General features: G+C 31.0%; 6 protein-coding genes and 1 pseudogene across 8 annotated transcripts; 3 read left to right on the top strand and 4 right to left on the bottom strand.

Annotated features, from left to right (window-relative positions):
- Nucleotides 1-19,384: 19,384 nt before the first annotated feature.
- On the bottom strand, nucleotides 19,385-21,725 carry LOC125860454 (probable inactive poly [ADP-ribose] polymerase SRO5). Of its 2 annotated transcripts, none has more exons than XM_049540412.1 (5): nucleotides 20,792-21,725; nucleotides 20,465-20,706; nucleotides 20,243-20,379; nucleotides 20,064-20,159; nucleotides 19,385-19,701 (listed from the first exon to the last, which is right to left on the bottom strand). In XM_049540412.1, exons 1-5 carry the CDS (start codon nucleotides 21,346-21,348, stop codon nucleotides 19,603-19,605), a joined length of 1,131 nt encoding a protein of 376 aa, XP_049396369.1. In that variant the 5' UTR covers nucleotides 21,349-21,725; the 3' UTR covers nucleotides 19,385-19,602. The 2 variants fall into 2 exon arrangements, with proteins under 2 accessions (XP_049396369.1, XP_049396371.1); XM_049540414.1 differs by having other exon boundaries at nucleotides 19,385-19,698.
- Nucleotides 21,726-31,271: 9,546 nt separating this feature from the next.
- On the top strand, nucleotides 31,272-32,042 carry LOC125860444 (NAC domain-containing protein 96-like). Its single transcript, XM_049540403.1, has one exon. The coding sequence runs from the start codon at nucleotides 31,272-31,274 to the stop codon at nucleotides 32,040-32,042; it is 771 nt and encodes a 256-aa protein (XP_049396360.1).
- A 7,149-nt stretch (nucleotides 32,043-39,191) lies between these two features.
- LOC125860553 (NAC domain-containing protein 2-like) lies at nucleotides 39,192-40,017 on the top strand (annotated as a pseudogene).
- Nucleotides 40,018-41,100: 1,083 nt separating this feature from the next.
- On the bottom strand, nucleotides 41,101-47,934 carry LOC125859313 (DEAD-box ATP-dependent RNA helicase 51-like). Its single transcript, XM_049539025.1, has 13 exons — nucleotides 47,838-47,934; nucleotides 47,232-47,575; nucleotides 46,709-46,894; nucleotides 45,195-45,380; nucleotides 44,916-45,002; nucleotides 44,186-44,227; nucleotides 43,796-43,864; nucleotides 43,410-43,709; nucleotides 42,934-42,972; nucleotides 42,736-42,840; nucleotides 42,297-42,365; nucleotides 42,061-42,186; nucleotides 41,101-41,520 (listed from the first exon to the last, which is right to left on the bottom strand). The coding sequence occupies exons 2-13, from the start codon at nucleotides 47,541-47,543 to the stop codon at nucleotides 41,341-41,343; spliced, it is 1,701 nt and encodes a 566-aa protein (XP_049394982.1). The 5' UTR covers nucleotides 47,544-47,575; nucleotides 47,838-47,934; the 3' UTR covers nucleotides 41,101-41,340.
- A 1,859-nt stretch (nucleotides 47,935-49,793) lies between these two features.
- Nucleotides 49,794-55,328, top strand: LOC125860602 (kinesin-like protein KIN-8A). 2 transcript variants are annotated; one of them, XM_049540598.1, is made up of 8 exons: nucleotides 49,794-49,953; nucleotides 50,168-51,100; nucleotides 52,011-52,284; nucleotides 52,507-52,557; nucleotides 52,651-52,743; nucleotides 52,828-53,193; nucleotides 53,724-54,407; nucleotides 54,902-55,328. In XM_049540598.1, the coding sequence occupies exons 2-8, from the start codon at nucleotides 50,262-50,264 to the stop codon at nucleotides 54,998-55,000; spliced, it is 2,406 nt and encodes an 801-aa protein (XP_049396555.1). In that variant the 5' UTR covers nucleotides 49,794-49,953; nucleotides 50,168-50,261; the 3' UTR covers nucleotides 55,001-55,328. The 2 variants fall into 2 exon arrangements, with proteins under 2 accessions (XP_049396555.1, XP_049396556.1); XM_049540599.1 differs by having other exon boundaries at nucleotides 54,968-55,327.
- Nucleotides 55,329-59,778: 4,450 nt separating this feature from the next.
- Nucleotides 59,779-61,420, bottom strand: LOC125860785 (protein MIZU-KUSSEI 1). Its single transcript, XM_049540806.1, has one exon. The coding sequence runs from the start codon at nucleotides 60,834-60,836 to the stop codon at nucleotides 59,982-59,984; it is 855 nt and encodes a 284-aa protein (XP_049396763.1). The 5' UTR covers nucleotides 60,837-61,420; the 3' UTR covers nucleotides 59,779-59,981.
- A 599-nt stretch (nucleotides 61,421-62,019) lies between these two features.
- LOC125860786 (protein Dr1 homolog) lies at nucleotides 62,020-65,569 on the bottom strand. The gene is made up of 6 exons (XM_049540807.1): nucleotides 65,170-65,569; nucleotides 64,994-65,055; nucleotides 64,109-64,198; nucleotides 63,255-63,349; nucleotides 62,674-62,742; nucleotides 62,020-62,412 (listed from the first exon to the last, which is right to left on the bottom strand). The coding sequence occupies exons 2-6, from the start codon at nucleotides 65,046-65,048 to the stop codon at nucleotides 62,242-62,244; spliced, it is 480 nt and encodes a 159-aa protein (XP_049396764.1). The 5' UTR covers nucleotides 65,049-65,055; nucleotides 65,170-65,569; the 3' UTR covers nucleotides 62,020-62,241.
- Nucleotides 65,570-67,893: the final 2,324 nt, after the last annotated feature.

The following is a 67,893-nucleotide window of genomic DNA, read 5'->3' as shown; positions in this document are numbered from 1 at the left end:
CAAGCCGATGTACTTAGCTTACCGTTTTCCCTTCCACAATCTATGGAGCTTTGCCTATAAAAATCCATTAATTAAATTTGATATACGGTAAATAACAGTTCAGTACTTTCTTCGTCTCATATTAGTTATTTATCTTAATAAAAATAGTTCTCTCAATTTACAAAATAATAGAATTGATATAGTCATTTTATCAAAACTATCTCCTACTAAATGATGTCTTGAAAAATAAGTTTTTAATGGTAAGGATAAAACATGGGAAAAAATTATTGTTTTTTTTTATATCAAAAGTGACAAGTAAAACTGAAAATTTATTTTAGAAATAAGTGACAAGTAAAAATGAACGGAGGGAGTAATAAGGAAAGGAGAGAGTTAATAATCAAATAATCAATGTGAACAACCAAAAGAATGTCATTGATGATTGCAGATTAGAATGTCGGGAGGCTTATGTTAATTACTGTGATTTGTACATTAATGATACTAATATTTGGTCATCAACTACCCAATCAATATAAGATTTCTTGCAAGCAAGGTAAAGCTTTTCTTAATTAATGAATTTTTATTAATTTTAAGGAATATCAAAAGTTCATTTTCTTTCTTTCTAGAAGTGAAAAAGTCAATCGGGATATTACGAGGAAGTTAATCTCAATTAAATTACTATTTTAATATGCAGTACTCTCTCCGTTTCATATTAGTTGATCACTTTTCTTTTTCCACGCATGTCAAGTAATCATAAATAATAAGATGGTTTTACTAATTCACCCCTTAAGAACTTCTTTGGAACTTTACAAATAAGTATGAACACTTTCCAAAAGAATTAATTGTAAGGATAATATGAAAAAAAAAATCAATTAATGTTTTCTTGATTTAATAAGGTGATCATCTATACGGAATAACTATTTTTAATATAATATCAACCGTATTATTATTCTCAACACGAAAATGATTTGGAAAACTACTTCCACCTTTGATTGAAGATTGATTTGGAAAATGGAACCTTCGAATATGTCTTCTCATCTTGAGAATTGCGATGTTTATCAGACTTTTATTAGATATCTAGAAAAAATGGAATATAATTTAACATATGGAGACTTTGTTAGATAAGAATTAAGACGTTTTACTATTTGAAGTTGACAATCAAATATTATATTCATGTCCTTGTTATGTAACATGTAAAAATCGTTTGGTTTATGAACAAAATTATTTTGAGTGCTTAGTCCTGAAAATATAATTCTGAAATTAGTATATTTCACTTAAGAGATGAAATATCATATAATATTGAACTTAGTCTCAATTCAAACTATGTTTGATGAGGAAATTTGTAATATAAAAACATGTTAAATAGATTTTATGTGTGTAAATCTAAATTAGATTGAGCAAATGAATTTTGTGTAGGTTTTAGCTTCTTTATATATAAAAAAAAATTGGAGCCTCAGAATAATCTGCAACTGCTATAATTTCTGTTACGGCCTTTGCTATTCGGATGAACACTATGCATTGAACATTTTATACACACTAGATAAATCCCATAGTATAATAGCATACAAACTACACCGAACTTCTTAGACTGGGCCAGAAAAATCCTCATATATCTTTCTTTCCCTTTTTTTGTCTTGTGTGTTGTCGTGCCAAGCTTAAGCATGAAGCTTTGTTTATTTTCTAAAAGTAATCTTACTCTTTCTAATTTTTCTTTAGTTTTATTGGTTGTTGTTGCTTGGTACTCGTTCGCTACAATTTACGTGATATTTTTTACTTTTTAAAAATCAATTAATTAATTTTTAAAATAAAATTGAATTAGATTCAATTCATACTTTTTCCATTTTAATATAAATTAGTTATTTGATTTAACTTGACATATAATTTTAAAATTTAATGAAGACTTTTGAATTGAATTTTGTGATTTTAAATTAAAGATCTTCATTTGTTTTAATTTGTTTATCTTATATTCCTTTTTAATCAATTTTAAAATAATGATTTTCCCCTTTTGATAATTTTCTAATTATAACTTTCACATGGCATGCTCAAAACCACATATTAAAGGATATCTTAGTACATTTTATATATTTTTAACTTAATAACTTAAGAACACAAAATTAAAAAAATCTTTTTATACTCCATAACAAGCTAAAATCAGATGAACAAAATAAACAAAAAAAAAGGTATAAGCTACCTATTCTTCCCACATCAATTTTAATTTTCTTTAGGTTTATTGGTTGTTGTAGCTTCTGATTATTAGCTTTAATAATTACATAATTCGTCTTAAAATATTTTTAAAAAATTTATACTATTATGTTCCATCTTCTTAACGAGTTTCATTTATAAAAAATATTTATTAAATAAAACAATATATTTTATTTATTAATTTTTATTAAGATAACATTTACTTTTTAAGTTCTTCCCAAAGACTCAAGTCTGTGGTGAGGACCAGAAAAAAGTAGTGTATGTGGATGATTGTATAGTGATTTGTGGGTCATATGATTACAGTGATGCCAAACCTTTAGCACCTGACAAAGTTGGATCCAACCAGACAATAATAATCTCTAAAAAAAGATATGGAACTCCTTTTTTTCCTTTTTCACCGAAAAGATCGTATTTGTATTGAAGTTTGATTATTTTGAATTTATATTGTATCCTTTGTTCGAGAATAACTTTTAAATTTAAAATTGTTCAAGAAGTAGAATTTCAAATTGCAAAATTGTGATTTTAATTCTTTTTAAAATGTAAAACTTGACTAATAAATTTATATTTTTATTAAAATATCCATATTCAATATAAATAGATAGTTTGTACCATGTGGAAAGATTATACTAAAAAATAACTAGACTACTATTATTGATTTTTTTTAAATTAGTGATTTTTTGTAAAACTATGTACGTTTGAAATCACGTAATAACATGAAATCACAAATATTTATTCATAAAGAAACATGGATACATGCAATGTATTAATGTGGCGCATCATCGTATTTTAATACCTTATTTATGAATTATGATTACTTGAAAAGATAGTATAATACTTGATTTGTTTTTTATAGTTTTCACAAAATATGAGGTTTTCATATTTATTGAAAATAATACAAATTAAAAATTCTAAATTACATATTCAAACAGAATTTAACTTCACATCAATACTATTTCAAATCATACCAAACGGGCCCTTATAATTATTCATTTCTCTTTGTTTTTTTCTTTTTGTGCTTTTATTATTAGAAAATAGAAATCAAAGAGCTTGCTTAATTTGTTTCTCTAGAAACACAATTATTTGCATCTTTATTCAGAAATCATCCTTCCCTTTTGTTTATTTCTGTTTTATTCCTTCACCAAAATTCTTTGTTTTATTCAGAAAAAGGAAACCATTATTTTCCTTCTCTTCTTTTTTTTGGGTAGTCCGTTCATTCAACGTCCTTAATTAGCATCACTGCAAAAGCTTCCATTAAGTATATTTTGGAAAAAATGTGCAAAGTGGCCTGTGATAGACCGATAGTAATGCTAATTTTTCGGGGCTCCGAATTTAAATTTAGTGAGATTCTAATGTAAGTATTAAAATGGAACATAAAAAATTGGTTTGAATCAGATGTTAGTTGATTTATTTGGTTATTTGATGAACATGAATTAAGTTAAAATTCTTCTCTGTCTCTCCATCTTAATTTTTATTGTACCGTTTAATTAAAATTTATGGTCTAGAAAGGCTTCTTAATTTTTTGTATGTCTATAAATTATTTAATTAAGAATTAAAAAAAAGTTATTAATAGTTTTCAATTACAGAAAAATGATTTTTATTTGGACAGTTAAATTAAGCATAAGTGGTACACTTCATATATCGAGTATCATTGTAGCTTTGTTTACTAGTGATTGGAAGAAAACAATCCCAAAACATGAAGGGCCTAATTTTTAAATCTTCCACATAATGGGGTAAGTAGAGAAGTAGTCTCTTTTTAATTGAAAAAAGCGTAAATTGCCAAGATAAAAATGTCATATTCTCATTGGCATAGAGAAAAATGGCATGAGAGCAGACATATATATGAGTCACTTTTATAATGGTTAGGAGTATATGTGAATCACTTTTATAACGAATAATATATTAGCTCTAAATAACAAAATTGAGGGGTATATCAAACCCTTTTTCTAAAAAAAATAAAGGAATAGTGCTTGAAAATAAACTTTTTATGACCACTCAATATAATTTAAATAAAAAGTAATATTATTTTCAGATCTCTTACCTGCAAAAGATAAAATCTCTTACATAAAAAAATTATAAAAATAAAAATAAGTTTATAAACAACTACGTCATCAAATCTTCAAGAAGGTTGTAGTACGGTAGAAACAACATAACCATCAAAGAATATGGTGTAGTGCATGAGATTGTTCCTTTCCTTAACTAGATGTCTTAGATTTAAGTTCTGAATATGAGAAAAACTTTAATAAAGATTATTTTCCTCCGAATGAAATCCTATGCGATATGAATTCAAAATAATCGATTTCATTGTGAATATCAAACACCGAATAAAAAGAAAGAAAGAAAAAAAAGGTAGCAAGTGCATGTGGAATGTTATTAGTTGAGGGCTATTTTCACTGACTTTCCTTTTAGTTTCATTCATAGTCATCAGTATACAAAAGCCAGTGTCCCTTTTTCCTTGAGTTTCTACAGACACCAAGATTTCTTGGGTATCTAATCAAATCCATATATGTAGTAAGTGAGCTTCCATGAAATTTCCCATCAAACAGACCACTTTGCATATTGCACTAAAAAAATTATTTGTTAATTAGTTACACAAAAGTGATATTTCAATTAAGATAAATTAACTTACGTTTAAACATTTGAATAATTAATTTTCTATTAATCCTAACTTATCTTTTCATAGTATTATAGTAATATTATATGAATTATATATATAACTATATATTTTGGTATAATTCCAAAGTTATGGTACCAAAAAATTTGATATAATAAGTCAGTATTTATCGTGAGATGTGCCCACCACTACTATTAAAGGCTAAAGTTTGCAAATCTTTCACATTATTAGTGCGTTGGGGCAGAGCTAGGAGCACATCTATGGAATCGATCGAACTCAATAACTTTAATTCAAACTTTCTATTTATCTTTAAAATTTATTAAATACGTATAAATTATTAATTTCGAACACGTTACTTTAAAAAATTAGAACTAAGCACTCAAAGAAGTTGTGAAGCTATTGTCACAAGAAAATGAACTCTTTTAGTTGGTAGAATAATTGGGGTTATCAGAAAGAGCCACTAGTGCTTATATTCTCATACTTATTGCTAATAGTCAACCTAAATTTTGAGTACTTATAAGGATTTAACTTGGAACATAATGAAACTAAGTAATTAATTAAGACGTTTTTCCTATTTAGTGGACCTTATTCATCCCACTTGTCCTTCTATCTCTAATTGGTGGACACCATACATTTTCCATCATTTGATTGATTATGATACTTTCCAAATTCTCCCTCAACCAAAAAGATTACAAAAATGAAAAGTCATGTTTTGCTATCCTTAAATAATTCAAACGTTTTGGTAGAATTTTACCAGGTATATTATTATTATTACATCCAAAGAAGGATGTTAAACTAGACACACAAATAAAAAATAATAATAAAACGAAATAGATGGAATAACAAGTTTCTCTCTTTAGACGAATAAATAAAGTGATTGAGAGTTAATAGGAATATGGAGAAAAGGCAAATTGATTGAATGATATGTAATGAGTTACTCATCATTAAATCAAAGGTTCGATTCGACGATATTAATCACTCTTTTATCTTCTCCTTCTTTGGGCCTTCAACCATTACCCCTTGTTTCTATATGGAAAAATTAGCTAACTAGTCAAAATCCCTAACATAATTATTAAAAATATTTACATTTTAAAATAATTATTAAAAATATTAATATGTCAATATTTTTAAAAATATAATGTATCCTAGTTTAGTTCCTAATTTATCTCACATTAATCGCATGTTCTCTCTCATATATTGTTTAGCAAATTATATATCTATAATTATCTCCTAAAATACATCATATTGTCACTCCTCATCAACTCCACTTTCTCTCTCTATTCATTATTCTTATTCCCCTTCTCTCTATTTCCAGATTCTTTATCTTTTCTTTTTTTTTCAAAATGGAAAAAAATCAAATAAAATATTTGCATCACATTCTCATTTAATCGGATAACTTTCTTTGGATTTGTATTTATTGGGTTAATATAAGAATTTTTTAGTTTTGATTTGTGTTTTTTTTGGCCGTTTATGTATTTTTGTGTTCCAATTTATTGAACTTCAGAATCGTTTATTTAGTAAATTTCCTTTTGAGTCTGATTTTTTAAGTAAATCTCGTTACTATTTAGGGTAGGTTTTGTATTTTGGTGTTTACATTTCTCCAATTTCAGTTAATATTTAATTTATTTAATTTCATACTTAATTTGTGTTCATATTAGTATTGTCAATTGTATTTCTCATATGTTAATTGCATGTTCAGAATATTGTATTTATTTAAATGAAATTATAGACGACTAAAATGATATATATTTTTACTTAAATTGTATTCATATTAGTATATATGCAGTATTTTTTTATATTTTAATTATATTTTTCAGCAATGTTATATTTATTTAAGCATATATTGTATCCATGTATATTCAAATCAATCATTTTGTATGCTATGTTCAAATTCAGTTATCAACTGTATTTGTATTCAAAATAAATGTATTTTGCATGTTGTGTATCAATTATTTGTACTCATATAATTTTATTTTTAGCTTTTGATTAAACAAAAAAAAAGTATTCTAAACTGATTTTTTAAAAGTTGTATTTCAAAAATAATTGTATTTCAAAAAGTTGTTTCATAACTGTTGATTAAATTCATTATTTACTTTTATTTGTAACTTTTGATTTAAGAAAAAGTTGTATTCTAACCTGATTTGTATTTCAAAAGTTGTATTTCAAAAATTGTATTCTAAAAGTTGTTGTCTATAATTGTTGAACAAATTTGTATTCCAATCAAATTTATACTTCAATCAGTCAATACATAAAATCATAATAATTCAATATAGAATAGGGATCACATCATCAAAATTATATTCAAAATAAATGTTCAAATTCAGTTATCAATTGTATTTGTATTCAAAATAGCTATGTTCAAATTCAGTTATTTACTGTATTTGTATTCTAATAATCCAATACATAATATCATCAAATTTGTATCCAAACTAATTTGTATTCCGATTATTCAATATACAATATCACAATAAATTTGTATTTCAATAAAATTTCAAAAATCTACTCTCATGCTGCATCACCACTAATTTTGATGAATTCTTTGAGATAATACCAGATCGATTATATCTTGAAGAACAAATGTGATTTTTCGATTGTATATTTCAATTAGCTTCTTTGACCAATCCTCGATTTTGTGTTTTGTAGGAACACCGATGATGAATTGCTTCAATTTTGTAGTTCAAAATTGCTTCCAGATCTATCAACAATTTTGAATTTTCCAGGAAAAATGATGATGAACAGATGCAATTTTGAATTTTAACGATGATGCACATAAGTTTGATCGTTATGCAATTTTGTATTTTTAAGGAAAGAAGGATGATGAACTTTTTTTTTACAACAGATTCATGACTCTTGACAAATAAAAATAAAAATTCTTACAGGAGATTTATCCATAAACGATGATCAATCGACTTGACTTCTACGAAGAATGAGGATTATCAATGGAGAATCAAAAATCGATAATGGAGTTTGAATAACAATCAATTAATTCAAAATTTTGTTATCCAACGAAAAGTGGGGCAAATCAACAAAAACTTAAATTCATTGGAGTTATTCGAAGATGGATATTGAAAATATGCAGAACAATGGTGAAAGACGTTTGAAAGAACAAGAGAGAGATGGCACTTCGTATTTTTCCAATTGTACCTGATTAGAGATTTAAGCGATTTTTACTTTTTTTTTGAAATATTTTCTCCCATGATTTTCTCCATTATGTTGTTAAAGATTTGTACTCTTTCAAATTAAATAAATACAAAAGTCAGCCTTAGCAAATCAAAATATTGACATTTTAAATAAATATTGAAAGTGTTGACAAGGGATCCTATTAAATGTCAATATTTTGATTTGCTAAGGCTGACTTTTGTATTTATTTAATTTGAAAGAATACAAATCTTTAACAACATAGTGGAGAAAATCATGGGATAAAATATTTCAAAAAAAGTAAAAATCGTAGCAAAAATATTGTTGTTTTGAAAATTTTCCCCTTCTGTATTCCCAAACCCAAAAAAAAAATTAGAAAAATTTGTAAATAGCTCTATAACGTTCATGTTTGCAAAAACAATAAGATTTTCACTACAAGAAAAAGTGTGGATTACTTGGGGATTTTTCTATGGATTGTATATAAAAATTGTTTCCTGCGGATTTTCCTACCAAAGAGAATCCGATGGAAAAACCTTCCTAGGTAATTATTTCATGCGAATTTCAAAATCCCCAAGTAATTTACCTAGGGATTTATATTTTGCAGATAAATTACTTGCGATTTTTCTTGCAAAAAATATTAAAAATATCCCAATTTGTTTTTGGTAAATATTAACAAAATAGGATTTTTCTTACCGTTTTTTTCACAAACAAAGTCACATGAAATTATTCTAATAAATTTTTAAGAAATTTCTTTTACGTAAATATTAATCATTACCTCCTCATTAATTATTTAGTTTATTTAACCTCATACACTTCTTATTGGTTAACTAACTATACTTAATATCATTGTCAGCCCATACACATTATACCTCTTCTTGATTACCTATATTTAATACCATTGTCCCCACTCATATTAAATGGTTAACTTAATCCCAACCCAATACCTAGTAGTGCCCACCCCATACATAATTGTTCAATTCTCCCAATGTTCGTAGTCGTAACATTATATATACTAAATTATTATGCTCTTCCATCGATGTGGTACAAGAAGTACCAAAGACATTACATTAGTTTTTGGTAATCTTCTTTGATTTGATTAATTTTTAAAGCTAAATTTAATTAAATTAATTGAATATTAAAAATATAATTTTTAATATTCATAAATTACACAAAAAGAATTATAAAGTCATTCCATATTAATATGGTGATGGAATATATCTTAAAATATTGGCTAAATTTTATGTGATTGAACTCTTAAAAAATGAAACATGAAAATTATTTATATATTTAAAATAAATCACTACCACACAACATATCATGAAATTTTTGCGCCTACACTTTCTATGAGATAATATCCATAACTAAGCATATTAAACGCATGCAAAATTTAAATTATTCGTACAAAAGTCTTATAAATAAATAATTAAAAATATAAATATGTTTATAAGTTTAATGTACAAGAAAGCTATAATCAATAATTAATAGTATATCCTATTATGTATGTGTGGTATTTATAATTTAAATAGAAAGTAAATATTTAATAATAAAATTCATTTTGTCATGTCATTATTATTTATTACATTACTATAATTATAATTTTCTTAAACATGTTTTTAAGAAAATTATACTTATTAGTAAATCTCCAAATAAAAGGAGTTTTTAGGTAATTTTTTATCTCAAATACATTTTGAAACCATTCATGTCAACAAACTAGTTTCCTTGAGAATCTTTTGTTGATTCCACATGTCCATCAATTAATTAAATACTTTGTTTTATTTTATTTTATTTTATGTTTATTTAATCTTCGATTCTACCATTTTCCTATTCAAATCAGTTTTACTTATTTTATTACTGTCCTTTTATATAATTTGTTAAATGTAATAATAAATTATCTCATTAATATTTTTAATTGAATTAATAAAAGATTTCAAATAATATAAATTTAAAGGTAAGTATGGAAGGATCACTAAATCTATAGCTAGTAAAATTTCAAGTTATAAAAATCCTACGTAAATCCCCAAGAAACAATTTCCATCTTAATTCATAGCAACATAATCCCTCAATATTTTCCTAAGTAATTAATTTCGTAGGTAAATCCCCAGGAAAAAGTTCCTAGCTAAATCAACAGCAAATAATCCCCAAATATTTTCCCAAGTAATAAATTTCGTAGGTAAATCGCCAAGAATAAGTCCCTAGCTAAATCCGCATCAAATAATCCCCAAATAAATTTCCAGGTAACAAAATCCCACATAAATTTCCACCAAAATATCTGCATGTAAATCCGTAGGATAGATTATCTAGAGATTTTTCTATGAATAAAAAAAGGTTTTTTAAAATATATATATTTTTCCATGTATCTGCGGATTTACCCAGAGATAGTGTACCCATCGATATATTTCCCCAGGTGATGTCGCAAGTACAAATTTTGTTCAATATGACGCCAAATTAACATGTAGAATTTGTTGGGAAAATACAATTCGCTAATNCTTTTATATAATTTGTTAAATGTAATAATAAATTATCTCATTAATATTTTTAATTGAATTAATAAAAGATTTCAAATAATATAAATTTAAAGGTAAGTATGGAAGGATCACTAAATCTATAGCTAGTAAAATTTCTAGAAAAAATTTCAAGTTATAAAAATCCTACGTAAATCCCCAAGAAACAATTTCCATCTTAATTCATAGCGACATAATCCCTCAATATTTCCCTAAGTAATTAATTTCGTAGGTAAATCCCCAGGAAAAAGTTCCTAGCTAAATCAGCAGCAAATAATCCCCAAATATTTTCGCAAGTAATAAATTTCGTAGGTAAATACCCAAGAATAAGTCCCTATCTAAATTCGCATCAAATAATCCCCAAATAAAATTTCAGGTAATAAAACTCCACATAAATTTCCACCAAAATATCTGCATGTAAATCCGTAGGATAGATTATCTAGAGATTTTTCTATGAATAAAAAAAGGTTTTTTAAAATATATATATTTTTCCATGTATCTGCGAATTTACCTAGAGATAGTGTACCCGTCAATATATTTCCCCAGGTGATGTTGCAAGTACAAATTTTGAGCAATATGACGCCAAATTAACCTGTAGAATTTGTTGGGAAAATACAATTCGCTAATAATATATCTTAATATTGAGGAATTTAAAATATTCGCAAGAAAATCTACATCTATTTCCTGCGAAATTTATCCCTAGGTAAGATCTCCATTAATTAACTGTTTTCTTGTAGTGTTTATTGTAGAATTTTGATTTTAAAACGTAGCAAGTATATGTATTCATGTATGCGTCTGAAAATTGTGTGAACATAATAATATTTGATTGTCATTGTGCGTTATATATGTGTGTAGTCGACTGAATATATGTGGCAAACTGTGTGTATAAGAAATAACGTCTATGGTTTTTAGATACACATGCATATATCAATGTATATTATATACATATGCTAGAAAATAATATAATCTAACTATGTTATATAAAAAAAAAATTAAAATACTACTATAAAAATAATATGTAGGCCGAAATTGCTAATTTGGAAAATTTCCAAAAAAGAATATGGAAAACTTTAGGCCGGTCTATATTTCCATAATTAAATGGTCCGGAATGATGTCTTACTGTTAACGGCCTAAGAGTAGGACTGGCACCTAACAGATACATGTTAGCAACTTCTATGGGTCAAGTTCACAAATGGTCCGGTTTGAACTTTTTTCTTGGTCCGGTTTGAACTTTTTTTTAAAAAAAAATCGTTTTTGAGCAGATATTTAAGATATCTTAAGATAGTGAATTTGCTCCATTAATCAAAAGTAAAGTTAGAATTTAGGTATGACATTTTAAGATAGTATTCATGATCAATTAATCGACCAGCATTATAGGGAAATATTAAAACTTAGGTATGCTGCCTATTAGGCATATGTTCTATGTTTCGTCCATAAAACAAAGCTTAGATATTTCAAGACAATGAACTAGTTCAATTGATTATAAATTCTGCCTTATAGAGTAATGTTAAAACATAAATTCTTTCAAATGAATTTTTTCAAGTTAAAAACATTTTAAAACAAATTCACTAGAAAGGATAAAAATTAAAGTCGTATAATATGCTGCAATTTACTTCCAAACAGAAATTAGTAAGGCCCAAAAGAGAGGTGCATGTGCATAATTTTAGAAGTCTTATGTTATAGTCGAAGATAATTCAAGTAGGGTAGCCAACTTATATAAGTAGGGTGGTCTCATGTTAAAGTCATATATAGTGAACATAAGTAGGGTGGTTAATGGTTTCGTTCGATCGGTTTTTTAAATTTGTATGATTAAAATTAGACTTTTCAATATAATTTCAATCATCTTGATTTTTTTTCGATAGCACTATCATTTGGTTAACTTTTAATTTATTTCTTAAAACATCATAGGTTCAATCTTTTGGGTCAATTTAAAGAATGGATCATCAATTTTATGACTTAACCCACACAAATATCGAACTGACATGTGTAAGATCGTTGAAGGACATTTGTGAATAGTTCTCTTGGAGTCAGTAGCAATAGTTGAAAACAACTGATTTCTCTGTGGGAAACAATTTGAGTGCATTTTTATTGTTGTCGCCAGCTCAATTCGTAATAAATTGTATTGAATTCAATTAAATGTTGATGAAAAAAAAAAACAATAACTCTGTAGCTCTATTTGAAACTTAGAACATATGCCTAATAGGCAGCATAGAAGAATTTGCACCTATTTGAAAATTGTATTTTCGATAATGAAACAAGATGAGATATAATTTGATCATTATGAGCAAATTCAAAACCTTTATAGATAAATTCAATTATCAATTCGGGGCGGATAGATGGAGTATGGGACTTATGAAACAATATTATTCTAAAATAGGGATTAGGGACAAATCTCAAAAGGAACAAATTTTGTTCTCTTTTGTTGGGTGAAAAGCAAGTAATGGGGTACAATTACGTTGATAATTCAACTTATTAGGAATAAATGTAGGCCTATTGTTTTTATTTTTATGTGAAAAATCTTTAAATCTTTATTTGCTTAACTTTCAATTCACTTCTAAACATCAAATAAAATGTGAACCACGTGTCCTCCAAAATCATTCTTCTTGTTTCGAGAGAGTGAGAGGCGGCGCGTAATATGAGTGTAATAAGAGCATCCGTCGACAAAAGGATCACCCTAAGATGATCATTTCGTGGCTACTGAGAACGAATGATCGAGACTAGTCTAATAAGTTACTAGCCTAGTGCTACTCCTCCACAGAAGACTTGCTAGAATAGCTATCACCCTTTCTCTTGACTTTCCTTTTCCAAAAAAATCCCACGTATGAAGCTCAACTCATAATTGGAGAATTCGTAGGTTCAATTTCTACTGGATGCACACCAGTGGGACCCTCCAATAAGTCTATTGGAATTGGCTCTGTATCAATGGTACCTAAAAAAAAATTGTTCTTCAGAAACCACATTTTAGCACCTTTTTTTCGTTATTAAGCATCTCTATACATGCAAAGCTTGAAAAAGAAATATATTCAGAATCTGAAACTTGAAAGTCATGATCGATTCGCATGTCATTTCTTCGTAATAAAAAAGTTGTTTATCGATGGATATCATAACCCCGACATCACAGCCCAAATAGGTGATTGTAATTTGATGATGGCTTTTCATAAAATAAAAAAGTAATTTGAAAGGTATTGTATCATTTTAAAACTTTGAATTATATAACTTAAATCTTCATATTTATTAATAAGATTTTTGACAACAAAATTCAACATATTGTATTACAACAAATAACTAACATATCTTAATATAAATAAATATTAGGAAATTATAAACTATAAGCATAAAAATAAAATATATGTTTTAATTTAGTGACAGAATATGTTATTGACAATATTTTAAAGTTGCATTGTTTGGTATTTCTGGTAAAATTATTTAGATTAATTTATGCACTGCCGCATATTCCGTGTTAATTTTTTTATATATAATTATAGTTTACTATAATAGTACTAAATTCATTTATGATAATATGCTAAGAATAGAGTGTGAACGATATACCAAACTTATGCAAAATTATGATTTCAATGATAATTCTACTTATTTGATTATAATATGGGCAATGAAACAAGTGCAAAGAGTATGAATTAAAACGTGAATGTGAGGTTACTTATCTTTCTCACTCATGAATATCATTTCGTCTCTTTGCGTGACAATTCGAAAGCACATTGTTACTCTTTCCGCAAAGAGAAACTCAAAGTTGGCTCAGAATTATGACATGACTTACTTAATAATCATGTCATGGAAAAGCGGAGCGGGATTTTCTATTAGATAAGAGTTGAATCAACAAGTATAGCTATTTTTTTTTTGCACGTCAAAGTTGTAATAAAATGAACAAGGCAATTAAGTTACAAAAGTTTCATTAATTCTTTTCCTTTTCATTTCTCTAATATAAAATTTTCACTAACTAAACATTGAATTGCAAGAGAAATTGGTGGGAGTTTGGAAGATAAATATAGTTTCTTGATAACTGGTTTTTTTGGATGCGTGGACACTTTTTTGTCTTCTTTTTGTGTTTGCTTCATTCATTTCCATTTTGTTTAGTCGTTCACTTCTAATTGTAACACAAGTATCTTGATTGAATCGAAGGATTAGTTATAATTTATAAGTTCCAAATAACAAACATGATATCTAGCTACTAGAAGTAACACAATTCCCCACTGCACGTGCTGTTTTTTCAGAATAACGTCATTTAGATAGTTGTGATAGTTTCTTGTTGATGAATGACGACGAGTTAAAAAAATAAACTAGCATATTAACTAGTAATACATGATTCAATATCGATATAAATTGACAATATTATATTTTTTTCAGGTTTTTTCTCTGTCTTTTTTAATGTAGTATCTGAGGTGATGAGACTTCCGTGGTTGGGATGGTTGTTTTTGCTTTGGGTTTGTTATGCTTGAGTGAGTTGAACTGAAATTAAAGAGATTAAAATGGCTGAATAAAAAAAGTATAACTTACATAAATTCCATAGTGTAAGACTTAAATTACATCTTACCCCTACTCTTTTCTATTTTACAAAAATCCCTTAAAATATCAGTCATCCCGATACATAAGTTTCATCCGGAGACATTAATTGTGACACATTATAAATCTTGATTGTTGCGCTTAATATGGAATATTAATGTAAAATTGATTTTCTTTCCCCCAAATTCACGCATAACTGATTTCTTTCCCACAAATCACGTAGAACTGATTGATATCAATCCATTCCAATCTGTAACAGCTTCACAAATTTCAAAAAATAAAATTTTCATCTTCTCTGACAATTCGAAATCTTGAATCTCAAACCAACCATTGTAGATGATTGGACAAACGATTCAGGATTTCGAATCATCAATTCGAAATCAGTTGTGGACGTTGTGGTCATTATTGTGTTTTGATGTGAATACATAGAAGGTAACTAATCTACATATGTTTGTTTGTTTGGCATTGAGTTCCAAAAGAATATTTGCTGGGAAATTCTTGTGGCTGGCCCTAAGCAAAGACATTAAAGCAGGATAAGTTGGGCTTAGATTAATTACTAAAATTGACATGCAAATTACTGTAAATGAATGGAGTATAAGCGCCACCAGTATAGCAGATGGAAGGTTCGCGAGCTTTGAGTTGTCATGTGAATTAATGTGTAAAGATGGCTGTTAATTACTTAGGACTTCTGTCTTGTATTTTGTTATGATAAAAAAGGTAAGAGATTAGTTGTTATGTATTGTAAATTATTATTTTTCAAATTTTGATAAATAAAATCGTCATACATTGCTATTTTCAGAGGTATTTCGTGAGTTGGTTATTGATAAATTGGTATATATATAGTATTGTAATGTATCATGGTTATAGTTTTGTTTTGTCGTTTTGATGTGAATATGTAAATCATGATACATTATTATTAAACGACGCTCATGTATTGTAATTTGTATCTATGGATTATGATGTGGTNATAGTATTGTAATGCATCATGGTTATAGTTTTGTTTTGTCGTTTTGATGTGAATATGTAAATCATGATACATTAATATTAAACAACGCTCGTGTATTGTAATTTGTATCTATGGATTATGATGTGGTCATTATTGTGTAACTGAATGTGATTTGTATAAAAGTGTATCATCATAATAGATTGTATATGATACATGTAACAAAATGAATTAACAATTGAGATGGATCAGATACGTTTTGAATATCAAGTGTATGTATCATGAATTTGTATAAATGTATATCAGTCTTCTTGGATTACTTGTTTTGATCAATAAAAATGTGGATGATACATTAATATATATATATATATATATATATATATATATATATATATATAGATAAAAAAATCAATCTTGAATTTTTGTGAATGATTGTATCATTAGTTATTGTAATGTATCTGGTACATGTTGTAAGATGGTTACAAAATTATGTTGTTATGTGTTAGTTTGTTGTTACATAGGTATCGCTTTGAAAATTTAAAAAAAAACGTATTTCATATAATGTATCATTGAATTTTTTAAAGTTTACAGGTTGTTCCATGTCGTCTAAGTTTAATTTTTCAGTTTATGATGCTGGGAGAAGATACATTGTTTGCCTTAAGTGAAAAATATGTAATTGTGGTAAATTTCAACTAGACGAGATACCTTGTGGACGTTGTGGACAAGAAGGACACAATCGAAGAACTTGTATTTTGTTCCTCAAAGAGGAGTGAAACAGATTTTCAGAGCAACTACAAAATGTTTTGATTGTGTATCATGACCAAACTATATTGTATATGATACAAAATTATGAATATAACAGTCCATTCAACAATATGAACTTTATACTTGATATATCCATAAGATCTATTTACACAAAAAATTTTAGAACTGAGCTGTAACCATCAAATTTACGTTATGATACATAATTTGCACTACAAAGTATCTTAATTGTTGATAATAATGTATCTGATACAAAAAGCTTATGAATAAAAAGAATTAAGTTATCAATTAGATACATGAATGAATCAACAACTAACTGCAACTAAGTGTCCAATGTATCAGCATGAATAAATCAGCAACTAACTACAACTAAGTTATCCAGTATATACATGAATGAAAAAATAAAAAAATTGTAAAAACAAAAAAACTGAAAAAAAAACAATAATGGAGAATACGAAAAGTATCTATTTAGTGATTTGAATTTGATTGATTGGAGAGAGAATCCTTTTTAAATTCAAATTGAGATGAAAATTGTAATTGATAAGATTGTGGAGTGAAATGAAAGAGAGATTCAAGGAGTGAAAAAAGGAAGGGATAAGTGGGTTAAGGCTGGGATACTTATGTATCCGGTTGACTTAGAATTGAGGAAAAATAAGGAATTTTGGAAATATTTTGAAATGGTAGGGAATAATAAAAATTATGGAAAATAAAGGTGTGTATATAGGTAATTTTTCCATAAAAAAATCAGGTTGGACCATGATTCGTTCAAATTTATTTTGGGCTCAAATAGACTAAAATTGGGTTGGGTTCTGACCCACATAATTTCAAGAATTTTAACATATCACTATTTAACTTCTGTAGCCACAATTTAAATTTTAATCAAGATAATAAAAATAACAAGTTCTTAATTTTAAAGTGCATAATTATCAAACATATATCAGTCAAATAAACATATATTTAAGCTAAGATACTCACTCAACATGTATTCTAAGAAGAAAAAAATACAATTTAATTTCTTTGGATTATTTTAATTTCAGAAAAGTAAGATTCTAATTTACAAATGGGAAAAATGAATAAATAAATTCTAAAAAATATAACATAGATGATAATTCATACTTTCAATAAAGATATATATTAAACCAATACAGTCTTAAAAGTAGCAATAATTGAAAGCAGCTGATAAGAAACAATAGTTTTTGAAATTTTAATTCAAACTTGTGTATTTAGACCTTCTTTTGTTTCTTTAATTCTAGACACTTAAAATGTTGCATTGTATTAATTCATCTACACCAGAAGATTTATCAACTCATATAGAACACAAAGAAATAATGTGTTCTTAAAAAGGCATATATACGAGTAACTTGCAATGAAAGAAAGAGGACTTTCTTCCTTTAATAATATATTACATGACATTATTAAGAATTAAAAGAGGAAATACAGAAACAGTGGTATCAGATGGAAAAAATGCATTCTTTTTCGAATAGACTAAAAAGAAAAATAATAGAAATAAATTAATATAAAGGGAGTATTACCTGACTTCGAGATAGATTGCAGTTTTAAATTTTAATTGTCTTGGGTATTCAATACCCTTGCATATATTAGTATAGTAATTTGAGTGACTTCGGAAAAGAATCTTAATTGAGAGATCATCTGAAATATTATCTCACATAATTAAATATTGTTAATTTCAACATATCACGTTACGATTATAGTCAGATTTTGACCGCTAGCTAACGGATTGCTAAAATTTCAGCTATAAATACTAAAATAGATCCTGGCGGTTCATCGAGATTTCTGGCAAGTCTTGACGATTTTGTTATAAATTCCAGCAATTGCAGATTTTGTTATTTTTGCACCACCAAAAAACAATTAAACGGTTATATTGAAAGATCTTATTCGTGCAAATTACTCAACAATAATTGCGGTGAGTTAGGCCCAAATAATTAATTGACGAATGACGACAACAACAATATGATCTAAGCTAGCATTGGAACTCTGGAAAAAAAAGCTTTTGAAGTGCTGTAAAATCTATTTTTGAAATTTGAAGTTCTTTAAGAAATTGAAGTTTCGTGATGGAAGTTGAATTTTTTTGAAAAAACTGATCTAATTTCAATTTTCATGAACAAATACTAATGTTTTCAAAAATCCAGTCGATCATTTTTCTTTCTCCAAACTCAGTGAGAACTTGGTTTTCTCTGATTTTGGGCCTATTTTACTGAGAAATGGAGGTTTGTAGTAGTCGACTTGACATGAATTTTGGACAATAGTGAGAGTTTGACATAGTCATGTGTAATTGCCTTGGTACCCAATGTACACAGTCAGATCTTGCAGATACATATGGCTCGATGCTATGATGAAAGCAAGTCAGAGGAGCCATGTTGGTACACCATTGAATAAGTCTCAGAAAGGGTAATCCCTTCCCTATAATACCAAACAAATCAGCCATCCGCCCACTTCCGATGAACAAAATATCGTAGCAATATAGACTTATGTGGGTCAAATATTGAATCCTCTGGAACCATCACCAATACACAGAAAAAATCACGAACACTAAAACGCATAAACTGCTCGTTTTTTCTTTCTCGCGAATGGGGGAGTAAAGAAATGGATATACTAAACATAACAGGATAGCAATTTGTTGTTTTACTTTTTCGTCAACAAGAATTGATCAGGAAACTATTACAACTATCTGTCACATTGGGATACACTAGATCTTACTCTAAGACAACTACGGGGTTACGAAGCAAAAAAAATAAAAATATTAAGTGTGAAGAGATACAGGTTAGAGGGGAATTAAACTGAGACTAATTTGTTAGAAGATAGCATTTTCATCCCATGAATCAACAGCAGCAGCTAGTCCCTCCTTGTGTCACATTTGGCTTGGTTAGTGGATATCGACATTCATCATTTCATTCTCTCTGCTTATGTCCAATATTCTTCAAGAAAATTGTTCAACAACTCTTGTGGCAAGCACAGCATCTTCCATCTCGTTGCTCAAAGTTAATTGAGCTTGTGCTGGATGAGTTTCCAGTTGATCCTTTGCTTTGCTGCTAAAACAAAAGGACAAACATGTCAGATAATAAGGATTTGTGAATATGGGCGTCCTAGTTTTGACACAACTTATAGTAGTAGTCGGTATAACTTATACTAGTAGTATCAGTGTGATGTTTACGATATGTTGAAACTGCAGCAGCAAGTACTGCTTCATACACTTGATAATGGAACGAAAAATTAAAGGATGAATCAACTACTAATAAGTTCTCTGTGTATAAGAGAGTGACGGAACCAGGTTTTTCGCTAAGGGATTTGAAATAGGAAGACAATATCTAATATCCACTATATATAATTTAACCCCCTTTCCATATCCACATTTTTTAGAACAAAAGATTTCTTGGAAGTAGCAGATTCATACCTTATTCTTGCAGGACTTGATGATTGCAGTCAACAACTCGTCCCCTGCTAGTTTCCTCACTTGCTGAATCAAGTCTCGTCTTGTGATCTTTCTCCCCTGTTAACAGAACTAGATATGAACAACTGTACTTGAAATTTTTTTTTATATACACGGCAAAAATAGAGAGTTCAAGCGCATACCTTATGATCATTATGATATTTCGTAATCAATTTGACAGTCTGAGGCGGCAAGAATTTCGATAGAGCAGAAATCAGTGCAGGAAATGTAATCCAAGGTGATTTTGGATTCTGAACAGGAACTGTATTCCTTTGAGACTCTGCAGAAATTAGAACAAGAATTAACAATCTAGCACAGTCCTCTAAAACATTCCAATTCTCTCAAGGCACTGCTTAAGTGTTCACCTTTAGCATGTGAGCTGACTCTGAAACTGACCATAAATTCTGGGAAAACGTAACTGTTCATGTGAGTACTCCACACGATATACTTTCTAGGAGAAGATAAATTATCAACCCCTGTATCATATTCCTCAGAACTCGGATGGCACTGTCCTGATCCAAGATGAACAACTTCAGTTTTTCCCAGTATCACACGACAAAGCAATAGATGCCTTACTCCATTTTTATCAGGAACAGCAGCTTGCAGACTGCAAAAAAATCATGAATCAGTTAAGAATGAAAAAAATCATAATCTAGAACAGACGAATTAAAGACGAGGGTAAATTTAAGTACCAATCGTGTGAATTATCATCCGGAGAAAGGCATATGGCTTGAGAGTAAGCTCCATTGTTTGATGAATGAGAAAATCCATGTGAAAATGTATTGTTAATCTCATCTTTCGAAGCTCCAAACCAAGCATACTTCACATTAGCATTCCCACCGCACTTCTTCTCCACCGCTTTAGAGAAAATAAGAAACGATTGAAGCTTCGCTTGCTTGATAAAACTAGAGCAAGTCTCCTTATGAATTGCCGTAATTTCCGTCGATAATCCAAAACAACCCAAACCCGATAGCAACTTGTTAATTATAATACCATATATCTTATCGCCTTCATCAATTCTCATCAAACCAGAACTTCTCTCTTCATGTACCGAACCAACAACCGAACTCTCGGAATCGGAAACTTCTGGATCTTGCACGTCATCGGCGCTTGAGCTTGTAGATTCGGTAAATTGATTTCCAAATCCTGAATGAGCCATAAACTTGTGATGCGGTGAGTACCGTTGAACTGCTGCTGCTGCTTCCTCACGCAGAAAGGAGAAGAACTGAGGCTTCACAAAGTTCTCCATTGCAGAATAATCCGAACAAGTAACTAAAAATTATTCGAATCTAACAAGTGTTCGATCAATTTCCGTAGAGAATTTGATTCTTATTGAATACAAATTCAAGGTAGCTAAGAAAAGAAGAGAATATTCACAATGAAAAAAAAAAAATCAAAACGAATCAATACTTGCTTAGAAGAACAAAAAAGCACATTGTAGAATGGAATCTCAATAATTGTGAACTGTAAACCCAAAAAAACTGGAGAATTAACCAAATCAATGAAGAATTATTTGTAAGTTTGATAACTTGGATGAAAAGAATGAATAGAATGGAAGAAATAGGGAATTAATAGCCAACGGATAACACCGCCACAAGTTTACTGCTTGCTTGCTTTCTTTCAAGTGGGCGGTGAAGTTGGTTTTCTTCTTTTTTTTTATGTATATAGCACTCAGTTTTCATGAGCCGACGGATTTGTTTACTTGCGTGGGAAGGCGTGTGAGTTGGCGGTTTAAAAGGGTTCGTTGAATTTATTTTGGTTAATTTGCAATTTTGACCTTATTACTTAAATGGGTTTCGTGTAGGATTTGGTGAAGTAAACGTTTCTTAATAACGTGTGCAACTACATGGACGTATCGTATTTGGTCAATATTTATGTATTTTTTGCAATTTGGATATTTATTCTTACTCAAGTCTATTTAGATTTTGCTTTGGGAGGAAGTTTTTATTTATTGCTATTATTCTAGGTAGGTCGGTTTATGCTTTTTTTTTCTTCGTTTCCAAAATCCAATGATAGAATACTGTATTGTATTTCACATGGGGCAGATTAATTATTGGTCTTTATGATTATTTTGAAAGGGTATTGCAGTCTACTAGAACTTACTTTCTTTTTTTTAATTAACACTGACAAAATCAACATGCACACACTGTTTTGAGGACAAGTTCTATCATCTATGAGTTCATTTAGGAGCAGGACCATATAAATAAATTTATCTTCTTGGCTATTTAGGGTTGTTAGTTAGCTGGATAAGATTTATGCTATTTATGATTCCAAATAATTAATAAATGTATAAATTATGAGAGTTTTTAAAATTATTTTATGTCGAATAAAAGGTGGAATAATTAAAATTAAGGGTAATGATAAATGTTTAGAAAATTTGGCCAGAAATTTAAAAAATCTATAATAACTTTTTTATTTTAAAATAAACTGATCTTTTTTTCATTTTTGAATTAAAAAGTATTAAATTTAAAAGGGTAAAAATGTTCAAAAAAGAAAAATAACATAGATAAAATATCATTCTGGCAAAATTCTCTAGCCAAAATTATTTTTCCATAAGTAAAAATGTATGTATAAAATCACTCGACACTACTTGAATAACAAATTTGAACACTACCTTTGCTTTGGATTTTTCTATTGAACCTGCAACATTTTCAAAATCCTGAGTTAGACCCAATGAAAAGGATGGTATATCATCAAACTTTTTGTCATGAAATTGTATACCACTGGTTATTTTTTGTCGATGGAGTTTGAACATCCATTGAATTTGTGAAATAACTATAAGATTAAGGATTTGAAATGAAAGTTCATGAAAAAACTTGAAAATTTGTATAAAAACTACAAAAAATAAAATAAATATAAAATTGATTTACACACATTTTTGGCAATTACCTGAAATTGTGATGTACAATCGGGAGAGTAATGGTGAAAATTCAGAATTCACAATGGCATGGGTAAGAGATTTTAGGAGAAATTTAAGTGGAGAGAGAAATGATGTTCTTTAATTTGTATAAAAATATATCTTCCATTTTTATTTATATTTGATACAAATTCACGGATCCCATCCAAATAGAAAGATTGGCGAAATATTAGCTGCGAAATAAAATTAGGAAAAATTATAGAAATCCCACCTTTTAGTTTACTTATTATCATTATTCCCTATAAGTTTTACAAATCTCCAAAATTCCTCATTTTCGCGCATCAGATTAGTATATAAGCGCTTATATTATTGTATCTCGCGTATCATATTAAATGTATCAACGCTAATATTATTGTATCTCGCGTATCATATTAATGTATCAACGCTTATATTATTGTATTTCGCGCATATATCAGCGCTTATATTATTGTATCTCGCGCATCGGATTAATGTATCAGCGCTTATCCGTTTGAGGGATTTTTGTAATTATAAACTTTTAAGGAATAAATTGTAATTTTGCCTTAAAGTATGTGATTTCTGTAATTTGCTCATAAAATTAATCTAAACAATAACTATAGCATTTAATATGAATTAATTATTTGCTATTCTACACAATTTTTACAATAAAAAGAGAATATCAACATCTAATTCATCTTGGGTATAACAAAAAAGTTGGTCATTTTCTTTCAAATATTGACCCAGTTAGTGTTTATATGTTGTTTTCTCATTTACTTTTGCACAATAAATTATTTATTGAACGAAAAAGGGTAAAACGAAAATAAGCAGACTATTTGAAAAAGTTTAATTATAGTTCATTTATTTATTGGGCTAAAAATACATGTAAGACCATATTTTTAGTTCATTTCAAGCTCTAAAATTAATATTCTTTCGTCTCAATTTATGTGACACTTTTCATATTTCGAGATTCAAACAAGTATCTTTGATCATAAAATTTTCATATGTCTTTTAATTGTTTTAAGTTGTCAATTATAGTGACTTATAGTACTGCTGATGTAGTTTATAAATATATAAATTTCATTTTAAAAAAAATTGAAAATTCACGGGCAAATTACTGGTCAAATTTAAAATGTTTGCCTATCGAAAAATGAAAAGTGTCACATAAATTGAGACAGAGAAAATAACTTTATCTTTTTTAAAAAAAATATTATTACTATTTACTACGTGTCAGTTTCTTATTGGTAAATTAAATCTCAACCCATTTAGTTTCCTCGTATCCATCCATTCCGGTGCCCCATGACCCAAACCCAATAAAAAAATAGATTGATCATTTTTTCCATTTAATGAGTTTTCTAATTGGGTTTGGATTATGAAGCACGAAATGGATGGGTATTAGAAAATTAAGTGTGTTGTAATTTAATTTATCCGATAAAAAATGACACGTAATAAATAATAATAAAAAAAAAATTAAAAAAAAAGATTGTTAGTTTTATGGGTAGAAATGGACCAAAAAGTGGATTGAATGATTTTTTTTTAGCTCAATAAGTGAATGAAGGGTATATTTAAATCTTTTCAAATAATCCAAAGGTATTTTTGACCCTCATTTGTTCATTAAATTGCGTCATTTTGGCCGAATTCAAATTCAAATTCAACCAAAAACACATTTTCCCTCCTATAACACACTTAGCATGATAACTTGTTTTGACCAATCTAAATCCATTTTTTTTTCCTTTGGCTGATTTGAGTAATAATTGGAATATCTTATCACGGTGTTTCTCTATTTTATTGGAACAAGTGATTTAACAACTTTATTCTCATCAAAATTATATGATATATCACAAACCACTTGTTTATTACTCATACTCGATCTCCATCCATTAGTACAACGCCATGAAGCAATTAGTGAAAGCAAGGTAACGATTAATGTTTCAAGCCAATTTGATGGACCAACAGGTTGAAGTTTGTTAAATCAAGTTAAATATGAGTATAAGAGAAAGGGTGCTTCAAAAGGTGTATGTAGGCTCAATTAATAAGCTAACTAGCTAGCCCATGTTTCATATAATATTATATATTTTTTTATATATTTCTATCTATTATATAGAAGGGAGAATTTTCAAACTTTCAACATGGCTGTTTTTTGTCATATTTAGAAAAGCTCAAGTGCAATTTGGTCATTGCCCCTTTCAATTAATGTTTAGAATTACGGTATTTACTATCTTTTGCTCCTTAAAACTCTTGCATGACAGTGCTTTATAATTGTACCTTTTCTTCTTTAGACAAAAAAACCAGCCAACATCTCCATAATGACATATATATCCATCCTTATTTAATTTAAGTGGGCCCACCAACTTTATCATCTCGTCTAACCAATACTATTGTGTATTTCATTATTTTAATGATCATGTCTCACCTTTTTTAGTTGATTACATATTTAAAAAATAAAAATAAAGTGGATATTAAAATATTTAACAATTTAGTATACTTAAAAATATTATATATATATATATATAAACTACATAAAAAGTACTATATATCACAATAATTAACAATTATTTGACACTTTAAATTCTATCAATACTATATAAATTAGGATAAAAAGAGTAACATATAATATTTAAATATATTTTAAAATAATATAAGTAATACTATAAATTACGATAATTAACAACTTAGATATTTAAAAGTTATATAAAAAGCTTGATTGACTCTCTAATGTTTTGTTGATTTGGTAAGGTGATCAACTAATATGAGACAACTATTTTTAGAATAATAGTCAATTAATATGGGACGAAGGGAGTGTTATAGAATTTGAAAAGTTAGCCAAATTTTTATATGATTTTAAAATCATTTCCTCATTTCAAAAGAAAAAAAAAAACTTATTTTCTAGAGGAAATATGTTGAAAAAATTTTAGCTCATCAAATATAGAAAATTAACATTTTACAGAACACACCGATAGATTCATCAAATTTTTTTCTCTAATTTCACGTAAAAACAAATTTAACAAAAAAAAAAGGAATAATACATAATAATATTTTACATGACTTATTTTCTATTTTTAGCAATTGAGAAAAATACATTATTAACTATTTAATCCTTAGCTAAATTATTTATGGATTTCTTAAGTCACTATAACAGTAAAACTGAATTCGAACAAAATAATTATATGCATTTCAAATTTTTTTCTCTAATTTCACGTAAAAACAAATTTAACAAAAAAAAAAGAATAATACATAATTATATTTTATGACTCATTTTCTATTTTTAGCAATTGAGAAAAATACATAATTAACTATTTAATCCTTAGCTAAATTATTTATGGACTTCTTAAGTCACTATAACAGTAAAAATGAATTCGAACAAAATAATTATATGCATTTCAAATTTTTTTTCCTCTAATTTCAGGTAAAAACAAATTTAACAAAAAAAAAAAGAAATAATACATAATAATATTTTATATGACTCATTTTCTATTTTTAGCAATTGAGAAAAATACATAATTAACTATTTAATCCTTAGATAAATTATTTATGGACTTCTTAAGTCACTATAACAGTAAAAATGAATTCGAGCAAAATAATTATATGCATTAATCCTTATCGATGTTTAATATATATATATACACTATCTTGTTTATACATTGTAGCATTTCATCTTCTTTAAAACTGATTTTTTTTCAATGAAAGTACATAAATATTATTCGTACTATTCATTAGTTTTCAACTTTCAAACATAGGAGTAGCTGTTTTTTGCCATATTTAGGAAACTTTAATGGCAATTTGGTCCAACTTTTAATACTTTTCTAATGAATAATATTGTACTTCACTTTTTGTAGTTGTACTTTTAAAATTTGGGACATAAAAGCCCTTTCACATATTGTTTTTCAGGCGCAAAAAAAATTGCCTACTTTCCATGCATGTGGGCCATTTTTTAAAATGCTAATTACTTTATTTGTTTACCAAATATGAAAAAATTATGTCTTTTTTTTAGTTTGTTATGTATCTAAAAATTGTATAAATATAAATAACACTATAAATCATAATAATTAACAACTTAAATATTTAAAAGTTATATAGAAAATTTAATTAACTCTCGAAATTCTATTGGTATCAATTTATAAATCACAATAATTAACAATTTAAAAAGTATAAAATACATATAAAAAATCACTTGACTCTAAAAAAATCTTATCAGTGCTACATAAATTGGGACAGGAGAAGTAACATATATGATCCGAAAATTACGTTAAATATTTAAAAGACATATAAAAAATGATTAATTTTTGAAATTCTATATATGCCACGTAAATTGAAACAAAGAGAGTAATATATATTATTTTTAAAATTATATAAAAAGTACTAACAACTTAAAATCTTTTTAAAATCATATAAAAATTTGGCTAACTTTTCAAGTTCTATGACACTCCACACTCCCTTCGTCCCATATTAATTGACTATTATTCTAAAAATAATTGTCTCATATTAGTTGATCATCTTACTAAATCAACAAAACATTATTTAAATTTTTCCTATATTACCCTTGGCGTTAATTTCTTTTAAAAGTGTTACATTTGTTTGTAAAATTCTCACAAAGTTTTTTAAGGGTTGAATTAGTAAAATTATTTTCTTATTTATAATTTCTTCAATACCGTGCAAAATGAAAAGTAATCAATTAATATGAGACGAACGGATATTGGACCCCGTGCTAGCACGGGGTCGTGTATCTAGTACTTATATAGAAGAGACGATTTCAACTACTTTCAACATGGTTGCTTATTGGTCATTCAATTGGCAAGTGAGGATATTTTTGTCATCCCCACTTCTCAAAGTGATAAGTATTGCATAGAAAAATTGTACTATGAGCCTTAATATTTGGGTCTTCTTAACATCTTTAATAAAAGGCCAAATCCATCGGTAGCCTCCTAAAGTTTACACGAAATTTCACTTAGATACCTCAACTGGGCAATGTTCGCTTTAGACACCTTATGTAGGGTTCCGTTATGTCATTTTGACACTTTTTTTTCAAAAATATATAATGTGTGTGCGTTACACTCATGAGTGACCTATAAAGTGTCCAATAAAATAAGGACATTTGCCATTTTCCCCCAAAATAATTCTTAAACAATGAATTTTTGGTAAAACCAAAAAGATAACCAGTGAATTGATGACACGTGGCATTTTACACAAATAATTATAAAAGGAAAACTTAATCACTTTTAAAAAGAAGTGTTTTGCAGAATACCAAACCACCCCTAACCCCTATCCCCCCTGCCCGCCAACACCAATCGTCTTCTCCACAAAAATCAAATCCACCCCTACGCCATTCGTCTTCTCAGGCCTCAGCCATATCCAAGCTTTCTCTATTCTTTCAAGATTCAAAATATATTAAATCCTCTTCCCTATAAAATAAGAATTCGATGGAATTTGAATGATTTGAGTGAAAAATAATTTATATTCTATAGCTGTAGAGGAGTAAAAACAGAAAATTGAGGAAATTAGGACCAAACAAAATGAAGAAATTTATCTTCAATATCATCATTGGAAACTTAAGTGCAAGTGCCGTTTCCCGTGGAGAGTTAGAGACTAATTAGAGCATAAAATACAGAATGGAATCTAAGAAAGAGATAAAAAGGAATTTTTGAGAGAATTAGATCTAACAAGCAAGAAAATTGTTTGTATTAATTTCAATCATGATTTTGAACCACATAATTTAAACGAGTCCTGATTTAAAAACAAATAATAAATTAATTTGACTATTAAATTTAAATCAGTGGGATATATATTTAACTCTAAAATTTCTGACAACACTTTTCACCATGGAAGGAGTTTAAATTTATGAAAATGGTAGTTGAAAATAGGACAAGACAAAAAAGAAATTAAAAAAAAGAGGCTAAATAAAGCTCTGACGCGCTGTTAGTGAGGGTTATAAACTCATTATGCCATGTCAGCGAAAAGTGTCAAAATGACACAACGAACTCTTACTTAAAGTGTTCAAAATAAACAAAGTTTACTTGAGGTGTCTAAGTGAAAATTAGTGTCAACTTTAAGGGGTTACCGATGGGTTCACCCTTAATTAAAAGTTTACACTTTTCTACTAAATTACATATTATGCCTTCTATCATTGAGTAAAGTGGGGTCCATTTAATTTTACAATTGACACGTATACAATGATAACTTTATTGAGTTTCTATATATTTCCATTTTGATTGTCTACATATTAAATTGTTTAAATTTAATATAGTTAAATATTTTAATAAAATTTTATTATTTAGCTTTTATATTCAAAACAATTTATTTTTTAATATTATATATATCATTAAATAACTATATGATTATTAATAGTCATATTTATATTTTTAAAGTATAATTAATAAAATTAATTTTTTAAAAATAAACTCCTAATAAATAATTTATTAAGAAAACCGTCAAATTAATTTAAATCAAGTATATATTTATTAACTCGATGTAAGTATTCAAATAAGATTTTACCTTTGTGAGGTGTAAATACAATTCACCAGTATTTAATTATTAGAGTTTATATTCTACACATAATTTATCAACGTAAAAGAATAAGAAATCATAGCATGTTTTTCTTTGCAAGTAAGCTTTTTTTATAACTGAACTTTCAATACTCTTGTAAGATCAATAAGAATTTTTTCTTATTGAAAAATATTGAATTGCTTTTTATCATTAAAATTGACATTATGGAAAGAAGGGGCAAAAAAAAACTTCTTTCTTTTAAATTATGTGGTATAATTTAACCAAAAATATACTTCTTTTATTTGATTTTTGTGGAGTAATTTAACTAAATATTGATATACTTTTTTTTTTACTCTTTGAAATATTAGGGAATTTTACTTTGGAATAAAAAAATTCTATATCAACATATTTGGGGTCCATAAATATAGGTTCTAATGTACAAGGCTTTAAACTTAAAATCATTTTTAAACATAATAATGTTTTAAAAAAAATTGAGAAAATAATGTCATACAAAAAAGAGTAATAAATATCAGATTCCTTCAATGAGAAGTTCGACCCTTACTCTCTCAAGAGAATTAACTATAAGGTTGCTAAAACATCAATGCTTATTATAATCCTAAAATATTCTTGCCGTTACTACTTTTATGTCACTATTTTCTTTTTGCTTATGTATATAAAATATACATACCTATCTTATAAAACATGACTCCAACAACTAATATATAATTTTGATATATATTTATGTGTCACACTTGATATGTACTTAATATACAATCTTCATATATGTGTCACACTTGCTATGTACTTAATATACAATCTTAATATATGTGTCACACTTGCTATGTTAGCCCATGCCATCCACTCCTAGTTAGTGTATAAGATCAAGTTTTTAAGTATTTTTGTAATATATATATATATATATATATATATATATGAAAGTTATGTATATTATTGTATACTGAATGTATATTATTGTATGTCGAATTGTGTTTGAGGCTAAATGTTTGTAATGTTAATTTTAGACTATATTTTTGAAATATAAGTTAAGAAATTGTACTTTTATGAAATTTTCGTATAAAATAGGATAACTAGATATCTTATATGAAGAAAATATTCATCATCTATATCAATGATATATTTTTTAATTGAAGACTTATAATACTATTTTAATATATATTACCTAAAACAGTTTATACACATATAATATAAGTTTTATTCATAATATAATATATTTATCATACATTTTAAAACACTTAATTTTAGCACATTTATATTGCATGCATAATTTACTTTTAATAATATATATATTAGATTTATCATAGTATTGCTAAAAATTATAATAATGGATTAAAATCTATCATTGAATTTAGTGATTATTGATTAAAAATACCCACCCAAATAATTCTTTTCAATAAAATATGCGTTAGATTTTTTGGATAATCACTAGTTTAATTTTACTAGATATTGGAGTGAGGCACGTGCTAGCCAAATTTAAGTAGTTGGCGCGCCTTACCAGTTTCAAAGCAAACTCCTCTAAAATTTCGGAATATAAATACGTAATTAAGGAAATAAAGCAACTTGAGAAGTTTGTTCAGTTACAGTTATAGTAGTAATTTAGGAAATAAAGCAACTTGAGAAGTTTGTTCAGTTACAGTTATAGTAGTAATTTAGGAAATAAAGTAACTTGTGTTTGTTAAGTAATTAGAGTTTTTTTCCATTAGGGTAATAAGATGTGTATAAATAGATAACTATCTTGTTTAGACTTCATAATTCACATAATTTGTTTAGGTTTACATAGGTTAATTCTGGATCAAGAATCAATGTCGAAGCCAATGGGAATACGTTTTCATCCTACTGATACGGAGCTAATCAACTATCTAAAGAGGTTTTTCAAAGGCGAATTATCTTTGAATGAACAATGTCCTATCCAGTTTGCGGATATATATGGAGATCAACCACCATGGGAGATATTTGGAGCTAATTATGAAGAGAAGTTTCGTTACTTTATTACTCCTTTGAAGAAGCAGAAGACTGAATATAAAAGGTTTTCTCGAATTTGTGCTAAAGGGACGTGGCAAGGGCAAACCGGGGAACATCTTATAAGGAGGAATCGCACGGCGCCTGTGGTAGGGTTTAAGAGAAACTTGAAGTTTAAAACAAGTGAGTGTGGCCAAAATAACACCTGGTTGATGGTAGAATATCATGTCGCAGATAGTTTCTTTAAGGAAAATAATCATATTCCTAAGGAAGATTTTGTGGTGTGTCGAATAAAGAAGAAGATGGGTAAAGAGAAGAACGTGGATCATGCTATGGAGGCACAAGATGGGGATGTTGCGGGAATTATTGATCCTATGTTGCTTGAACCTAATCATAATAACGACTACTCCACAAGGGAAGATCAAGTTAGGGTTTGTGATGAAGTTGAGGCTACAACTACAGAATTTCATGTTCAAAACAGTACTTATGAAGTAGAAGAAGGCCACGGAGTTGATGATATTAGAAGCGATGAATTTCTGGAAGAGATTTATAGAGCATTTGAGGACATTCCTGACGATTGGTTGCAGAATTCACATGTTCTACAAGATATATGATACACATCAAAATATTTATATAGTTCGATCCTTAGATGGATTATGTAGTTGAAAAAAAATTGTATATAGTTCAATTTCGCCCATATATATAAATGTCGATGTTCTGATTATCAAATATTTCTTCGAATTGTGCAAGCCTGTTTTCATATTTATTCTCTTATTTCTCTTCCTATGTCAATTTTATCAGTATTACCTGTAAAAGAGCCATCCGTGTTTAGTTTAAAACCAACATTAGGAGGACAATGTACTAATTACTATCAAATAATTAAGTTCCTCCTATAGTAGCTGTAATATTAATTCTAGTCAAACGGGTAACATTTGTGTAGTGTAGTAGTAATAATAGTATTTGCATTGGCTGCTTTAAACGTTTGTTCCTCCTCATTGATGGGTAAAAAATAATGATTATCATAGCAATCTTCTATCTCCAGGTCACTGATTTTTTCTGTAGCTAGGCGTCAATGTTGTTCATGTTAGATTAAAGATTTATTGGTTGTATGGTTTGATTTCGATTCACTTCAACTTTTTAAATTTTCGTAATAAATCCATTGATAATTGGTGTTTTGGTGGACGAGTTGTTTTCAATTGTATTTGAATTGAACGAGCGAAGAAGAAGATATATTGGCTATCCTCGTCCTTATTTGTATAAACTAGTAAGTATATATCAATTTGATTTGTATAATTATTATCGATTGATAATTGGAGGTTTTGTTGGTTAATTATTTTCAATTGTGTTTGAATCGAGCGAGCAGTGATGTCAATAATTGTATAATTGGGTTATTTTCATTTGTATTTGGATCGGAATAACATCACAATCCACAAGCAGATACAGAAAACGAACTCACATTTCCAAGATTCACACACATAAATTCATTGAGGCAGATATTACTTTTTTTTGTTTGATTCTGAGCTTCAGCTGAATGATAGTTCATCAACAGATAGAAAATAGAAAATCAAGAAAACTGACAAATAATCTAAAGATACCATGTACGTGTAGGTATGAGGGTGACTTTGATAGAGAGATAATTAATATTCTGAACGGAAGGTGATCTATGTATTATCAAGTTTTAGCAGAATAAAAATACCAACATCTTCTTCATCTTGGGTATAACAAAAAAGTTGGTCATTTTCTTTCAAATATCCACCCAGTTAGTATATTTGTTCTATTTTTTCATTAATTTTTGCATAATAACTTATTTATTGAACGAAAAGGGTCAAAAAAAGCTCATGTAACTAAACATAAACATAACGTTTTTTATATAGTGCTATGTAAGTATATGTGTGAATTGAGCAATTATAGAATGCTAAGATGCGAAAAATAGAAAAAAAAAAAATAGGGATATGCACTGCATAATTTTAGCATGTACTATATGATTGGTATATATATATATTATATTATGTTAGAACGTGAGGTTGTTGAAGCAAATGCACTCACGCAAAGTCATAGGCTATGACTCATAACATTTCAATTCTGCATTTTTGTGTTTTACATGTAGCGTGTCCTTATTTTACAGCACATTTTAATTAGTGTGTGTATAATATGTTAGAATGTGTGTGAATTGACCTGTGATAGACATCTAAGAAGGTGAAAATGAAAAAGAAAAAAAATGGTATGTGTACTGCAAATTGCAATGTATCAGCACTCTATTTTCCCAGTAACTAAAGTTCGCCTATCATTTTTTTCTTTAAATTATACAATTCAATTATTGTATACAAATACAATTTTTTGTTGAATATTAAAATTGTGGTAATTAAAATAGAATAAGATAGGGTTGTCAAAATGACTAAAATCATAACATAAAAATTCACATATAAACACACATGTATAACTAATCTAAATTCATTTTTCCACCGCTTCTGCATGTACTTTTTACCAGACGCTCACTAACACTGGAAAGCAGTCAAAACACAACACTATGTCAATGGTACAAAATATAAATATTCATTGTAAATAATTGTAGTCACAAACAATTGTCAATCATATATAAAATATTTATGTACATTCAACGGTGTAGCTAGAAATTTAACGAAGGGTGTCCAAAAATTCTATAGGTAATAAAAAAAATTTAACGAATAGGTGCACTTAAATTTTGTAAATCAAACTACGTAACATTAATGATAAAAAAAAAATTGATTAAAAAATATACCAAATTTTTTTAAACCAAACTATATAATATTTAGTTTTAATGTTCATGTTTATTTGATAGGAAGTGAACGGAAAAAAAGAAAAAGAAGAAGAGAAAAATCAGTTTAGAATGAAATAACTTTTATGGTTCAAGATTTCACGAACCTCTGATAACTAACAACGAGACATGAAAAATAAAGAATAGACTCAAACAAGTTATATTAAAAGAAATTTTGTGTGGAGCATTTTCACTTTTAATAACTTTATAGAAAAAATAAATAAATAGGATTTGCTTATTAACTTTAAATTAAATAGTTACTTTATATTTTATTTAAATTTTTAATGAAAAGAAAAAAAAATAAAAGTCAAATCGATTAAAAATTCAATTGGCTACTGAGCTTTTTATCTACTTAAATTTTTAAGTTAATTTAGTGAATTGTTTAAGAAAATAATATCTTTATTAACTACAATTAAGAAATTAATTAGGAGCTCATTTAAAAAAAAGTGTAACCAAATTGAACCCACGCGCAGCAGGTAGCAAATGCCTTAGGTGAACGACTGAAACCACTTGGCCAAGAAAGATTATTTTTTCAAGAGTGTCCAAAACGTCTTATTTTAGCATTTAAAGTATTATTTCACTTATATATATGATGTAATTTTTTGTATATTATGTATTTTGCCCGTAAACACACCCAAAAACAATTACCAACCAAATTTGTGTGCTCGCGTATTTAACTCACAAAGATCTTGATATATATATGTGTGTGTGTGTGTGTGTGTGTGAGCAGGGGCGGATTTAGGAAGGTGGAAGGGGTGTCACATGACACTACTTCTGTAACACCTCGCAAATTGAAAGAATTCAAAAGAAACTAGAATTAGAAAGAAGCCATTTTTTAAAAAAAAATAATAAAATTTGAAAAGTTTGACCAAGTTAAGTTAAGTATGAGTTTTGAGTCAACTTCAAACGACCATAACTCCTAGCTCTGGATGAGTTAGGTGTTCTACCAGATACCATAGGAAAGCTCTTTGAATTATCTTTACAATGACACCAAGTTTGGCCCCTTTCAAGTTCGTATGAGGGGGATATGTCAATTTGAAGTTGGGTTGTCTAGATAAGGAAAGTCAAAATTGGATTTTAAAGGGTATCTTGGTCTTTTCTATACCCAATTGGTTTAATTCATTTTTAGTGAATTATTTAGGGTCTAACTGAATGGGTTCAGTTTACACAATTACAAAATCACTCTAGGGTTTTAGAGAAAAGAACTCAAGAGGAGAAAGGAGAAGAAAAGGTCTAGATTCGTCGACTTCTTGAGGAATTGATTTCGGATTTCTCCAAGGATTCGATCCTACGAGGTATGTGAGTTCACATAACGTTGGGTTCGTTCACCCAAGCTCCAAACATGTTTATTTCAGTATGATTTTCGTCCTAAAAGATTTAGAATTTAATGTTCTTGAATTATGTTCTTGAATTTGGGATGAGATTGAGGAGTTCTTGAGAGTTTAATGTCGATTGTTAGAGTTGTTTTGAGTTAGATACTAGTGTGTATGTTTTGGGTATCTGAATATAAAAAGGAATTGAGAAAAAGAATCGAATTTAATCGATTTAAGATCAGAAACCAAGTTCAAAAATTCGTCAGAATTGATCGGGGGAAAGTTGGCGCGGCGTGCCCCCGTAGAGCTAGGAAGGCTGGGGCATCACGCCAACAGTGCACCAGAAATGGGTTCCAGTACTTTGGGGATGGCGCCCCGCGCCAGCAGTGCACCTGGAACGTCTACCTCCACCCATTTTTCATTGTTTAGCCCTTCAAAGTTCTTTTAAAGTATCCTATCACTTTCTATCAATTATAACTACTCTAAATGACTTCTAAACATCTAGAAATCATCCGTAAACATGAATCATAACCTTGAATCCATAAATTCAAATTCAAGGAAAGTTAAGAGTCAAGTCTATAGAGTTCTTAGAGTCATTTCAATAGTCTTTTACCAATGTTTTTAACTCATTTTAAAGACTTATGCATTGAGTTAAGTAAGAGTAAGAGTAAAGTTCATTTCTTCAAATGATTATGGGGTACTAAGTATTCCCAAGAGTTAAAATGTTTTCACATTTAAATAAGAAAGGAAAAATCAATTTCCAAGAGAACTTTTGAGCTAGTTTTTGAGTAATAATCTCAAACCACAGAAAGAGTTATGTTTTTAAACATATAAGCTGAGTATTTTGGGAGTAGTATTGAGCATAGATATGGGGACGAGTTCATAATAACTAAAGTCTCCATAAACCGTGTAGTCATCGTGGGTAGAAAGGGCCATACTTTTTAGATGATTCCTTGATATTTTGTAGCATAGAACAGTAGATCCACTTAGTTGAGGCGTTCTATATCCTGGCAAGTTATATGACAGTTCTAGAAGCGTGGACAAGACATTGTACCATCACATAACTCATAGTGATGGTTGTCGGTTAGAGAAACTCTCATAGAAGTATATTACTTTGTTATATAAATATACATTGAGTTGTTATTGTATTTTTCAATACATCGAGTTGCTACCTACTGTTTAAATGCTTTATATAAACTGCATCTTTATTGTTGTTTATTTATGCATTGAGTTAAGTATCCATGAGTTAAGTAAAGCTGAGGTAAGTGTTTCTTTCATAATTCAGTTCAAGCTTATGTTAAGTTTAGTTTTTCCCTCGCATGATCGTACATTCAATGTACTAATGTCATTTGGCATGCATCATCTTATTATGCAAATACAGGTAATTAGGATCAGCACCAGCGCCTTGTTGATCTAGTCGAGCACTCAAAGTCAATTGGTGAGCCTCCTTGCTTTCCAGAGGATCCCTTTGGTTATGTTTGGTTTTATTGCTTTGTTTATTTCAGTTGTTATATGATGATTAGGGGTATTGTCCCGACATCCCTCCTAGTATTTAGATGCTACATAGACAATTAGTTTTTAGTTCAGTCGTCTTGCTAGTTCAGTTGTTTGAATATAAGACTTGAGTTGCCACTTTGGCTAAGTTGAATGTTATTTCTAAATATTCTCAATTTATCTATTCAGACAGTTTATTTAAGATTGTATTTAAGTACATTTTTGTTGAGTAATTTTTCCGTTGAGAGTCTAGCCAGGCCAAGGGTTCGCTTGGGGCCAGCAATGATTCTCGAGTGTCAGCCACGCCTGGGGTGTACGCTCGGGGCATGACAGCTTCGTCGAAAAATTTACTAATACATATATACAATTAAGAAACTAAAGTAGATATACCAATTATATATTGCAAGTGACCCTCTTAAAAAAAAATGCACATAGCCTAGATGGTTTTGTGCTAAAGAACCATAGCCTCATTTTTTCTTGTGTTTTTTTCCTCGGGTTCAAACCTCCAAAACCTCATTTTTTATGTGTGTGTTTTCTTTGACCATCTTTGTTTATTAGTAATTATTATTTGGTGCTTTATAAAAATAAATATTATATATATAAATATAATGGTGACACCGCTTACGATAAATCATGTGTACGCTACTGTCTATGCGCGTGCGCACACATTTAGCTCGCAGAGATCTTTACAGGCCATCTCTGTCTAGTACTAATATAAAGTATATATATCTCAAATTGAACCATTAAAAATCTTGTAAAAATATTTATGTAGGTCTTTTCTTTTATTTGATATGTTATATAAACTTATATTAAAGAGAAGAATTTATCTTATTAGTATTGTTTGATAATCAAGCAAATTATAAGAAAATAAATTAATTAATTAAAACTTGATAAGAGTCGGACAATTCGGCTATGACCCATTTTTACTGAAAAAAATATTTGGGTGAGTACTTTTTAATAAATAATTATTAATTTTACGATATTTTTATTTATTTATTAACATATGTAGCAATACTATGATAAATCTGCTAGGAATTAAAAGTGAACTATGCATGCAATATTAATATATTGCAAGTGTTTTAAAATGCACTATATATGCTTATTTGGTAAGAAATTAACACAATATAATATAAATGTATCAAAGTATGTTATAAATACACTTCAATTGCTCAGATTTGTTTTTAGGTATTCCTCTAGAGCCAAAATGTTTCATTGACGATCACATTTCCCCGTGTATATTATGCATATCAATGTATATCACACACATACACACATGATATACATGTGATACACATATACACACAAATCCTTTACCTTAGAAATCATAACGTATTCAACAATATGGTCCCTCCAAAATAGTCTAAAAGCTCTTTCATGGAACTAATGAATGCATAAAAATCACGAAAGTTCAACAGAGATCCAACACTTCAAAAAGTGTATTTAAGCTAAATTCAACATTTTAAATCTTCTATAATTCAATATTAATTTGTTAAATCAAGTTAATTATAGGAGAAAGGGCGTTCCAAAAAGTGTATATAAGCTAAATTAAGCTAACTAGCCCAAGTTTCATATAATATATATATATATATATATTGGTGTATAATATTGTATATCAAATTTTTAAGTATTTTTGTTAAAAATATATATAAAAGTTTTCGTATATTATGATAAATCGAATGTATATTATCGTATATCGAAAATTGTATTTGAGGCTAAATGTTGTAATGTAAAATTTAAACTATATTTCTATAATGTAAATTAAGTAACTGTACTTCAGAAACTTTCGTATAAAATATCATATAGATATTGGGGGGGCACGTGTTAGACAAATTTAAGCATTTGCGGCCTATAAAAATTAGGAATTGTAAATACGTAATTAAGTAGTTGCGCGGCCTTTCAAAGCAAACTCCTCTAAAAATTAGGAATCTAAATACGTAATTAAGGAAATAAAGTAACTTGAGAAGTAATTAATTAAGTAAGTTTGTTCAGTTACAGTTATAGTAGTAATTTAGGAAATAAAGTAACTTGTGTTTGTTAAGTAATTAGAGTTTTTTTCCATTAGGGTAATAAGATGTGTATAAATAGATAACTATCTTTGTTTAGGTTTCATAATTCACATAATTTGTTTAGGTTTACATAGGTTAATTCTGGATCAAGAATCAATGTCGAAGCCAATGGGAATACGTTTTCATCCTACTGATACGGAGCTAATCAACTATCTTAAGAGGTTTTTCAAAGGAGAATTATGTTTGAATGAAGAATGTCCTATCCAGTTTGCGGATATATATGGAGATCAACCACCATGGGAGATATTTGGAGCTAATTTTGAAGAGAAGTTTCGTTACTTTATTACTCCTTTGAAGAAGCAAAAGACTGAATATAAAAGGTTTTCTCGAATTTGTGCTAAAGGGACGTGGCAAGGGCAAACCGGGGAACATCTTATAAGGAGGAATCGTACGGCGCCTGTGGTAAGGTTTAAGAGAAACTTGAAGTTTAAAACAAGTGAGTGTGGCCAAAATAACACCTGGTTGATGGTAGAATCATGTCACGGATAGTTTCTTTAAGGAAAATAATCACATTCCTAAGGAAGATTTTGTGGTGTGTCGAATAAAGAAGAAGATGGGTAAAGAGAAGAACGTGGATCATGTTATGGAGGCACAAGATGGAGATGTTGTTGGAATTATTGATCTTATGTTGCATGAACCTAATCATAATAACGACTACTCCACAAGGGAAGATCAAGTTAGGGTTTGTGATGAACAAGATGCAGTTGAGGCTACAACTACCGAATTTGATGTTCAAAACAGTACTTATGAAGCTACTACAATGGAGAAGACAGAGACAACGTTGGAGGTACAAGAAGGCCACAGAGTTGATGATATTAGAAGCGATGAGTTTCAGGAAGAGATGTATAGAGCATTTGAGGACATTCCTGTTGATATTCCTGACGATTGGTTGCAGAATTCAGTCGTTCTACAAGATATATAATACACATCAAAATATTTATATAGTTCCTTAGATGGATTATGTAGTTGAAAAAAAAATTGTATATAGTTCAATGTTGCCCATATATATAAATGTCGAAGTTCTGATTATTGTAGTAAGAATTGTGCAAGCATGTTTTCATATTTATGTTCCTATGCCAATTTGAACACAATAGTTAAGCAGTCATTTCCTAGGTGGGATATATTATCAGTTCTGATTAGTCAGTTTTCCTTGATTCAATTTCCCAGTAGAGCCTGGGATTAGTGAGTTCACTGTTGGCAAAACTGTCCCTTTGTAGTAGATGTTAAGTCATACTTGTTCTTGATTATTTATAGCAAAAATTTCACTCCTAACAGTGATAAAAATCCTAATTTGATGGGAATATTAAGCAATCATTATCGATAACAGTGGTTAAACGCAGAGGTGAAACTAAGGTTAGGAGTTTGAGGGTTCTAATTCAATTTTGTTTCAGGGTTCATATGTTAATATACATATAATTATTTAATTTTCTAATACAAATATAGGGTCTACAAAAAATCTAGTGGGTTCCTCCGAACCCATGAACCCCAACTAGCTCCGCCTCTGGACTCACTTAAACAATGCCTTCCCTTTTAACTTAATTTTATCTTTTTGAGATCATTTCTTGTACTACTAACTACATTGTTAAATTTGCTATGAATCTTCGTGTCATTGCAATATTTAAGTAGGAAATGACTGCTTAGCTATTGTGTTCAAAAGAGCCTCTCAAATACAAGCAGCAGCCCTGAGACATATATTGCAATGACATGAAGATTCATAGCAAATTTAGACCAATAATTAATCTGCCCCATGTGAAATACAGTACAGTATTCTATCTTTGACCATTAAAAATAAAACAGCAGTAGTTTAGATATTGTTCAAACTCGAATGAATGGTTATGTATTCTTTTTTCTATAATGAAACTTAGAAAAACTTTTGGAGCATAAAAACAAGAGTCCCTTGGGAATGACAGTTCAAAAAGAATATCGCAATTATTCTTAATCTTCATCATGAAGGAATGTGGGATCATGTCAATTTCTCTTGTTTTGACTGATGTTATGATAAATCTTTTATCAAAAGAAAATTGTTCATATCATAAGTGAAAAAATAAACAATTCATGAATCTCTACTTCCTTTGGCAATGTCAATACAAAATTGTGGAGGGGACCAAATCCAGAAAATTTGAAGTGCGAAATGCTTCAACTATGATGAACTCTTCTTCCACGTAATAAGTTACATTAGAGAAAAATTATACATTTTGAGGCATGAATCTGGTGCAGAAACTTGTGCTGCTGCAGAAAACCTTCCCTAATATCTTACAAACTGCCTCGTATCGTCAGCTCCTTTCTTTCCATAGGGATTGCCCTCACTGAACCCATTTCGGCTTCCTTCAACTTTACGCTTTTTCTGCCTGAACTTGGACGCATTACTATCTATGCTGAGGTGTACTTTTGGAGGATTAGAAAAACAGAACGAAGAAGCTACTGCCTGCAAAACAACCGTTTTATCTGTTAAGTGATTTCTGGATCAAAGTAAATACCCATCTCCGCTTATTTACTATCCAAATGCATAAGCAACTACAGCATTAGAAAGTCGATGCACAGATTATGACAACCTAAATTGCAGATAGCAAATTTCTCAAGTCCTATGTGTCACATACACAATGTCATTCAAAATTTGAATAACAGAAAAACTCGATCAAAGATAATAAAGCACTCCTGAAATTCTTTCAAGGTACAGGAAGGGCCTGGACCATATTCTAAATGCCTCCTTTCGTCCTTAAGTCAGAAGATTTGAAATGGTTTAACGCTACTCAAAAGGGGAACTGCAGATCTGAAATTTCAACTGTGTATAAGTAAAACTTGAACACCCTTGAAATAGTAATAAAACCATGAACTTCCAAGTAGTATTTTTGCGCTGCACTAAAATGAATCGGTTTTTATGCCCAGATTCATCCATTTTCTTATTTCCTAAATATTACACAGCTAAGAGAATGTATCTGCCATAAAAGGAAGCAAGATAACATACCTGCAGATCAAGTCGGTGAACATTGAATATTTCCTTCATGGAATGAGAATTATATGATAGTAAATAGGACCTATATGCCTCTTTAGCCGACTGGTTCAAGTAATAGTTGTTTGCAACCAATTTTTCCTGCAACAAATTTATGCATTCTTTCATTTCAACACAAAGGTCCAAATCATAAGGTATAAAAAACACACTGGTGGGCCAAATAAAATAAACACGAGTAGCTGCAGATTTACCAGGAGTGACTGCACATTGGCCAGCTTCTTATGATCAAATTCATATTCTTTTACAGGTACTTTTGCCGCCTGTCATAAGCACTACACATTAGACTATCAATGAAAAGCCACAATTTAACAAACTTATGTAAAAAACATAGAATAACTCAATTGCTCTTTAACAATGGAAGTCATCAGGAAACAGTTTGAAAGAAATGCCAGCAAGGTTGAAGAAAAACTGACGATCAAAATGGGAAAATCTGTTTGAAGAGCTCCAACTTTTAGCCCGAGCTTTTACCAGATTAAGTACATATATTTCACTAATACTTGGTAAACATATTTTCAAGTATCACAGCTCCTAGGTCCTACTTCAAGCAATGCTTCTGATGACACATTTAGAATTCTAACAGATGTTTCATTGTTCTGTAAATTTAACAGTGTGATGTGATTATGAAGAGACCTTCAGGTACTTAAGAAACTGCAACTCCTCTGGAATCAAGAATAGCAAAGCGTTTCCTTTAGCACCTTCACCACGTGCTGTTCGACCAACTCTGTGTATGTATTCCTGTAAAGATTTACACAAAAAAACATTAGAAGGAACACAAATTTATCCCTTCATAACCAACTCTGAAAACTTATAAAGTGAAGTGCCTATTACCTTGGGTTCATCAGGGGGATCAAACTGCACAATCCAGTCCTGGAAAGAGAGACATAACAAGAATCAATATACCTTTCGAAAGGAAAAAGCTGTCAGGGGTGTTATTTCAACTACTTATGAGAAAGCATGTCACTGATTTTTTCACTTCACAAGTTGTACAGTAAAAAAAATGTTTTTACTTCTAACAAAAAAGCACCAACAACTTCCTTCTAAATCAAATAGAACACATAAAAGCAGAAATAGAGAAGTACAATTGATAGTACAAAAAGATAATTGAATCAGAAGTAATTGAGCACCAACTACATTTTCTATTTCAAGGATTAAAGATTTGTTTCATTTCCCCCACCCTCATACCTTAAATCCCAGAAAAAGAGAAGAAACAGTGAATGGGTTCACCCTCCCACCCCCAAATTCATATACAGGTTCCAGCTAAGAATAGACAACAGACTGCTTTGATAAGAGGAGAAGCAACATACCACAGCAGGAATATCCAAACCACGTGCGGCGACATCTGTGCATAACAGAATGCCCTTCTTTGCATCGCAGAAATCAAAAAAGGTAGATGTTCGTTTTTGCTGCTTTTGCTTCCCATGAATATCATGGCATTCAATCTTGATATAGCGAAGAAGTTCGGAATGGAACTTGACAGAGTTGCAAGATGAGAAGAAAACCATTATTTTCTTTGACAGGTTCCTCTTCAAGAATGAATAAAGGAGAATAAATCTCCTGGCACTTGGGACAACACAGTATCCTTGTTGTAGCCCTTCGTTCGTGACCTGAATTAACCATATACTCAAACAGGCTTACAACATGATCTTGAATTAAACATATGCTAGGAGGACACAAATTAGTTTGTACATACCCTCCTCCTCCCATCGTCCACATCAATATAGATAGGAGCTGTCAAAGATAAGCGTGCAAGGTCCTCAACCTAAAAACAATGAACAGATCTCAGCGAACCTCATTTAATGCGTCAATGTTTCTCACTTTATCAAATTACCATAAATTTATATTTAGCCAACAAAATCACTAGCACAAATACTCACAAGATAATGTAGCTTCATTCAGGAAGAAATTTTTTAACATATATGACATAACATGAATTACTTTCAGCAGTCTCTTAATGGAGATCCCTATCTCTTTTCTATTTAAAAATTATGTTTAATGTTCAAGACAAATGCACTTGAAAGCAGGAATTTACTACTTGCTTTTCAGCTAGGATGAACTTGAAAAACTATAGGCTTTAAAATACCTTTTTCGTCTGTGTGGCCGAAAAGAGAGCAGTCTGCCTCCCCTGTAGAGCAGCAACTAGCATATTAGTTTAACTCAAAATAACAAATACACCAATAGTTGAACATACAAAGAATAACTGAGAAACAAGACATGCAATGACCTACAAAACATAGTGACTGTATACACAAGTTTCAGAGTAACAACATCTAGAAATTACATTACCGAACAAATGATACTGAGAACCTGCAAGGGCAAGCATAATGCATATTTGTACTCTACTTAGTTTTAACTAAAATCACTAAGAAATCCTTATGTAGGAAATCGTACTTATTTTAATCTTAAAATTGACTATCACCGTGGATAACAATTTCACAAAGCTATATAGTTTTCACAAGACTAATAGCTAGTGCTTAGTTTTAAGAAGTGAGGTGTTTGACCAAGTTTTTGGGAGAAAATAAAATGTTCCTGGGAGTAGCAGAAATTAGTTTTTCATAAGCTAAAAGAAAAAAAGCAGTCTTTCCCCGAAAGTACTTTTTTGGAAAACACTTCCGATAAAATACACTCACAAGCACTTTTTAAAAAGCTTGGTCAAAGACTAATTGTTGCTCAAAAGAGCTTTTTACATTGATTAGCCAAACACAGATTGCTTCTCACCATAAGTTCTTTTTTTCGAAAAAATTATTTCTCAAAATAAACTAAGCTTGGCCAAACATGTGATAAGTAGGTAACACAACTACTTTGGTGACTACCTCCTTTGGTAGAAGTTTAAGAATTTGTTGCATATCTTCCTCAAAGTTTGCTTCCAAAATCCTATCAGCTTCATCAATCACGAGACACTGCAAGTTTAAGCAATAATTTCAGAAACCACACTGATCCTTGGACACAGGCTTAAGTAAAGCTATGAATAACTTGTAAGGTAAATTCTAATGAAGTCATAGGCGGGATTTGAGGATAATTGATATCAAATATATCATACTAAAAAATGACATCATAAATAGAAATAGCGAGCCACTTGAAAGGATAAGTACCTTAAGGTTCTTATAAATGAAACCCTTGGTATTACTAAGATGATCAAGTAGTCGACCAGGGGTGCCTACTAAGAGATTAGCCCCTTTAGCAATACGCTCTGCCTCTGCTCTTCTTGCTGAACCACCAATAACCAACCCAAGAGTCTGCGAGTGATACTTGAGAAGGTCCTTTGCCACAGCATGCGTCTGAGTCATTAAACTGTGGGTTAGCTTTGAAACACACACACTAAAATGGGTAACCACTGTCAATCAATGTAGTACTTTCATAGTTTAATTAACAAACTCAATTTAGTTTAACCCACAAAAACTTGTGAGTTGTGATAGTAATATATATGATCTTCAAGAATTGGGACTTTTTATGTAACGGCTCTGTATGCAGTATTTTTTCTGTGTAAGATGCTATCAACAAGCTATTACTGGACAAAAGTGTACTGTGACAAAATGATGTTGATAAAAGTGATTTACTAATCAACACATTTCACACTAATTGTATTAGTCTCACAGGAAGTCAGCAAGAGAGATTTAAAACTGTTATAAGGATCAATAAGGCTCTAAAGAATAACTCATCCATGCTAATGAATTTAAAGCTATCCCAGTTCCTCTATGTATTAGTTGTAAAAGACTCAAACATGCATCTTTATTCCCAGATTTTCAATGAAAGTAAAAACTAGATACTTTAATTATCTTTAACAGATAAGGATAGAATAAGCCACTCCATTCTTCCCATATCTAGACCTAATTTGGCCTCAACAGTATAAAGAGTAAAACGTCTGGATAGATTATTATCTTAGATTTTGATTTTTAAAATGTCTAATTTAATGTTTGCTCCGTGAGAATGTTAATTTCTAGTTATTAAGATGTCAACGTCAAGTTCAAAAATTCTAAAGCAGCACCAACTTTATATTAGTTTGTATTCTGGAACTATAATTTACATTTTTGGAACATGTTCCTAGCTATTTATGGTCTCAACTTGTCGATGCATTTTACTGTCAGAGAAGCTTAGGTCAGTTGAACCTCTAGAAAGTTGAAAATCCCATCAGAAAGATCTGGACCATGGTCTCCGCTTGTATTTTTTTAGTGTATAGGGTGGCAAAAGGGAATATGAGATGTTTTGATGGGGAGTCAACTCAAATATGTTCTCTTAAGGCTAGTTTTTCTATTTAATTGGGCTAACCATTCCCCTGTAAATAACATTGACACCTTCCTGGATTTTCTCACTTCTTTCTATATGGATTTTTGTATTCTGGACTGACAAAATCTCTGTTGTTGTAACCTTATAATGAAATTGAATTGCTTCACAAAAAAATATTTAAGAGAAGTCAAGTTTGTTTGAGGACAGACAAAACATGAGAAGATGGTCAGTTTAATAGGACAGAAGAATTATGCAAGCAAGGAGATCAGCCATATAAACTAACCGCATATAGTCGTCCTTCCTGACCCACCCCACCCCGACAAACAAAAAGCAGGAAGACTAAAAAGGAAAACAAGCAAAAAGGATGGACCAGGAAGAGTACCTGTATAGCCAGTTCTCTTGTTGGGCAAATAACAACCACCCCAGTTCCATTACGTGGTGTAAAGTGGACATGAAACAATAACTCCACAGCTGGAATCAAAAATGCTAGTGTTTTACCAGAACCAGTTCTTGCAGCTCCGAGGACATCCTTGCCTTCCAGAAGAGGAGGAATTGCCCTGGCTTGGATCTTCAACACCAAAGATAAACAATTACAGGAAAGTTTACGAGAATAATGAGTGTTAGCGATTCAGTACCCAAAATAGAGACATAAATCAAGTGGCTTATGGGCAAATTACTATCAACTTATCTAGTCAAGTGGCTCATGGGCAAATGACTATCAACTTATCTAATCAAGTTTTGAAACATCGTTCAATTCATTAGTAATTTCTATATTTCACTTCTCTACCATCTGCTTATGAAAAGATACTAGAAAATGCAAATAGAAAATCTAATAAACAACTGGCATCGCCATCAAGGATAAGGATAAGCAATGCAAATTAGAGAAAGAAAAACGTGTAATTTACCTGAGTCATGTACTCAAATCCCATATCCTTAATTGCTTTCATGGTGGGCTCGGAAATTTCAACAGAAGAAAACAACTCTGAACTCATAATACCTGACCCACTCTTCATCTCTTTCTTAATCTCCTCCTTCAGCTCATCATCCAATTCCTGTCTTTCTTCATCATCCTCTTCCCCTTCCTCGTTCTCTTCCTCCTTCTTAGTCTCCTTTTCCGTAACCATTTTGTTCTTCTTGTCTCTCTTTCGCTTTCTCTTCTTCTTAATTGACTCTTCTTCCGCAACAACTATATTAGGGTTTTCTTCAACCTCCGCCATGGTCGAGAATTTATAACTCAACGGCGGGTGAACTGCATAACACAACACATACAGGTTCTTCTAATTAATCAATTTGAAAAAAAAGATTCTTACTTTTAAACAAAAAATTAGTATAACACCACAACTTTGAACTCTTTGAGATATTACGAGGTAAGCGAAACTTGTAAAAGCAAAATACTGTATTTTACCACTAGAAAATCATTGCGCAAAAGAAAAAAAGGATTTCGTATATTTATACAGCGTAAGGAATATATTTACAGTTGAAAATAAAAGAAAAGAGAAAAAGGAACATACAGTTGATATCGTCGGAGAAAGAGAAACTGAGAGTTTGCTGCAGAAAGAGATGCAGAAGAAGATGAAGATTTAGCGGAGGGGGGAGGGTTTTGGCGAGAATTCTAAACACGAAGCTATTATATGGGCCAGGTGGGCTAAAACTTATATGGGCTTAAGGTCCTTACTAGACGTAGCTAGACAGTCAGATTAAGGCCTCAGATGGGCCAAAACTCAAGTTCAGTAAACTTATATGGGCCAAAACTCATCCAATTCAATCAACATGGAGAAACCAAAATATCATGTATCTTACTACTACTAATTAAGAGTTTCCTATCATACAATATTGAGGAAGGTATATGTAGGAATATGTAATTTTGCTACTAGATACGCAAAAATAGGGAGAGAGGCGAGCGAAATTTGTTATGTATCCTAAATATATACAAATCCACTTTGATACAATGTATCTGAAAAAAACTACACCTAATTTTGACCACATGTATCCTAAGATACATGTATTTCGACACACCAAAATCTAGTTAGATACGTCATATTACAAACTAGAATGTATCTAAGTAATTAACTCTTAAACTAGTGAGATTTACGTAAGTTGCTCATTCAACATTTGAAATAGTTTTGGGGTTTTGGTACCTATATACAATCTTTACTATTTATTTGCTTATCGTTAGTCAAGGATTAGTTTTAGCAAAGAGAAGCCCAAAACATGTGGGTATTGTATAGCAAACTCCGGTTGTTATTTTGTATTTACTAGGTAAAAATAAATCGTCCTTTATTTCATGCTCCATAGAAAGTGACAATAGAATGGTGACACTAATGTAAATAATTTAATATCAACGGTTAAAAGTTAAGTTGATAAATATATATTGATTACTTATAATTAAAATATAAGTGTGTATATTATAGTTCTACATCTTGTATTTATTAATTTTATATAATTATTGAGTTCGATTTTTTTTTTGGTCTATACATAATCTAGTAATTTTGATTGACTGTGTTGAATGTTGATAATCAATCAAAACCCTGAACTTCAAAATTTATCTCATTATTATCCAAAAATCATGTTCATATATGCTTTTATTATTAATTCTTTATGATTTTGAAACTAATATGATAAATGATAGTTTCACAAAATATGCTACATTCTTGAAAGTTAAAACTTTATCTCCTTATTACTATACAAATTTACACCTAATTCTTCCCCTCACCTTTTCAACTTACTCAATCTTATCTAATAAAGTGCAACATGACATTTTATAATTATAAATTATAATAAGCTAATTTGACGAGGGGTGTTTGGTAGGACCAAGGTCATATTATTGGAAAATATATTTCCCTTTGGAAAAAAAAATGCTTTGTAGTGTGTGAAAAATATTTTTTTAACAAAATAATATCCTGTCATACATGCCACATGGACTCTATCCCACTTGTAGAGAATATACACAGGAAATGCCTTTTGACTTGTGGAGTTCACAGTTAGCAAACAAACACTTTAGTTTAACAAAAAGAAAACAAAAGCAAGAAAAAAATCATTAGTTCTCCTTTTTAGGTCAAAAGGTAAAAGGTAAAACTAGTTTGTACTTTATGAAATTTAAGAGTTCACTCATATGGGGATTTTGTGTTAACGAGGAAATTCGAATTACACAAAATCACATCAAGCAAGTCTTGTGTATTGAGCTTGATCGAGAAAATATACAAAAAATATTTTTAATTTAAAACTCAATTTCATTTGAAATATCACACGCTCAATTAATTCAACCTGTTTTGATGAACTACGATGTCAAAGATTCTACCCTATAATATAATTATCATCAGTTTTAATATATTAGGTATCTCACAATAAATAAAGGTGAAGATTTACCGTGATGGACCCCAATACTTGTTTATAACGGACCTTTCACAATCTGACACTTAATATGACCGTTACAAATTACTATAATTTCAAAATTGGTTTACTGTCAGCCGTCGATCTCTCTCAAATCAACGGTTCGTGTTAATCCCCCAATATACAGGATCTTGTTCTTTCCCTCTTTCCCCAACTTCTCATTTCTTCTGTTTACTCGAGACCCAATTTAGCTAATTAGCTTCGATTCTATCAAGAATCTTTGAATTTTCACTGAAAGTTGTCAACTTTCTTGCAATCTAAACAGTTTTAGCTACTGGGTTACTCGGGAATCAGCAAGGGCATGTTTGGGACTGTGAGATTTTTTTGATAGAATGCCAGTTTTCACAAGATCTCAGATAACTGATTCGCAGCCACAGAATGATCAAAGAATTAGACAAAGAACAGACCAAGAAGATACCCAAATGNAGAATCTTTGAATTTTCACTGAAAGTTGTCAACTTTCTTGCAATCTAAACAGTTTTAGCTACTGGGTTAGTCGGGAATCAGCAAGGGCATGTTTGGGACTGTGAGATTTTTTTGATAGAATGCCAATTTTCACAAGATCTCAGATAACTGACTCGCAGCCGCAGAATGATCAAAGAATTAGACAAAGAACAGATCAAGAAGATACCCAAATGGCTCGAAATTTGAGGAATCCACACCATGGTTTGAAAGAGAAGATGAAAGCACTTACCCTTTTGTATGAACAGCAAAAGCAAGGCTCTGCGGCTATCAAGAATCAATCTTTCAAGCCTGAAGATTCAAGATTATCGAGTCACCCTAGTGTAGACCTTGTTAGTTCCGGGAGAAGAGCTGAGAAAGAGCAAAAACAATCAAAGCCAATTAGTCATGTGATGAGGGAGAATACTATGCATAGTTCAACTGTAACAAGAACTTATGTGGCTCCGCCGCCACCTTCAGGGTTGGATGATGGGAAGGAAAATGTCGCGGTGGTGGCAGGTGGTGACAGAATAGTAGGATTTTCATACCCAAAAAGGGTGAATGCGTCGAGTACTGTGGCAAGAAAGCTCTCATTGGGAGGCTCAACAATGCCACATACAGAACCTAGGGCAACTAGAAGGATAGTGAAAGAAAATGTACAAGAGTTAGATACCATTTCGGAGAAAGCAGCTAGCAAAGGTGGGGGTGGTGATGATGGTGGTAGTAGAATTCTTGTTTTTGTAAGGCTAAGGCCAATTTCAAGAAAGGAGAGAGAAGCTGGAGCCAGGTGTTGTGTGAAAATAGTGGATGGAAGAGATGTTTATCTGACTGAATTCGCCACTGAGAATGATTACCTTAGGCTGAAGAGGCTCAGGGGGCGCCATTTTACTTTTGATGCTTCCTTTCCTGATACTGCTACTCAGCATGATGTTTATTCCACAACGTGAGTTGGAACAATTTTAATGACTTTCTGCTGATTTCACTAATTCATCCATGATCCATTAATCAAGAAAACAACAATTGTCAGACTTGTCAATACTATGAGCCTTTGATATTGGTGTGTTAGTAACTTAATAATTTTTGGATGCAGTGTCATTTGTAGAATCTGTTTAAGGTCTAAAAGCCTCTGATGTTAGTGTGGTGGCAACTTGATAGTTTGTGGCCGCAGTGTCATTCATAATTATCTTTCTGTTTATAAAAGCCTTTGATGCTAGTGTGGTAGCAACTTGATAGCTTGTGGCTGCAGTGTCATGTGTAGTATCATTTTATTTCTTTAAGGCTTTGATGTGAGTGTGGTAGCAACTTGATAGTTTGTGGCTGCAGTGTCATTTGTAGATCTTTTTATGTCTAAAAGCCTTTGATGTTAGCATGGCAGCAACTTGATAGTTTGTGGCTGCAGTGTCATTTGTAGTTTTTTTTTGAAGTCTAGAAGCTTCAAAATTTGCATTTTAGAGGTATGGGTATTTGTTAGTTTAAGGCTTCTGACTGAGGACATTGTCTGTCTAGCAGATCTTACCTAGTTGTTATATTTGGTAGGCTAAGTGCTCTCGTTAAGGCTTTTTTTACGCTGAACTATTGGAATAAAATGGACCTAAATAGAGCGGAATGAATAGAGTATTCATTTATCAGACCCTACATGGTAATGAGTCATAAGGATTGGTTGATTGATTGTCAAAATAGTGAAAGCTTAACAGAATTGTGAGGTTTAATAGATTGTTTGATGAGAGGGGATTTTATTTTATTTTATTTTCTTGAGGTCAAGCTTTTGCTATCAGGGGTAAAACTACCTAAGTCTACTCCTCCTTGATTAAACTGTAGATAGAACTGAACACTTGGATTCTTGTATTTTCCAGAACAGCAGAGCTTGTGGAAGCAGTTCTGCAGGGAAGAAATGGTTCTGTGTTTTGCTACGGTGCCACAGGTGCTGGAAAGACATACACAATGCTCGGTACAATTGAGAATCCTGGGGTAATGGTTTTAGCAATCAAGGATCTCTTTAGCAAGATACGGCAAAGGAGCTTTGATGGGAACCATGTTGTTCATCTTTCATATCTAGAGGTCTACAATGAAACCGTGAGAGATTTGCTGTCCCCGGGAAGGCCTTTAGTCCTAAGAGAAGATAAGCAGGTATGTGCTTATTTCTAAAGAATGATCAGCTTCAAAAACATTAGTGATTGCCATTTGTTTCTGAAATGGATAAACTGCTTACTGCTCGATAATTTTCTTTTCTAGTCCCTTCTTTTATACTTGTCTACTAGTAGACTAGTTGTAGTAGTTTCCGATCAGTGCTTTCCATATATAGAAGGAAATTAGCAAAAGGGTGATCATCTCACACTGCTTATAATGCAGGGAATAGTGGCAGCAGGGCTTACACAGTACAGAGCTTACTCCACAGATGAAGTATGTATCCTTGTTTTCTTTTAGTTTGGTCATAGTAGAGTATTAGTTGCTGAATCAAAGTTTTGTTTACCTGTATTTCTTGTATGGAAACAGGTAATGGCATTGCTCCAACAAGGAAACCTAAACCGAACCACAGAGCCCACCCGCTGCAATGAAACGTCCTCACGCTCTCATGCTATTCTTCAGGTCATTGCAAATTTGCCATATTTATAATTCATGCAGCACCACCGCCATTTCTTGATTTTTAATGATTTTTTATTCAACACACAGGTTGTGATTGAATACCATGTCAAAGATAGTTTAAATAACATTGTAAACCGAGTCGGAAAGCTTTCACTCATTGACCTTGCGGGTTCAGAAAGAGCTCTAGCTACTGATCAGAGAACCCTAAGATCACTTGAAGGTGCTAACATAAACAAGTCACTTCTCGCGCTGAGCAGCTGCATCAATGCTCTCGTTGAGGGAAAAAAGCACATTCCTTATCGGAATTCTAAGCTCACTCAACTACTCAAGGATTCACTGGGTGGTGCTTGTAACACCGTGATGATTGCGAATATTAGCCCAAGTAATCTTTCATTTGGAGAAACCCAAAACACACTACACTGGGCTGACCGAGCAAAAGAGATCCGAACAAAGGTTAGATAACTCATAACTACCACTATGCGACATTGTTTTTTGAGGTCTGGTTGTCATCATAAGTAAAATACTTTTATTGGTCATCATGATTTTTTGCCTTGGCGATGCAATGTCTAGTTTGGAATTAAGGTGTGGTTGATTGATTTATTATTCTCTACGTGTACTGCTTCAAATGAATGTGTCATTTTAGAAGTTGCTTTTAGATACTAAAATCTCTAGCCCTCTGCAGTCATACTATCTTTCTGCTTCTTACCATCATACTATGTAATACAGTGACTTAAAAGGAGGTGTACATTCATTAAAGTGTGTGTAATGCTACTTATCTCCATTGAAGTATCATGAGTTTGAAAAAAGAATGAATAGTAATGCTTCTAAAAGTTAATTCCAATTCAATGTTTTTCATCTAATGCCAGAGCAGTCTGTAATGACATGCAGATGCAGTTGACAAATACATTAGCTGTGAAGCATCTATTATTTTCAGTATTTTAAGGATGCATTATCATCCTAATATCTCCTTTTACCAAGTGCAGGCTTATGATGCACATGAGGAAATGCAAATGCCTGATTCTGAAACAGATCAGGCCAAGTTATTGCTTGAGCTGCAAAAAGAGAACTGCGAATTGAGAATGCGTTTGGCTCATCAGCAGCAAAAGCTGATTACAATCCAGAAGGAAAATTTGGCTGCAAACTCTTCCCCTGCCCCATCAATAGTTTCCTCTATCTTATCACCAGCACCTTCTTCTGCTCAGCCAAATGAAAAACGAAAAGCAAGACCCTCTTTCTTGGCTGGAAATTGTTTTACCCCAGAATCCAAGAGAAAAGGTGCAGATGACACAGTTAGAGATCTAAAAAAGGTGGTTAAGGGATTGGAGGCAGAAATTGAGAGACTGAAAAAGGATCATGTATTGCAGATAAAGCAGAAAGATGATACGATCCGTGAGTTGTCACGAAAGAGTGCAAAACCAGCAGGAGGGACACAAGTGGGTGGTGTAAAAAGGATTGTTACAAGGGCAAGCTTGCGGCCAAGGGAACCACATGATGTTCATTTGAAGAGTCCAAGTCATCGGTTTCATTCTCCAGCTCCCACGGCAAAAAAACGCAGCTTCTGGGATATAACAACAGCTAACAGCCCATCAGTTGTCACTTTAAATGGAAGAAAGACCAGAAGCCATGTTAATACTGAAACAGTAGCAGCTCCATCCATGCTTCTCCAGGTACATTCGATATCTTTTACTTTCATTTCACATGGCATTTATTTCATCGAGTTTTTGGCTATCCCATGCTTCTTCAAGTATATTTTCATATCTTCTTCTACATTCACTTCACATGTCTGAACAGTTCATCAACTCTTTACTCATGTGTTAGATAGATATGGACTTTTGCCAGTGAACAGTTGAACAATGGTCCTACTAATAGATTTTAAATTTTAGCTTACACGAAAAGAAAAGATGTTTTTTTTTAAATCCGCATCATACAACATCAAAAACAGATACAACTACCCCTCTCAAAACCAATCAAGTGAAGTTGGCTATACTAATCCTAACTATCCATGTCACTCCATTTAAGTCCGTCTCAGTGCAATAGTATAAAAACATTAGTCTCTCTGGCACAAGAAGTTATCTACATTTTTCACTGGCACAACAACCAACTTCATAATCATGCTTTAAAAGTGTACCTTTGAGTTTCTTTCTTCTGCAAACTGATGCAGCTTGCATATCCATGTTTCTGGTTTGTGTTCATGTTTGGGCCGCATGTATTCAATTGCACCACTCAGCCAGGATTTGCTCGCCAGAATGTAAAGCACTAAGGAAAGCAGATCACTTGGCAACTCCAATCTAGCTAGCAGCGGCTCACAATCAAGCTTATCGTTTGTCACCCCGGAGCAAGGCAATGGAGGAGCACTCATTCACTAGTATTAGACAACAGACTAACTGTCTAACAGTGATTAAATCTCTAGTTGTTTATGACTTCTCTTTGTCTTTTTTCTTCCAGATTACCTGGGCTTATTGAAGTCAGGTTATTAATATTATTTCATTGTTTTTTCTGTTATGAAAATTTTGAAGCACATTTGCTTCAAGTTTCTGTATATTAGTGTGCTTTTTGGACACATGTTGTTGTTGAATGATGATTTATCTTAGAGGGGCACTGTGTATAGAAAATTCACTGGAAGGGAATCGCGATTTGGAAACAACAAAATTGGAATAGCATTAGCCAAGAAAGTTTAAATAGGCAAAAAGTAAGAAAAAGAAGCTTCACACCAGGATTTAACTGATAAAAAATCCTGGTACTCTTTCAAAAAGCAACTTATCTGTTCTAAATACTTTCTCAGAGTTTAAGCAGTCACAGAAAGAAGAAAAAAAAAGTAACTTAAGCTCCATTTCTATTGTCAATGACCCATTTTCCCTTGTTTTGGAGCATTAATTAGTAAAATAAGGATATTTTTTGAGCTATTTTGCTCGTTGAAGGGCATATTTGAGCCAAATATGTAATGTCAATGACATATTTTAACCAAAAACTTAATATAAGATAAAATTGTCTCATTTTGAATAGTTCAAAAGTATAATCGGACATATATAGCATCAAAGACAAGAACAATTAGATTAAAATGAATCAAACGTTAGAAAGTTATCCAGCTAAATATATGCTACCAAGTGTAAGCCTAATCAGAAGTTGGTTAATCCATTGACATCACTATGAATGGTGTTTCCTGTTTATTCTTTTCTTTTTAGAAAAAAATAGTGTTGTATTTGGATCAACTCGGGCGTACTTTGATTATTTCAAGGGATTCCTTATTTCAATGGGTACTTATTACCTCACATAAACAAAGATTAATAGTATGACATTGACTTTGTTTCATGTTATATTATTTCTTTTTTAAACACACTTAAATTATTTCAACGTTAGTTATTACATCACGTCAACAAAGCTATACGATAACTCTGCCACTAAAGTTTAAACATTATGAGATGAAATTAGGTACCAATTAAACATTATTTTTTTAAAGAGAAAATGGCTAAATGCCCCCTCAATCTATTACTCAATTCTCAACTACACACCAATACTTTACGGGAATCCTATTACCCCTTAAAATATTTTAAACTAAGATATTAACACCCTTAAAACGTCATCCCCAAATCTTTGTTGGCTAGTGTAATACACGCGCCTATTTTTCTCAGAATAAAAAAAAAAAACAATTTTCTCCACCATTCTTGCCCTAATCATCATTGTCAAATCTCATCATCATTCTTCCTCTTACTAAATCTTCTTCTTATTTTTTCTTCATTGTTTCTGGTTGACTCATCTCCTTCAGTCCACCTTCATCTCCACCACACCACACTATACTCACCAACCTTTGCCCCCTTTTTTTAATGTCTTTCCAATCATCTATTTGCACAAAATTCAATTGTTATTGGAGATCTCATTGTTATTGTTAAATTTGCGATCANATGAAATTAGGTACCAATTAAACATTATTTTTTTAAAGAGAAAATGGCCAAATGCCCCCTCAATCTATTACTCAATTCTCAACTACACACCAATATTTTACGGGATTCTATTACCTCCTGAAATATTTTAAACTAAGATATTAACACCCTTAAAACGTTACCCCCAAATCTTTGTTGGCTAGTGTAATACACGCGCCTATTTTTCTCAGAATAAAAAAAAATAAAAGATCTCCACCATTCTTGCCCTAATCACCATTGTCAAATCTCATCATCATTCTTCCTCTTACTAAATCTTCTTCTTCTTTTTTCTTCACTGTTTCTGGATGACTCATCTCCTTTAGTCCACCTTCATCTCCACCACACCACACTATACCCACCAACCTTTGCCCCCTTTTTTTAAATGTCTTTCCAATCATCTATTTGCACAAAATTCGATTGTTATTGTTAAATTTGCGATCATCGTTATTTTTGAAGACAGTTCTTTTCTCATTGGTTCTCAATTGCACTTCTTGATGAATTTGAAGATGAAATTTTTCTTGAGAAATCTCAAATTTTAATACCCATTTTCAATTGCAGTTAAGAAACTTCGGTTGCTACTGTAAATGAAAAGATGTCTCCGATGGAAGCTGTAATTTTATCTTTCGAGGTCGAGCTAAAATTATTCTCCGTCGAGGTGAAGGATTTGAAGTGGTCTTTTTTCTTTCTTTTATTGTTCTGTCTAAAATTAGGGAATTTAAAGGTATTGCTACTGAAAAGTATTGTGTGAATTAAAAATGAAAGTATGAAAAGATAAAATTCTTGTATTGATAGCCATGGCAGCCAGTCGAGTTGAAGAGATTTGTAAAAGAGGGGATGGTTAGAGTCTAGAGTGTGTGTGTTTGTGTGTGTGAGTTTATTTGATTAAATTTATTAATTATTCTACTATCTAATTATGAACTGACAGCTGTCAACTTAATTAATATTGACTTGTTTATTTGTCTCACACTTGCCAATAGGAAAGTGAATATAGCCACCACATCACCATTTAAGGGTGTTAATATCTCTATTTAAAATACTTTAAGGGGGTAATAAGATCCCCATAAAGTATTGGTGTATAGTTGAGAATCGGGCAATACAATGAGGGGGCATTTGACCATTTTCTCTTTTTTTTAATCTATGATGAGATTTGAATCCTAATCTCCCACGATTGAACGTTATCTTCATTATTTTTTCTTATTTTTCCTAAAATGTCTTGAATGCTCTTTTAACAACGGTCGTAATTCCTTTTTGGTCCTACAAGATGAGTCCTCATGAAGATGTGAAACTAGCTAAGGATAATTATTTTTAGACGAAGAACAAGAAAATGTTAACAAATTAAAGATCAATATTTAGCAAGCAATAATTAAAATAAATGCACTCTACTTTCCTAATGATTGAAGCATTAGTAACAGAGTGAAATAATCATAACATATCCCAAAATAATGTTTATACCCTACGTACTTTAAACTGTCATATCTTGCTAGGACCTCTAAAATCCTTGAGATTTTCATTTTTATAACTAATATTTTTCCTACTTAATTCATTATGTAGCAAATTGCAATTGAATTTGCAAATGATTATACATGATTAGATGGGACATACTAAAGACAAAAACAATTCCTCAGCATTTTTTGAGCTTAAAAAATTGATTTGATTAAGTAGCCGCGGATTCAAATCATAATATATGGATTTTTGAGAATTTAATAGTTATTGCATTGATCTTGTATCTTTATTAAGAAATCTATTAAATGTGTGTCTATGAACTCAATTATTATTATTTATTAACTTGAAATCGTCTAAATATCTATAAACTTTAAATAGTGGATTTGCCAATAATGCAATAAACAACTATTGAAACTTTGAATAATGATAACAATATGATCAAAAGAAAACCTCGGCTACTGTGAAAATGTAATCTTATTAATTTTGATATTTTCATTTATTTGATTGTTGTACTCCATCACACATCCACTAAGATGTCCCCCTTATCTTGTTCACTTTGTATAAAGGATATTGCAAATAAAACAAATGAATATAAAGCCTTGAAAATAGGAGAAGAATCATTACTTACGGTAAACAAAACTTTTGTTTGAATGAATGAATATATAACAGCTTTTGTTCTAATAGCATCATAGTTTACCTACCCCTTCATTATTTCATTTATTAGTCATTAATAAGGGGTCAGAACATTATTGAGGCAAGCAAATGGACATATTTACCTAAATAAAATTTTGGGACAACAATAGAAGTTGTGTTCATATGATCGAGAGGTCATGGATTCAAATTGTGAAAACAGTTTCTTGAAGAAACGCAAAGTAATTACGTGTACGTACACCCAATGTAATTCGGGCCTTTCCCTAGATTCATGGAGTAGTGGAAGTTCGGTGTATCATGTTATCCTTTTTAACCTTCTCAATCGAATGAATTTTGAGGCAACGATAAAAGTTGTCATCGTATGATCAAGAGGTCACAAATTCAAGCCCTTCTGTTGATTCCTTGCGTAGCGAGAGTTTAGTGTATCATGTTGTCCTTTTTATCCCTTCTCTATCTAGCTTTTAAACACATCCTTGATAATGGATATGTCTGTCAAATAAAAGATGGAAAAATCTGGTAATTTTGAAACTTCTAATGGTGTAAAGGGAAAGCTAAGTTCTAAAGCTGAGTAACATGTCAGTCATTTGAGTTGATTTTTGCTTTTGAGAACTTCTATGATTGAGCTTTATTAGTAGTAGTAGTAATAGCTTAACTTCTTGGGATTCTCATGTTACTTTGATCAAGTCTAGACACCAAAACCAATGATTGGAACATGCAGTTTTTATACCCTTTGGATCAGAATTTATCTAGTATTGTATCTAGTTACTTGCCAGAAAAAGGAACCTAGCAAATCTCTAAAGATTTGAGAGAGAAAAAAGCAGTCAAGAAAAGAAGCGAAAGGAATAACAAACCCCTTTTGTCATCACAATTAGTAAAGGGGTGTTAGTGCTAAGAGATTCAAGAATTTCATCACAAAATGCCAATTACTTTGATGTATACAGGAACAAATTATGTGCCAAAATGTCATGGTATCAACAGAGAATTAGAAGACAAAAAGAATAAATATTTGTCTTATCTGATCATGCACTAATTCAATCATTTATAGGTAACATATATTTTCCATTCCACCCAAGAAAGAGAAAAAAAGATTACAGTAACCCATTGTTATCCAAAATAACAAAGAAAATAAAAACATACAACATTGCTAGATCTCAATATATTCAGTTAAACTCTTCAAGATAGAAGAGGAAAGAAAAGGACTTAATCTAATATTCTAATAAGTGATAAACCTTAAACTCTAAGCAAATAAATGCTAAGTTCAGGAGCTCCATTACTATCAGGATTCATCATGTAGAATGCCTCTGAATCTCTAGATCCAATAACTCTCTCAAATTTAGCCCTCATATACATAATCTCACCAGAATCAGCACTTTCTTCTTCACCATTCCCTGGCAAAACACCAGCACCCATTGATATTGGCTCCACAGCTTTAAGAATCTGCAGTTCTTTTGCCCCAATTTCTCTTCTTGTTGCAAAGCCACATTTTTTACCATTGCAGTAAGTCCTCCACACAGGCTCATCTATGAGTCTAGACACTTTTTTCTCTTCCTCCTTATCGCATTCCAACGCGATTCGGACCAATCCAGACGCCATTTCTCGGACTAAACCACTTATAGGTGTGGCTAGTTCAACTAAGAAGGCTGGCTGGGAGGTGGAATCTTTTTGAAATGCAAAATGTACATGTCCACGCCTGTGCCCAAAAAGAGTGCCTACAACTCTGGTTCCAAGGCCTTGTTGGAAGTTAGACCTGTTTCGCCCGAAAGCTGTTAGGACAGATTTTAGCCGGGCTACTGCTATTGTCTGCAGCTTCCTCCTAGTTGCTGAAGAAGATTCTTGCTTGTCCTCAGCCTTGTTTTCATGGATGGTGTTTAAAGTTGATGACTTGGTGTTTGAAACTTGAGGATTCTTGAAAGAATGTACCTTTATATTCTCTGTTTTCCCTCCTTCATTTCTGTTTGGAGATGAATCTTTTGATGTTACTTCTTCTTGTTCTTGTTCTTGTTCTTCATTGCTGACTTTAGCTGTCCAGTGGAACTGCCTCTTAGAGGACAAGTCTTGGAAACTCTTTGCCATGATTGTCTTCATCTAAGAAAAGAGTAGGAGATGCACCTTTAAAGTAATGGAAGAGTGAGGGACAAAGAGATTCTTGTTACTACTACTTCTTTATTCAAGGGATTTTCTTTTTCTCTCTTTTTTATTTGTTTTGCTTCTTCTACTACTTTGTTCAAACAAATAAGAATCTGATAAAGAAAAACACAAGTGTCCCCACCAATTGTGTCATGGGAATTGGGAGTAGTATAACACAGCACAGGGAAAGGTGAAGGCTTGAGAGGATGTGAGGAGAGAAAGGTAAATGTTTTGAAATAAAGAAAGGAATCTCAGGGAGACATAAGATGTGTTATTTCACTTTCTTGTGGGGTATGGTGAGAAAAAAATAGCTTGACTGGCTCTTTTTTGACCTGAACAAAAACAGTGAAAGAGAGAACTAAAGAAGCATCACTGTTTACACTAGACATCCTCCCAACACAACCGTCTGCTTCATGTATGATAAAACCTGCACACAACAGTAATGATGTTTGCCTCAGATCAGTAATCACACATTCTGAAACGTTGCAAAATAGATGAAATATTATGTTACTACTCAAGACACAATAACCTGCGATATACAGTGCATCAAAACTGACACTCTAATAAGGGATTTAATTCTCTCATTCCTCTTTCATTCTTTTTTGCAGGAAAAGAGAAAAATGCCAACCATATGGTGGGCCTAAATAGCGAAGGCTTTTTCATCAATGTTTGAATTCTAGTTCCCCTTCTTTGGAAGGGTAAAAGATTTGCACCAAAACCAAGTATGGCGGAGCACCAAAGGCACAACTTAGCAGTCAAAGAAGTGAGTGAATCACTATTGGAAATCATGAGTCAAATCCTAGTAGAAACAAAGTCAGTAAGGGATAATGGTGGATCCAAAGTAAACAGGAAACACCAATTTAGGCAACTTACAAGGAGGACCCTAGGTTATTGCCATGACCACTAAGTTGAGTTGTAAAGCCATTACAACAATGACCAAATAAGTGTATAGCGACCATCACATTCATCATTCGTCCCCTAATGGTTTTCAGTGCTGTGACTATATTTTTATTAGGTAAAAGTAGTAATAAAGATACAAACCCCAACGCAATCAATCACATTGGTCCTGGGTGGGGGCTGAGTCGGCCAATTAGTATGAATGGGCCAACTGATGACAAAGAGCCCCAGCAGTTCCCACTCTTGACAAATAAAAAATATACTGAAAGCACTTGTACGCCGTAGAGACTATTCTGAAGAAAATTAACTAATTACAGAAAATATAGACATAATTAAAAGAGTACAAATTGAAATCAAGTTCACAAGCAGGCAAAAGAGCCAGGGGAGCTTTTTGTACATAATAAAAGAGAAACCACCTGTAAAAACTAAAGAGGTGCTTGCCTACAGGAAAAAACTACGCCCTAAGTTAGCAGTCCAATTTTTGCTCTGTTTCCGGGTCTTGCTGGTTGGGGGGAACTGTAACAACTCCATTCATCCTCGCACGTGCTTCAGCAAACATCCTTTGTTGTGCAGCTAATGCTTCTTCTTCAGTCATTTCAGCTACATTATTGCTCCACTTCCCAGCTCTCACAGTGTCCTATGGGAGAAACACAAAGCAAAAGGGCAATCGTGAATGAAGATTTTTTTTCACCATTAAATCGTTTCACATGGTCGCAAAACTTATTTGAATTCAAAATAAATGTCGTCTAGCTCTAGTTTGGACCAAGGGTGAGAAAAGAAAAGGAACAAATGACTTTGTTACACCAGCAAAAGGATCCTTCATACATCCTAACTTTTAGGCCATTCATAGATTCCAATTTCCAACAATGTAAGAAGACAGAAACTAGCTCCTACGTACCACAGTCTCCAACTTGTGTTGTTCATATGCAGCATAAACTTCTTCAGTATATTCCCCAAAGCCAAGAACCTGAAAGCCAAAAGTGTTTATCATTCCCAGGATGCGGTAGGATATAGAACAAATTTTCACAGGCTAACATATTAAATCTGACCTAAAGTAACTATTTAATTAGGTTCTCTTGTTATTTAACACTATCATTTTTATTTTTATTTTTGTTATGATAATGATGCAACACTAACAATTATAGAAGTATTTAAGAAATGAAAACTAAAACTGGTCCATGGTTTCATGGTGAAAAGTTGTTGCTAGAGACCTAAAGCATGAGTGTGTTATTGATGTTGCCTAACATCACTACCATACCAAACAAAACATGGAACTAATTAACAAGGTTTGCATTACATCATTCTTATTGGCACCATGCCACTTTGTCACCTCAGATGAGAACTAGGTTTGAAATTCTTTAAATCACCTTCAAATGAACTCACGCTTATGGTGACTGCAGCTGAGAACAGAAGAGAATTGCAAAAAGAGCAAGATGATGGTGATGAACATAATAGAGTAACTCCAGGATCAAGAAGTACCTCTAAGGCCTTGAGTACATGTTCTGGTGCAATTGTTCGTTTATCTTCTCTATTACAAACTTCATTTGATTCTGATGAGATAAGATTGATGAACTCTGCACAAGAACAAAGAAAGGTGGAATACCATGCAAATTAAAATCAGAACCACAATAAGAAGATCGTTCAAATGTGAAATCAAGCTATGATTTAATTTTAAGGAATGTAAAGAGATTTATATTATCTAATAGAAGGAAAGAACATAGGACAGACTTCAATCCTGTTGAAATAGAAAACACAAATCACCAGCCAAAACATCAATGAAAATATACTTATTGAAAAAATATCAGCAGAAATAAGTAATAAAAGTAGTGTCATGTAACAAATCGTTATGCTTAGTTTAACAAAACAATTATCAAATAGATTACCCAATCAGGAAAAAAAATGGATCTAAGGAATAAGTTAGTTTAACAGAATAATGATCAAGTTTCATCAAAACTCTCACTTTTTAAGTTACCAGGAGTCATCTTCCTATTGAATATAACTCAAATTGAGCTAAAAAGAACTTGAATGCCTTCAAAGTGACCTGTATTATCCAACTATGTTCTAAACCTTCCGATGCTTATCACATTCCCTGTCTTGTGTCGACAAAGTGAAACCAAGAGCTAACAAACAACTAGCACAAAACTTTCATATTAAACCATAGTCCTCCTATGTAAGTACTACTGCCAACAGCACAGCCCAACACTTAGTCCCCCTAAAATTCTAGAGAAGCATAGTTGCTATTAGAAGCCCTACTGGTAAGAGCACAACACTTAAAACAAAATTTTAAAGAAAATTAAAAAAAAAATAGATCAGGCAAACTAAAATCAACTCACCTACACAACATTCAATCAAAAGATCCTGCGTATCTCGGGCAACACGAACATCAGGGGGCAACATTTCTTTAATAATCTTTGTCATAGTTGCTGATAAGAGAAAATTGTATTATCAGTACAAGGAAATAACAAATAAGCAAACCATCAGGCAAACTCACTCATATATCCAAAATAGCAAACTCATGAGGAAAACAAAATGATTCAGACAAGGTGAAACCAGAAGCAACAAAAAAGAACTTCAATATTACCACTATTTGGCTTTTGCATTTGAAATCACCAATCGCATCACTGTAATTATCGAATTCTTTGCAAAAGCAATTAGTATCACTTCAGTTACTGACAAGTTAAGTTTTACCCTCTTCAGAAATAAATCACAAACTCCACTCAACAGGGAGAGAGCTAAGGGGAGACAAAAGGTTTTATTGAACCCTTTTGCAAGAAAATTGAATGGTGAAATATGGCAAAAAAGATTTCATTGGTTATGTATGAACGGTTGAATTGCTTTGACACAAGAGAAGTTTATCAGTAAAAGGGGTTCAAAAACTGCTTTAGGTCACAAGTTCCAATCTTAGGTATCACACTTCAGTATTTCATGAATCCCTGTAAGAATTTCTAGTATATCCCGGCCTTGTGAAAATTTAATTGCTTTTAATTTCCCTGAATCACCCCTCCAAAAAACAACTAATATCCCCCTCTGCTTACTACCTATTCATCCGCTCAAAATCTCGATAATTAGGTTTCAAAGATAATCAATCAGAAACAAGGGATAATTCACCAAAAAAGAAGTCATCAAAAAGCACAATTACAAGTGCAACACATAATTCATTCTCTGAATACGCACTAGATATGCGCAGCTATAAAGAGAACATGGAGGAAGACGAAAACCTTTGGGAAGCGAAGCATCCTCCTTCGTCTTTCCAACGATATCCATTGGTTCCATTTTAATCCTTCAAAATCAAATTCATAAATTCTTAGGAAAAAAATATCAAGTTTCTACGCATCAAACAAAAGCGAAGGCAACGACTGAATACGATGAGAATAGCCTCAACAAGTATTCTTACCTCAGAAAGAAAAGTTGCGAAACTAGTAGATCGGCAAGAGGAGCAGCAAATCGGCCGACTTGAAGAATTTGAAAGAAGATCGAAGAAGGTGATCGGAGTACGGTGGTGGTTCATGGTGGATATAGAGAGAGAAGGATGTGTTCGCAGACGACTAGGGCAAAGCGCATCCAACAAGGGATTCTCCACGCGCGGATGGATAGGTGTCGTGCATGAGCAGTGGGTCCCATCATCATTGTGAATGCTAAAAGGGGGCGTGGTAAGCACGCATGAGCAAAGTGTGTGGGGGTAACGGTGACGTATATTGCTTATATAGTTTTCAGCAAAATGGAAAGAAGATTTTGGTAGATGGAGTTAGTAGTGCTGTCATCAATGAAAGGGAGAGGAGACGAGAAAGTTTCCGATCTCTGCTGGATTTGCCGATTATGTGATGCTTCATTTCATTTCGTTCAGATTGGGCTTTTAGTAATTGGGCTCTGCTCTAGTAAGATTGGGCTTTTGGGCTAATAGCTAATGTTTGGCTAATTGCATAGAGTAGTTATAGTTTGAGTAGCTATTCAGGTTATATCTTGCATAGTTCTATTAAATATATTTATATAAATAGGACTCTCAATTTAATTAATAATAAATACACAAAAAATTTGAAAAAAAATCCCACAAATTACGGAAAAAAATTCTCGAAGCACAGAAAAATCTCACGAATTACCCATTGTATTTATATCAATTGATTTTCTATTGGTATTTTTTTGTTCCGAAATTACGCGAAGAACAAATTGAATTGAATTTATATTGATTGATTTTTTGTTTTGTATTTTGTGTTTCAAAATTATATTAAGATCGAATAGATTTGTGTTTGTATCATTTGATTTTTTTGTTTCTATTTTTTGTGTTTCTACGAAATACGAAAATCTGATTGAATTGTATTTGCATTGAGTTATATTTGCATTCCTGAAGGTAGGATGGTATGTATAATTGATATATCTAATAATTTGTATTTGTATAATTTGTGTGATACAAAATCAAATATAAAATTTGCATTTATTAATATAGGGATTTAATTTTTCGTTTGATGTGATTTATATTTGTATATATTGAAATTTTTTGGTACATCTAGTGATTTGAAATTATATTTCAGCAACAAGTAAATATATATAAATATTGAAATTATACAAATATTAACTAAAATGTATGTCCTTCTTGCTTAAGATTTTATTTGAGCCTTTAATTGGCAAGAAATTTGAGGTTTGCTAATCAGGTGACCAAATAAATTTTAGTGTATATCAAATAGGAAAATATATGTATACACTCATTATTGTAGTGTTAACTATGCATATTATTCTTCAAATATATTAAATTTAAGGGAAGTTTTCTTAAACAACAAATATTAAGCATTAATATGACCTCTTATCTATACTTTTAGGGGTCGTTTGGTAGAGTGTATAAGAATAATGCTGAATATGATGTATTAGTAATGCATGCATTAGTAATGCTTGCATTATTTCTTATACATTATTTGGTTTGATGTATTCGAAATAGCAAGCCTTGTATAAAGATTATTAAAAAAATATTTGTTTACAAAAATACCCCCACATTCTTTTACAAAAATAATAATAATAATAATAATTATTATTATTATAATTATTATATATAATAATAATTATTATTATTAGAGGGTAGTTTTGTCATTAGTTAATCTAATGCATGCATTAAAACCATTGCATTGCTAATACCTAGAAATCCATGGTATTAGNCTTATACATATTTCTTGGGGCATCCATGTCTTCCTTCTTTTTTTTTCCTTTTTTTCTTTTTCATTTTATGGTCATTGTTTTTTAAAAAAAAAAAAACTAATGTTGTTGTGTTCATTCTTTTTTTTTTTAATAACAAATTAGTTTAGTATTTTTTTTCCTCTTGCAAATCAAGATTGGGATTTTGGAGCAATGAAACTATGAAAAACTTGATTTGGGAGTAAGGAGTTAGAGAAGGTGGTGATTTAAATTTTAGCTTTTGACTTGGTGATATTTTTGAGTATTTGAATTTTGATTATTTGATGGTGTTTATTTTCATAAATAAATTAATTGGTGGTAGTTTAACAAATAATTGATAGTGCTACTGCGAAATCAGTCGCGCCACAGCGGGATTGATGATTGTTGCAGGCTTGCAGCGATGATGAAGGAATGGATACTTGAAGAACACGAGTTGAGGCGAAGAAGAAAGAGAAAAAGAAAAAAAAAACAAAGAAATCAAATAAAAATAATTAAAAATTACTTTTAACACGTGTCAAGTGACTACTAGTGCATGACTTACAATTTTTTTTGTACAAGTGGTATTGGGTGTGAAGTTGTTCAATGGGGTAATAGGACACCCGCAAAGTTAAAGTGTCTTTTTAAAAATTCGGGACAACTTTAATGGTTACTTTATGTCTTTACTCTAAATAATAAATATTAAGCATTAATATGACCTCCTGTCTATATTTTTACTATTTACAATAAATAGCTATATTTTGATTTGTCATGGAAGTAATTTCTGTATTTTTTCACATGATTCGTTAAAAATGATACAAATACAAAAAAAAAACAAGTAGAGTAAATTATGGTAGAAAATCTTTCAAATTAGGTAAAAAAATTGAAATTGCTCACTTACTTTCGTTACATACAGGAGACTCAAATAAGCACTTGAATTTTCTCCTTCCTCGAATAATACAATATCACTAAATACGTGAATTCA

The sequence above is a fragment of the Solanum stenotomum genome, chromosome 3, assembly GCF_019186545.1.
Source record: "Solanum stenotomum isolate F172 chromosome 3, ASM1918654v1, whole genome shotgun sequence".
NCBI lineage: Eukaryota > Viridiplantae > Streptophyta > Magnoliopsida > Solanales > Solanaceae > Solanum > Solanum stenotomum.
The sequence above is the reverse complement of the archived record's forward strand: the minus strand, read 5'-3'. Positions and strand labels throughout refer to the sequence as shown.

Coding starts and splice junctions, on each gene's coding strand:
- LOC125860454 (XM_049540412.1), bottom strand. CDS start 21,348: ATGGAGAACTTTGTGAAGCCTCAGTTCTTCTCCTTTCTGCGTGAGGAA. Junction 20,707..20,791: donor GATGATAATTCACACGATTG/GTACTTAAATTT, acceptor ATTTTTTTGCAG/TCTGCAAGCTGCTGTTCCTG. Junction 20,380..20,464: donor AGTCAGCTCACATGCTAAAG/GTGAACACTTAA, acceptor TAATTTCTGCAG/AGTCTCAAAGGAATACAGTT.
- LOC125860444 (XM_049540403.1), top strand. CDS start 31,272: ATGTCGAAGCCAATGGGAATACGTTTTCATCCTACTGATACGGAGCTA.
- LOC125859313 (XM_049539025.1), bottom strand. CDS start 47,543: ATGGCGGAGGTTGAAGAAAACCCTAATATAGTTGTTGCGGAAGAAGAG. Junction 44,228..44,915: donor TTAAACTTCTACCAAAGGAG/GTAGTCACCAAA, acceptor GCTGCTCTACAG/GGGAGGCAGACTGCTCTCTT. Junction 43,865..44,185: donor CGGCCACACAGACGAAAAAG/GTATTTTAAAGC, acceptor CATTGTTTTTAG/GTTGAGGACCTTGCACGCTT.
- LOC125860602 (XM_049540598.1), top strand. CDS start 50,262: ATGCCAATTTTCACAAGATCTCAGATAACTGACTCGCAGCCGCAGAAT. Junction 52,558..52,650: donor GAGCTTACTCCACAGATGAA/GTATGTATCCTT, acceptor GTATGGAAACAG/GTAATGGCATTGCTCCAACA. Junction 53,194..53,723: donor CAAAAGAGATCCGAACAAAG/GTTAGATAACTC, acceptor TACCAAGTGCAG/GCTTATGATGCACATGAGGA.
- LOC125860785 (XM_049540806.1), bottom strand. CDS start 60,836: ATGAAGACAATCATGGCAAAGAGTTTCCAAGACTTGTCCTCTAAGAGG.
- LOC125860786 (XM_049540807.1), bottom strand. CDS start 65,048: ATGGAACCAATGGATATCGTTGGAAAGACGAAGGAGGATGCTTCGCTT. Junction 63,350..64,108: donor TTTGATTGAATGTTGTGTAG/GTGAGTTGATTT, acceptor GTTCTTGTGCAG/AGTTCATCAATCTTATCTCA. Junction 62,743..63,254: donor ATGTACTCAAGGCCTTAGAG/GTACTTCTTGAT, acceptor TTTGGCTTTCAG/GTTCTTGGCTTTGGGGAATA.